Source organism: Lagenorhynchus albirostris, chromosome 16 (genome assembly GCF_949774975.1).
Source record: "Lagenorhynchus albirostris chromosome 16, mLagAlb1.1, whole genome shotgun sequence".
NCBI lineage: Eukaryota > Metazoa > Chordata > Mammalia > Artiodactyla > Delphinidae > Lagenorhynchus > Lagenorhynchus albirostris.
In genome coordinates, this window is record NC_083110.1 from 28131944 (window position 1) to 28204032 (window position 72089).

The following is a 72089-nucleotide window of genomic DNA, read 5'->3' on the forward strand; positions in this document are numbered from 1 at the left end:
TTAGTTTCTGCTTTAGAACAAAGTGAATCAGGCAATACATATACATATGTCCCCATATCTCTTCCCTCTTGCATCTCCCTCCCTCCCACCCTCCCTATCCCACCCCTCTAGGTGGTCACAAAGCACCGAGCTGATCTCCCTGTGCTATGCGGCTGCTTCCCACTAGCTATCGGTTTTACAGTTTTTTCATATTTTTATTCTTAAATATGAATGGAAAATCAAGAATCATTAAATACTTGAAGAACAAAATATGATATGAGATTGAGTCTAAGATAAACAAATGAAAAAAGTTTCAAAGGAAATAGAGATATTCAAGAATGGGGGGAAAACACACAAGAACCCCTTTATTAATATCCTCAGAGACATGTGAGCTGATGCTGCATCCACAGTACAACAGGATGCTATAAAAAAAGGAAGATTCATAGAACAGGAATGAGATCTTGATGATTAAAATATTATTAACACAACAAACATTGAGCAGAAGAAATGAGTTGAAGGATTGAAATAAAAAATTCCAGGGAGCTTCCCTGGTGGCGCAGTGGTTGAGAGTCCACCTGCCAGTGCAGGAGACACGGGTTCGTGTCCCGGTCCGGGAGGATCCCACATGCCACGGAGCGGCTGGGCCTGTGAGCTATGGCCGCTGGGCCTGCGCGTCCGGAGCCTGTGCTCTGTGACGGGAGAGGCCACAACAGTGAGAGGCCCGTGTACCGCAAAAAGGGAAAAAAAAAAAAATTCCAGGATACCTTCCTTCATAAGTAGAATAAAAAGAATGTAGAGATGAAAATACGACAGAAAATATAAATGACAGAGGACCAATCCAAGAGGTCTAATAGTCAATTAATAGAAGTTATAGAAAGAAAAAATACAGGAAATTAATGAAATAAAATATTCAAGTAAATAATGGAATACAATTTTGAAGAGCTAAGGGATATAATAATTGAAAATAAATGGAACAATCATTCTCTTGAATGTTGAAATTTCAGAACATTAAGGATAGAGAACTAAAAGCTTACAGAGAATGAAAATCTATCAATCAGTCAGACAAATATGACACCTCTGTAGGACTAACCTCTTGTCATAATAGTGAATGCTAGATGTTGGTAGAAAAATACTTTTAAAGTTCTGATGAAAATGATTTTCCAGTGGAATTCTATACTCTGCCAAAATACAAAACAAATGTGAGTCAAGTAAAGATATTTTCAGACATGAAAGATGCAGAAGTCTGTTCCTCACAATGATCCATTCTTTTTATTTTTTCCAGCTCAGCAATAGAAAACATTTTTTATTTAGACATATTCCAGCTACACTAAAAAATATTTCCTTCTTCTGCCTCCCTTGCAGCTATGGATGGCTATATGACCAAGTTCTGGCCAATGTTGTGGGTGGCCTTCATGGAGATATTGTTAAAAGAGAGGGCTTGTTCCTCCTTCTAATTTGTAGGCATGACCACTGGAGCTCTAACATTCATTTTGACTTGGTTGGCTTCCTTGAGAATGAAAGCCACAGTTGGAGGATAATGGAAAAGAAAGATGGGAAACTATGTCCCTGATGACAGTATGAGCCCACCATACCAGTTCTGTACTGCCTACCTCCAAATTTCTGTTTGTAATAGAGAAATAAAATTTCATTTTGCTAAAGTTACATTAATTTTAAAATATTCTCTTACATGCAGCTGTACCTAATCCAAACTGACAGAGGAAGCTATTTGAGGTTATATGTCAATTAATGATGAATTGATTTTTATTTTTGCATTGATCTGTCCATGTGACCATGTTCTGGGTCACATGATCTATAATGGAAGTACTGTGAGGGGGCTACAAAGAACCAGTACTTTTAACTCAAGGGAATTATCCAAGGAAAAACCAGGAGCATATCTGTGTAAAAGGCATAAAAAAAGTGGGGGGGGGGAATCTTTAAGAAATAAAGGCAACTAGAAACTCCAGGGAAAACGTAAAGCATTTTAAAAATGGCATTACTTTGTTCTATAGTGAACTATAGTTATACAATCAAAATCATTTAAACAACAATAAATGTCCTTACAAGGGGAAGCTTTCTTCCAGAAATGATCACTATTTGCTTCTGCTAGGAAACTTTATTCAAACTAAGATAATTACTGAAAAAATTACAGTTCTTCAGGGTACAATTAAATGTTGATCTTCTTTCATGAATTTACCTTCTATATGGTGAATCCTTTATAACTCCACTCTTATTCAGCTTGAGAACATATTTTATTATACATCAATTATTTATATTCCACTGATTCTGATAACGTCTTAATGATTGTCAATTATAGCATCTTGCAAATACCTCAGTAATAGTACTTTTAACTTTTATTTTACTTGTATGTCTAACTGCTTTCTTTCCCACTAGACTGTAACTCATTTGTCACATAAACAGTATTTTTCAGTTCCATATTTCCGTAACTTAGCCCACCATCAGGCACACCGTAAGTGCCCATGCTTATTAAATGGATTAATCTGAGGAAACTTGACCTGATTATTATGAGAACATGTTACCTCTTGGCTGTTTCCTCAAGAAGGGAGAAAAAAAAGAGTGAGAGAAGATGTGATTGAAGAGGAAAGGAGAATACTGAATACATTTAATAGATGTCCCGTCTCCAAAGCACTTAAGCATCAGCAAGCATACCCTTGGAGCATGTCTGATGATATTTCAGAGGCTCTCTTCACAGATCACCTTGCAATCCCAGGTCACAAGGTGGGAGCTGCCAGCAGTCCTGGTATTAAACCACTGCACCGGCTCCCAGTCCTCCTGTGCGTGAGGTGGCTTGCGATGGACGAGCCTAGAGTGACTATGCCAACTTACAGCTGCCCTGTCCCTGTCTCCCTGCCAAGCAGACTCAGATTTCAAATGAGTAGTTTCATTTGAAGGAATGGATATTTATAAAGACAAGTTATGTCATGGTCATATTCACCTAGCATCACCATCAGCTCAGCATCCAGGCAAACCAGAGCCATATCCTGTGAACAGTTGGCTTTATGGAATGCAGGAAGCTGGGAAGAGAGACACATAGGGAAAATAAGGGGCAGGTGGGTCTGACCAACGTAACCACATGGAAGCATACAACCTTTCTTCTTTTCATATAGGGCCTTTGTCAGAGGCATTTGATCTACAGTGGAAAGAGCATGCATCTTAGAATTAACGGACCTTGTTTTTGGTTCAGGGACTGCTACTTAGTGGCTCTGTGTCCTTGAGCAAGTCCCTTCCTATCTCGGGGCCTGGTTTCCTTATTTGGAAAATGTCAGCCTCATAAAGTTATTTTGAGGATTATAAAGAAATAATGGATGCGAGCATCCTTTGTATAATTTACATCCAATGTAAATTATATTGTCCTTTTTCACACTGGGGTATGCCTCAAGGCTGTTCAGCATATTGTGTTCAACTCATGTAAATAATGTTAAAGAGAAGTATTACCAAACCAGGACGTATTGCTTGTGTTAATAAACAGTATGAGGGGGAAAACTTTGCTAATACTTAATGTTCTTATTTATTAACCCACTAGTCAAATATTATTGAATATATCATCACCATCAGAAAGATTTGGGTGTCTGTTATTCAGGCAACATTTATCAAGTGCTCAAGTGAAAGGCACTAGGTTAGCTCCCATGAGTGAACTAGTAAGGAAAAAGGAGAAGAGAATCCACATTCAGAATTAGATAGTTATAACATTTCAAGGCTGTGTGGACTAGTAATTTCTAGAATTGCAACACATCAGACATGAATGCCTATATAATATCTCACCCCATTCAACTCTTACCTAAGCCATGAATTCTGTCTATACTGTACTTTGATAATTAAAAAACTCACTCCATGGGGGATATTCTATTTCAAGTAGACCTAATTGTTAGAAAACTCTTCCTTATATTCACCATTTGGTCCTATCTTACAGCCACGCAACTAGCTTCCTTCTGTACATGATGGTCACCACTTGGATATTTAAAGATGGCCATCGTGCCTCTTCCCATGCCTCCTTTCTCCATGAGATATACATAGCCCATGATCCCTTCCTCTCACCATCCTGCTCTGTCTCTTAGGGGTCTGCTCAGTTTTTTCCTGTGTCCTATTCAAAGTATCACATTCAATCTGGCCTCAAAATTCCACGAGTGGTTCCACCAGGGCAGAATGGGGTAGGACTGTAGTCTCCATGGTGGAAGTCCTTGCTGTCATTTATAGTCCTAGAGATACTGGCAAACCCTAAATTTGTTTACTGTAGTGTATCTCCTTTCACATGTAGTTATACTCCCTCATTCTATATTTGTGAAGTTTGTTTTTTAGAACTACAGTCACAACTTCACAGTTATATATACTAAATTTTATTTTCAGATGTTGGCCTAAGCTACCTCTGACACACACCATTTCCACTATAGTACTGTCCCCACTAGGATCACAGGGAGAATGATTCAAGCGTCAGTGCATAGTTTGTAACTCATGCTTTGCCTCTGAGAATTCACCGGGGATTCACTTTTAATTGCTTCCCACAGTTCTACTTATGATGTCAGTGTTCTTCAACGTCCTACAGAAGTTGCCAGGGAAAGGGCCCATGTGATTTATACCAGTAAGAATCTCCCATTAAAATTTTGAATAACTCTTTTCTCCAGGAGTCAAAAAACAATTAAAAATTGAAATAGGAGTCAGATAGGGACAAAAATATCAGCTTTATTGTTGATATAATTAAATGCAGGTATGTGGAATGGCACCAGCAAAGACTGTACAGCCCTTTTGCCAGTTGGCCACTAGAGGCGCTCTCTGTGCTCCTGTAAGCTTCCCTACCTCCTGGCAACCAGAACAAAATAGGAAATCAATACCCTGCAGGCAGGCAGATGGACAGCATAGAAAGAGAGCCCAGAGGGGCAGAGCTGCATAGGCTATGGCTGGAGCCCAATTTCCCACAGCAGATTCACTCCTCCCTTGGGGTGGGCTGAGGCACTACTTTTGAAGAGCAACCTTCTCCCTTTTCTGAGCCAAAGAATACTGAGCAAGGGAGAGAAGGGTTCCCTCACATCTCCTTGCACTCCATAGAGGCACTGAGTCCCTTTAGCCTTGTCAACTGCAGGATGGTGAAGCTGGCTTCTGTGGGTGCAGGGACCTACTCTGAGGTGACCTCCCTGTCCACACACAAAGCCTACAACCATGCCCCTTTGTCCATGGCCTGTGAGTTTTTGTATAAGGGGCTGACAGCCCCCATGTCAGCCTGGGAACTGCTCACATCTGGCCCAGCACATCATTTCCTCTCCATGGAATTTTGTACTCAGTAACAGCCAGTGTTACTTGATGCTGGACACCTGGATGTAGAGGGAAATATCTGCCCCATGGCTTTGCTTTTCTCTCTCTGAAGTCCCTGTCCTCCACTGTGTGGCCCTGTGTGTGAGCCTAGAGGGGAAACTGCTGGCTGAGATGAGGAACATTGCTGTTGACAGGCCCCTTCATGTGCTCCTCGGGGACCCTTGAGAGTTGCCTGTTTATATTCCTCTCCCTTCCAGATTTCCCTTTTACCCTGGAGACAAAGCCCCGAGAGGCTCCCCCACTTTCACTATCACCCATTATGATCGTATTCTTCTCTTTTTATTCCTGGGATCTACTAGTTCTCCTATCTTGTGAAAGTTACCTGGAGGCTTTTGCAATCTCCCGTTCTACCCTAAAGCAATTCAAATATATAGTATGTCTTTTCAGTTTCCCTACTCAAGCTGTGTGTTTCTACTTCTCCTTCACCTTCCAGAAGGTAGTCATCACTCTGTCATATAAATGTGCCTTCTAGATCTATTTGCTTGTCAGATGTGATGGCTGAAGAAAAGCCTGGTCGTAGAACCCCATTTGCAATATTTAGACGATATGTGTTCGTACTAATTATCCAAACTTTCTGCACCCAACCACCCTCCCCCACCCCCCCTTTTTTTTTTTTTACTGGTGATGACTTTATTCTTTTCAAAATAATTTCATAACTATTATCTCATTTGGGCCTCAAAAGGATCTCATGAGTGAGGCAAATCATGATTCTATCTTCCCATTCTATATCCAGGGACAGAGGCACAAAAAGGTGAAGTCATGAACCCAAGGCTTAGAAAAGAGTTGGGGCAAAACACTACATCTGACCCTGAAGCCAGCACACCTTCTGCTGCATCTGTGTGTACGGACCTCACAGGACAGTTAGCAGTCACTAGGGCTCCATGATTGACAAGATCCCCATAAGAAGCCAGCCCCATCAGCCCCCAGTTGAATGTCCTGCTTTGAGAAGGCACATCCCCTGAGTAAATGGAAAGAATATTTACTGTGGGGGACGAAATAAAACAAAACAAAATGAAGCACAGAGGTTTGGGTTACATTTAGGGGGAAAGAGCCAGGGTTTAAGCGAACTGGACTGAGGGGGATGAAGCAGTAGAATGACACAGCTTAACTCTCTGAAACCTGTTTAGAGTGTTGTAATAGCTCAGATGGACTAAAGGAAAAACAAAACACTCATTTTGTCCGGAAAGAACCCTAGTACTATCTGTTAAATCCACTGGGAAAAATTTGGATGGACCAGAAGCAGCACTTCCTCATTTACATATTTGTCCAAATTATGTTAATGAAAAGAGTGAATTATAGACACACAGAGCTTGCAACATTGTGAAGGTTTTACTTTAATTAAGACCTGTATTTTTGCCCCTCCATCCTTTATTAAAATGAAAGCATCATTAAAAAGAAGAAAGACCATAGACAGCTAAAACCTCCCACCAAGAAAACCTCTGCTGTCTTGGATAGCTCATATGCCAAATTATTCCACTTTAATGGAAAGAGAAAACTAATGCAAAGGAATCCATGTGTACAGATGACTTCAGTGCATCCACCCATCTCCCAAAACAGCACATTTCCAAAGGGCACAGATAGCCTCCTGCGATGCCTCTTTTGTTTGCTTAATTTCCTCACACTGCATCATTCTCTAAAGAGATGTGCTCAAGTTCTCTGTCTCCCACATTGTTTTCAAACCTTGTTACCACTGCATGCATTTCTAAATGACAAGGCGACTGGGTCTAAACTTTGATATGTTGCGAGAAAACCCAAACTGACAGTTGGAGGGGGCAGAAAGAGGAAGACACTGCCCATTCCTCCCTCATCCCAAATGTCATCCCTTCCTCGTGCAGGCTGCCCAGGCAGCCCTGATGAAGAAACAAGCAGACACTTGAAAGTTTCTGACAGGTGTCATGGGCTCAGGCACTGAGAAACCAGGAGTGATGGAGCTTGACGTGACAGTGGCAGAGCCACTGAGGCTGGCTCCAGGACATGCAGGGCTTGGTGTATGTCAGTTCCAATCCTTGTCATACTCCCACTCCATAATGGTAACTGCAAACGGACAGAGCCAGCGGGAAGTGTTCAGAAAACTTAAAAACATCCTTTCCTGACCAAGTGATGTTGCCAAGCCGCAGTAACGTAGGATCAGCCACCCACAGTGGGTGCACTCCAGCTGGGTGGGGTCAGGAGCAAGAGGCGGGGCTGGTCGCACTGGTCTGCTTTGAGTTTGCTTGTTGTCTTTCTTTGTACCCTGCCTTGCCCTCCAAGCCAAGGGTTTCAATGTCCCAAATCCTTTCCACATCTCTGCATGTGATTTTTGTTCTGCCAGCATCTTCCTCCACCAGTAACTTCTGATGACTCTTAATTCCTTGCATATAATGATCTGTGCAGCAGATCCTGCTTGATCTAAATATTTGGCACTCCTGCCCTTCTGACCCGGCTGGAGAGTGATTTATGATGGGAGAGGAGAGCTAGCTTCTCGGTAACATTGTGCAAATAGTTTCATAAATATTGCTCCATTGCATTATTTTGAAATATGACTTCTTTTAACACTCTGCCAAAGTCAAATAATTCTGCTAAATAAAAATCTATGGCTAGGCCTCTCACCCAGCCAAAGTAACAGGTGGTAACCAAGCTCACCTGGTGGGAGAACCTGACTTGATTAACTCCAGCCCAGAAGTGATGGTTAACTCACATCAAGGCATGATGGATGACAGCAGGTGTGTGTATAATCTTTTACCCAGCCTTCCAGCCTACTAACAGAGGGTGTATTTATTTAATAGTTCTTAACTCAGTACATTGGCTTGTAGTTAAGCATTTTCAAATAACATAAGGACTTTATAAGTGCATTTATTTTTGAAAAATTCAACCAATAATTATTTGATAAAAAGTCAGTGGCACATATAAGCTCTGAGTCTGGTTTCCAATGAAAATTCCTTAGAGCCTCAGGCAGAGTGATAAATCAACTATGGTGTGACTGTCTCCCTTTCCAAATGCCAAGAGTCAATGCTGAAGTGGAAAGAGAATTCTGGTGTCACAGTGACCCAAGTTGAGCCTGAAATTTGAGAATGGCAGGGGCCCAGAGTGGATATTTTTATTGCAGACTGCACTGTGGAGTGTCAAGATAGGTTTAGGCCACATGTGCTGCTGTATCATAGCTTCAGCCAATTTCTGCTCCAGTTTTGTGCTTGGTGACTGGACGGGACCCATTTAACAGAATATCTCCTTCCCAGGGAGCCTGCCTAAAAGCAATGATGTTTTCAGCTCGTATCAGGACCCGCAAGTTCTCCCTATGTACACACCGCTCCTGGAATCTCATCCTTTTTCAGTAACTCCAGCTCAAACGTCTACAGTGTTGACTCCTAAGTATGGTTTTCTAACCAGTTTTATCTTCCAACCTCTGACTTTGCACTTCTATACTGACAATAACCCCTGAAACACATATATCCTAGGCTGAAGGAACCTGCTTGCTCCCACCAGCCATGTTCTCTGCCGGGTTTCCTACTCTGTGGTTCTTCCCCTCTCCCTGTGGCCCCGGCTCCAAATCTCAGCAGGACTTTGAAATCTCTTCCTCTGCTCCTATCGTCAAGCAGTCATCCAAGCCTGTTGGTTTCAGGTCGGTGCTTTGTGTCCACCTAGAGGAGTGGGATAGGGAGGGTGAGAGGGAGACGCAAGAGAGAGGAGATACAGGGATGTATGTATATGTATAGCAGAGTCACTTTGTTATACAGCAGAAACTAACCCACCATTGTAAAGCAATTATACTCCAGTAAAGATGCTAAAAAAAAAACAGACACAGACGTAGAGAATGGACTTGAGGATATGGGGAGGGGGAAGGGTAAGCTGGGACAAAGAGAGAGAGTGGCATGGACATATATACACTACCAAATGTAAAATAGATAGCTAGTGGGAAGCAGCCGCATAGCACAGGGAGATCAGCTCAGTGATTTGTGACCACCTAGAGGGGTGGGATAGGGAGGGTGAGAGGGAGACACAAGAGAGAGGAGATACGGGGATGTATGTATATGTATAGCAGATTCATTTTGTTATAAAGCAGAAACTGACACACCATTGTAAAGCAGTTATACTCCAATAAACATTTTTTAAAAATTAAAAACAAATTATAAGAAAAAAGTTTAAAAAAACCTTCTACATCTGCCCCCTACTTTAATTTTTGAAATAATGTTTTTATAATTTGTTTTGTTTGCATGATCATCACGAACTTTTCAAACAATATGGCAAAGCATAAAGAAGAAAGAAAAGTACAATCAAAACAAAAAAAAATTTAAATAATATCCAAAATCATATTGCTTATATATAGCTCATAAAATTAGATAACATTCTTCTAGATTGCTCTTACGCACATGGATGGATGGATGGAAAGAAATCTTAATAAAACAAGATTATGCTCCCCATGTTATTTTAATAAAAATATTAGATGTAATCTTATTTGATTTTGACAGGAAAAAAGTAAAACAATGTAAATGAAGGGAACTGTTTAACTTCACCTGTTTCTTTACACAAGAGATAATAAATGTCTAAATTATCTAAGGATAAAAAAAAAATGAACTTCCAACTTTAAAAGGTTGTGGAAGTAATATTCTTCTTAAAATTCCACTTCAATTGTAATCAGTAGTGACCAAATTCACACTAAGGTAAGTAAGAGGGTAGCCCTTTTATAGTTCCTGTCAAGACTTCTACTCCCACTTCCCAAATTTACTTACCAAGAGGCATAACATTTATATTCTATAATCAAAATGTCCAGAGTTTAATTGTCTCAGTTCTTCATTTGAATTAGTTTATTGCCCACGCTCAACACCAGTCATTTCTCTGAATTTTCTCCATTGTGGCGTGTTGTATTTTTATTCTCTCTGCTTGGTTAGATTTGATTGTGGAGTAGTTTTCTCTAGAAAGAACTTCAGTGCTGCATTCATTGAGTTCTTCACCTACTAAAGTCAGACTATCATTCTCTTAGCAAGATGTAGACATTGTACTATTCGTTTTTGAATTTGAGTACTGCATGCTCATAATGCTACATCATCACCATTCTTTTTTTTTAATGTATTAACTTAATCTCTTTATTTAATTGCAGATTTAATTGCTCAGTCACTATGTCTCTCAGCTTAAAATGCAGAGACCAGACCTTGTTGGATGTTTCTTAATTATTATTAGAGCTCAATTAAACTTTTTTTTTAAACATCTTTATCGGAGTATAATTGCTTTACAATGGTGTGTTAGTTTCTGCTTTATAACAAAGTGAATCAGTTATACATATACATATGTCCCCATATTTCTTCCCTCTTGTGTCTCCCTCCCTCCCACCCTCCCTATCCCATCCCTCTAAGTGGTCACAAAGCACCGAGCTGATCTCCCTGTGCTATGCGGCTGCTTCCCACTAGCTATCTATTTTACGTTTGGTAGTGTATATATGTCCATGCCACTCTCTCACTTTGTCCCAGCTTACCCTTCCCCCTCCCCGTATCCTCCAGTCCATTCTCTAGTAGGTCTGTGTCTTTCTTCCCATCTTGTCCCTAGGTTCTTCATGATCTTTTTTTTTAATTTATTTTTTAGATTCTATATATATGTGTTAGCATACAGTATTTGTTTTTCACTTTCTAACTTCACTCTGTATGACAGACTCTAGGTCCATCCACCTCACTACAGATAACTCAATTTCGTTTCTCTTTATGGCTGAGTAATATTCCATTGTATATATGTGCCACATCTTCTTTATCCATTCATCTCTCGATGGACACTTAGGTTGCTTCCATGTCCTGGCTATTGTAAATAGAGCTGCAATGAACATTGTGATACACAACCATTTTTGAATTATGGTTTTCTCAGGGTATATGCCCAGTAGTGGGATTGCTGGGTCATATGGTAGTTCTATTTTTAGTTTTTTAAGGAACCTCCATACTGTTCTCCATAGTGGCTTTATCAATTTACATTCCCACCAACAGTGCAACAGTGTTTCCTTTTCTCCACACCCTCTCCAGCATTTATTGTTTCTAGATGTTTTGATCATGGCCATTCTGACTGCTGTAAGATGATATCTCATTGTAGTTTTGATTTGCATTTCTCTACTGATTAATGATGTTGAGCATCCTTTCATGTGTTTGTTGGCAATTTGTATATCTTCTTTGGAGAAATGTCTGTTTAGGTCTTCTGCCCATTTTTGGATTGGGTTGTTTGTTTTTTTGATATTGAGCTGCATGAGCTGCTTGTAAATTTTGGAGATTAATCCTCTGTCAGTTGCATCACTTGAAAATATTTTGTCCCATTCTGAGGGTTGTCTTTTCGTCTTGTTTATGGTTTCCTTTGCTGTGCAAAAGCTTTTATGTTTCATTAGGTCCCATTTGTTTATTTTTGTTTTTATTTCCATTTCTCTAGGTGGTGAGTCAAAAAGGATCTTGCTGTGCTTTATGTCATAGAGTGTTCTGCTTTCCTCTAAGAGTTTTATAGTGTCTGGCCTTACATTTAGGTCTTTAATCCATTTTGAGTTTGTTTTTGTGTATAGTGTTAGGGAGTGTTCTAATTTCATTCTTTTACATGTAGCTGTCCAGTTTTCCCAGCAACACTTATTGAAGAGGCTGTCTTTTCTCCACTGTATATTCTTGTCTCCTTAATCAAAAATAAGGTGACCACCTCACACCAGAGGGCACACATCACAAAGGGGGTGGGAACCAGGTAGGAGTGACCTCACACCAGAGGGCCCACATCACAAAGGGGATGGGAACCAGGCAGGAATGACCTCACATCAAAGGGCCCACATCATAAAAAGTTGAGGAACCCAGCAGGAGTGACCTCACACCAGAGGGAAAAAAAAATAATAATAATAAGGTGACCATATGTGCGTGGGTTTATCTCTGGGCTTTCTATCCTGTTCCATTGATCTATATTTCAGTTTTTGTGCCAGTACCATACTGGCTTGATAACTGTAGCTTTGTAGTATAGTCTGAACTCAGGGAGCCTGATTCCTCCAGCTCCATTTTTCTTTCTCAATATTGCTTTGGCTATTCAGGGTCTTTTGTGTTTCCATACAAATTGTGAAATTTTTTGTTCTAGTTCTGTGAAAAATGCCAGTGGTAGTTTGATAGGGATTGCACTGAATCTGTAGATAGCTTTGGGTAGTATAGTCACTTTTCACAATGTTGATTCTTCCAATCCAAGAACATGGTATATCTCTCCATCTATTTGTATCATCTTTAATTTCTTTCAACAGTGTCTTAATAATTTTCTGCATACAGGTATTTTGTCTCCTTAGGTAGGTTTATTCCTAGGTATTTTATTGTTTTTGTTGCAATGGTAAATGGGAGTGTTTTCTTGATTTCACTTTCAGATTTTTCATCATTACTGTATAGGAATGCTAGAGATTTCTGTGCATTAATTTTGTATCCTGCAAGTTTACCAAATTCATTGATTAGTTCTAGCAGTTTTCTGGTAGCATCTTTAGGATTCTCTATGTATAGTATCATGTCATCTGCAAACAGTGACAGCTTTACTTCTTCTTTTCCAATTTGGGTTCCTTTTATTTCTTTTTCTTCTCTGATTGCTGTGGCTAAAACTTTCAAAACTATGTTGAATTAAAGTGGTGAGAGTGGGGAACTTTCTCTTGTTCCTGATCTTAGTGGAAATGGTTTCAGTTTTTCACCATTGAGGACAATGTTGGCTGTGGGTTTGTCATATATGGACTTTATTATGTTGAGAAAAGTTCCCTCTGTGCCTACTTTCTGGAAGGTTTTTATCATAAATTGTTGCTGAATTTTGTCAAAAGCTTTTTGTGCATCTATTTAGATGATCATATGGTTTTTCTCCTTCAGTTTGTTAATATGGTGTATCACATTGATTGATTTGCATCTATTGAAGAATCCTTGCATTTCTGGGATAAGCCCCACTTGGTCATTGTTTAGGATCCTTTTAATGTGCTGTTGGATTCTGTTTGCTAGTATTTTGTTGAGGATTTTTGCATCTATGTTCATTAGTGTTATTGGCCTGTAGTTTTTTTTCTTTGTGACATCTTTGTCTGGTTTTGGTATCCAGGTGATGGTGGCCTCGTAGAATGAGTTTGGGAGTGTTCCTCCCTCTGCTATATTTTGGAAGAGTTTGAGAAAGATAGGTGTTAGCTCTTCTCTAAATGTTTGATGGAATTTGCCTATGAAGCCATCTGGTCCTGGGCTTTGTTTCTTGGAAGATTTTTAATCACAGTTTCAATTTCAGTGCTTGTGATTGGTCTGTTCATATTTTCTATTTCATCCTGGTTCAGTCTCGGAAGGTTGTACATTTCTAAGAATTTGTCCATTTCTTCCAGGTTGTCCATTTTATTGGCATATAGTTGCTTGTAGCAATCTCTCATGATCCTTTGTAGTTCTGCAGTGTCAGTTGTTACTTCTCCATTTTCATTTCTAATTCTATTGATTTGAGTCTTCTCCCTTTTTTTCTTGATGAGTCTGGCTAATGGTTTATCAATTTTGTTTATCTTCTCAAAGAACCAGCTTTTAGTTTTAATGATCTTTACTCTCATTTCCTTTATTTCTTTTTCATTTTTTTCTTATCTGATCTTTATGATTTCTTTCCATCTGCTAACTTTGTGGGGTTTTAAGTTCTTCTTTCTCTAATTGCTTTAGGTGCAGGGTTAGCTTGTTTGTTTGAGATGTTGCTTGTTTCTTATGGTTGGATTGTATTGCTATAAACTTCCCTCTTAGAACTGCTTTTGCTGCATCCCATAGGTTTTGGGTCATCGTGTTTTCCTTGTCATTGGTTTCTAGGTATTTTTTTATTTCCTCTTTAATTTCTTCAGTGATCTCTTGGTTATTAAGTAGTGTCTTGTTGGCCTCCATGTGTTTGTATTTTTTACAGATTTTTTCCTGTAATTGGTCTCATAGTGTTATGGTCGGAAAAGATACTTGATACAATTTCAGTTTTTTTAAGTTTACCAAGGCTTGATTTGTGACCCAAGATATGATCTATCCTGGAGAATGTTCCATGAGCATTTGAGAAGAATGTGTATTCTGTTGTTTTTGGATGGAATATCCTATAAATATCAGTTAAGTCCATCTTGTTTAATGTATCATTTAAAGCTTGTGTTTCCTTCTTTATTTTCATTTTGGATGATCTGTCCATTGGTGCAAGAGGGGTGTTAAAGTCCCCTAGTATGATTGTGTTGCTGTTGATTTCCCCTTTTATGGCTGTTAGCATTTGCCTTATGTATTGACGTGCCTCTATGTTGGGTGCATAAATATTTACAATTGCTGTATCTTCTTCTTGGATCGATCCCTTGATCATTATGTAGTGTCCTTCTTTGTCTCTTTAATAGTCTTTACTTTAAAGTCTATTCTGTCTGATGTGAGAATTGCTACTCCAGCTTTCTCTTGATTTCCATTTGCATGGAATATCTTTTTCCATCCCCTCACTTTCAGTCTGCATGGGTCCCTAGGTCTGAAGTGGGTCATGTAGACAGCATATATATGGTCTTGTTTTTGTATCCATTCAGCCAGTCTGTGTCTTTTGGTAGGAGCATTTAATTCATTTACATTTAAGGAAATTATCGATATGTATGTTCCTCTTACCATTTTCTTAATTGTTTTGGGTTTGTTACTGTAGGTCTTTTCCTTCTCTTGTGTTTCCTGCCTAGAGAAGTTCCCGTAGCATTTGTTGTAGAGCTGGTTTGGTGGTGTGAATTCTCTTAGCTTTTGCTTGTCTGTTAAGGTTTTAATTTCTCCGTCAAATCTGAATGAGATCCTTGCTGGATAGAGTAATCTTGGTTGTAGGTTTTTCCCTTTCATCACTTTAAATATGTCTTGCCATTCCCTTCTGGCTTGCAGCGTTTCTGCTGAAACATCAGTTGTTAACCTTATGGGGATTCCCTTGTGTGTTATTTTTCCCTTGCTGCTTTTAATATTTTTTCTTCGTATTTAATTTTTAATAGTTTGATTGATATGTGTCTTGGCATGTTTCTCCTTGGATTTATCCTGGATGGGAATCTGTGTGCTTCCTGGACTTGATTAGCTATTTCCTTTCCCATATTAGGGAAGTTTTCAACTATAATTTCTTCAAATATTTTCTCAGTCCCTTTCGTTTTCTCTTCTTATTCTGGGACCCCTATAATTCGAATATTGGTGCATTTAGTGTTGTCCCAGCCGTCTCTGAGACTGTCCTCAATTCTTTTCATTCTTTTTTCTTTATTCTGCTCTGCAGTAGTGATTTCCACTGTTTTATCTTCCAGGTCACTTATCCGTTCTTCTGCCTCAGTCATTCTGCTATTGATCCCTTGTAGAGAATTTTTAATTTCATTTATTGTGCTGTTCATCACTGTTTGTTTGCTCTTTAGTTCTTCTAGGTCCTCGTTCAACATTTCTTGTATTTTCTCCAATCTATTTCCAAGATTTTGGATCATCTTTACTATCATTATTCTGAATACTTTTTCAGGTAGACTGCCTATTTCCTCTTCATTCGTTAGGTCTGGTGAGTTTTAATCTTTCTCCTTCATCTGCTGTGTGTTTCTCTGTCTTCTCATTTTGCCTAACTTACTGTGTTTGGGGTCTCCTTTTCTCAGGCAGCAGGTTCATAGTTCCCGTTGTTTTTGGTGTCTGTCCCTAGTGGCTATGGGTTGTGTAGGCTTCCTGGTGGAGGGGACTTGCCTGTGTTCTGGTGGATGAGGCTGGATCTTGTCTTTCTTGTGGGCAGGTCCATGTCTGGTGGTGTGTTTTGGGGTGTCTGTGGCCTTATGATTTTAGGCAGCCTGTGTGCTAATGGATGAGGTTGTGTTCCTGTCTTGCTAGTTGTTTGGCATAGGGTGTCCAGCAGTGTAGCTTGCTGGTCGTTGAGTGAAGCTGGGTCTTGGTGTTGAGATGGAGATCTCTGGGAGATTTTTGCCATTTGATATTATGTGGAGCTGGAGGTCTCTTGTGGACCAGTGTCCTGAACTTGGCTCTCCCACCTCAGAGGCACAGCCCTGATGCCTGGCTGCAGCACCAAGAGGCTGTTATCCACACGGCTCAGAATAAAAGGGGGAAAAAAAAGAATGAAAGAAAGAAAGAAGATAAAATAAAATGAATTAAAATAAAATTGTTGTTAAAATAAAAAATAATTATTAAAAAAAATTTTTTTAAGTAATAAAGTAAGAAAGAAGAGAGCAACCAAACCAAAACACAAATCCACCAATGATAGCAAGTGGTAACTATAGTAATAAAAAAAAAGCGGACAGACAAGAACCCTAGGACAAATGGTAAAAGCAAAGCTATACACACAAAATCACACACAGAAGCATACACATACTCACACACAAAAAAAAAAAACACGGGGAAAAAAAATATATCATTGCTCCCAAAGTCCTCCTCCTTAGTTTGGGATGATTCGTTGTCTATTCATGTATTCCACAGATGCAGGGTACATCAAGTTGATTGTGGAGATTTAATTCGCTGCTCCTGATGCTGCTGGGAGAGATTTCCCTTTCTCTTCTTTTTTCGCACAGCTCCTGGGGTTCAGCTATGGCTTTGGTCCCGCCTTGCGTTTAGGTCACCAGAGGGCATCTGTTGTTCTCTCAGACAGGATGGGATTAGAGGAGCATCTGATTTGGGGGCTCTGGCTCACTCAGGCTGGTGGGAGGGAGGGGTACGGATGCGGGACAAGCCTGTGGCATCAGAGGCCAGCGTTGCAGCAGCCTGAGGCCCGCTGTGTTTTCTCCCGGGGAAGTTGTCCCTGGATCCCGGGACCCTGGCAGTGGCGGGCTGTACAGGCTCCTGGTAGGGGAGGTGTGGATAGTGACCTGTGCTCGCATACAGGCTCCTTGGTGACAGCAGCAGCAGCCTTAGCATCTCATGCCTGTCTCTGGGGTCCGTGCTGTTAGCCGCAGCTCGCGCCCGTCTCTGTAGCTCCTTTAAGCGGCGCTCTGAATCCCCTCTCCTCACGCACCAGGAAAGAAAGAGGGAAGAAAAAGTCTCTTGCCTCTTAGGCAGGTCCAGACTTTTTCCCAGACTCCCTCCTGGCTAGCTATGACACACTAACCCCTTCAGGCTGTGTTCACGCCACCAACCCCAGTCCTTTCCCTGGGATCTGACCTCCGAAGCCCGAGCCTCAGCTCCCAGCCCCTGCCCGCCCCGGTGGATAAGCAGACAAGCCTCTAGGGCTGTTGAGTGCTGGTCAGCACCCATCCTCTATGTGGAAATTTCTCCGCTTTGCCCCCTGCACCCCTGTTGCTGTGCTCTCCTCTGCGGCTCCGAAGCTTCCCCCCTCTGCCACCCACAACCTCTGCCCGCGAAGGGGCTTCCTAGTGTGTGGAAACCTTTCCTCCTTCACGGCTCCCTCCCACTGGTGCAGGTCCCATCCCTATTCATTGGTCTTTGTTGTTTCTTTCTTTTTTTTTTTTTTTTTTTTTTTTTTGCCCTACCCAGGTATGTGGGGGAGTTTCTTGCCTTTTAGTAGGTCTGAGGTCTTCTGGCAGCATTCAGTAGGTGTTCTGTAGGAGTTGTTCCACATGTAGATGTATTTCTGATGTATTTGTGGGGAGGAAGGTGATCTCCACGTCTTACTCTTCCGCCATCTTGAAGCTCCTACCATTCTCTTTCATTAGCCTGGATGTCATCACTGAATGGTTTTATTCCCAACCCCACCACCCCACCTCCAAAAAAGGAAAAGGACTACAGGTTGCGGTATGCTCAAGTTCTATCACATATGAAAATGTCTTTACTTTGCTCCTCTACTTGAATAACATCTCGACTTCTGGTTACATTCTTTTTTTTTTTAACATCTTTATTGGAGTATAATTGCTTTACAATGGTGTGTTAATTTCTCCTTACAACAAAGTGAATCAGCTATACATATATCCCCATATCTCCTCCCTCTTGCGTGTCCCTCCCACCTTGTTACATTCTTAAAGCTTGTTTGCCCAACCCCGTAATGTTTTTGACATAGTTCCATTGTGTATTGTAGAAATCAGAGGTCCCTTTTTCTTTTTATCCACTCTCAATCATTATTTATTTGTTTGTATGTTTTATCCTAAATGAAATTCAAGACTAGTGAAAGAAAAACAAACAAGTTTGATGTAATAATCAGCCCTCATTTTCAGCAAATTTTAGCATTTTGATTTATTTACTTTGAATATCTTTACCCTATAAAATAAAACATACAAACTCATGTACATTATCTTGTGCCCCTCCCTCATTTTATTTCCTAATTCTCTTCCACAGAGAAATCTCCTGTCCTTAATTTGGTGTTTACAATTCCTATACATGTTTCTATAGTATTCTTACATATGTATGTATCCAAGAATTATAGATACATAGTATAATATTTTACAGACTGTTTCAGATTCCTTAAATGCTATCATACAGAATTTATAGTTCACAGCTTGCTTTTTTCCTCCAGTATTACCTTTGCAAGATCTGTCAGTGTCAACAAACATAGTTCAATAATTTTCAGATTTCTCCTATTGATGGATATTTAGTTTGTTTCCAGTTTCACTATGAAAAATAATGCTATAGCAAATAAAACTTGTTCATTTGTAGTCTTTGACATGTGTGAGAATTTATAATAAGCATTCAGAGGTGGATTTGGGGCCATGTGTGGACTGTTTGTGTCTTTCACTTTGACATTTCTAAATATCTAGGAACATTTTATATCATAATCAGGGCTGTATTATACTTCCCAATAATTTACATCCTCATAAGCCCTTTAAATTGTCATACTTTTTTTCCCATATTTTCCCATTTAATAAACATTAAATGGTACCTTCATATTGGTCCCTTTTACATTTTTATGAGTATTGAATACCAGTGAGATTGGGCATATTTTCAAATGTTTAGTGGTCTTCTGTACTTCTTCTTTTATGATGTATCTGCTCATATCCTTTGCCAGTTTTTCTACTGGGTTGATTTTTTCCTTATTGATTCTTAAGGGTACTTTATATATGCTGATTTCCTATTCATTAGTAGTATTACATGCTACAAATGTCTTTCATAATTCCATATCTAATTGTTTAACATTTTGTGTGGTATCTTTTGGAATAAGAAACATTTTAATATAGTTGAATTTATCTATTTTCATTCTTTGTGATCTGCGCTTTTTGTATCTTTCTTAAAAAATCCTTTTGAACCATGAGACTGTAAAGATAATCTTGTACATTCTTCTAAAGTGAAAACTATGTTTTTTGTTGACAATCACAGCCAACATTTTTAGTTTATTTTATATATAAATCTGGAATCATATTCTAAATAATTTTGTGTCCTGATCTTGTGAGCATTTTCCCTTGATACTAAATGCTCTTAATTTTTTCATTCTTTTTTTATTGAACTGTAGTTGATTTACAATATTATGTTCGTTTCAGGTGTGCAGCAAGGTGATTCAGTTATATATATATATATATATATTTATTTATTTATATTTATATATATTTATATATATATTTATATTGTTTTTAAGATTCTTTTCCATTATAGGTTATTACAAGCTGTTGAATATAGTTCCCTGTGCTATACAGTAAATCCTTGTTGTTTATCTGTTTTATACAGTAAATAGCGGTGTGTATCTCTTAATCCCATACTCCTCACTCATCCCCACCTCTTGCTTTGTTTTCTATGTCTGTGAGTCTGTTTCTGCTTTGTAAACAAGTTCATTTGTATTATTTTTAGATTCCACATATAAGTGATATCATATAATATTTGTCTTTCTCTGTCTGACTTATTTCACTTAGTATTATAATCTCTACGTCCATCCATGTTGATGCAACTGAAATGTTTCATTCTTTTTTTAAAAAATTTTTATTGGAGTATAGTTGATTTACAGTGTTGTGTTAGTTTCAGGTGTATAGCAAAGTGAATCAGTTATAAATATATCCACTCTTTTTTAAGATTCTTTTCCCATATAGGCCATTACAGAGTATTGAATAGCATTCCGTGTGCTATACAGTAAGTCCTTATTCATTTTCTATTTATATATAGTAGTGTGTATATGTCAATCCCAGTCTCCCAATTTATACCTCCCCCTCTTGGCCGCAAGTAACCATAAGTTTGTTTTCTACATCTGTAACTCTATTTCTGTTTTGTAGGTAAGTTCATTTGTACCCTTTGTTACATTCCACATATAAGTGATATCATGTGATATTTGTATTTCTCTGACTACTTCACTCATTATGACATTCTCTAGGTCCATCTGTGTTGCTGCAGATGGCATTAGTTTGTTTTTGTTATGGCTGAGTAATATTCTATTTCATATATATATATATGTGTGTGTATGTATATATATATATATATATATATTTAGGTTGTTTCCATGTCTTGGCTATTGTAAATAGTGCTACTATGAACATTGGGGTGCATATATCTTTTCAAATTAGAGTCTTCATCTTTTTCAGGCATATGCCCAGGAGTGGAATTGCAGGATCATGTGGTAACTTTTTAGCTTTTTGAGGAACCTCCATACTGTTTTCCATAGTGACTGCACTAATTTACATTCTCACCAACAGTGTAGGAGGGTTCCCTTTTCTGCACACCCTCTCCAGCATTTATTATTTGTAGGCTTTTTGATTATGGCCATTCTGACCAGTGTCAGGTGATACCTCATTGTAGTTTTGGTTTGCATTTCACTAATAGTTAGCAATGTTGAGCATCTTTTCATGTGCCTGTTGATCATCTGTATGTCTTCTTTGGAGAAATGTCTATTTAGGTTTTCTGCCGATTTTTTGATTGGGTTGTTTGCTTTTTTAATATTAAGATGTATAAGCTGTTTGTGTATTTTGGAAATTGATCACTTTCGGTCGCATCATTTGCAAATAATTTCTCCCAGTCTGTAGGTTGTCTTTTTGTTTTGTTTATGGTTTCCTTTGCTGTGCAAAAGCTGTAAGTTTGATTAGGTCCCATTTGTTTATTTTTGCGTTTATTTCTTTTGCCTTGGGAGACTTAGTCACTCTTAGTTTTTATTGTGGTAATGATAACCTAAAGGGATAGCAGTCTCTTAATTAACTTCTCTCTTAATCATTATTGCAAGACAGTGACGAGGATGACAGAATTTTGAAGGCAACTATTGTAAAAGTATCTTCTCAGCAGACATTTGCCACATTTTACTCTGATTCGGAATTAAGAGTTAAGTGCTGCATATCATCTAACATGACTCTCCTAGTTAACAAAACATACCTGGTTTTTCATCTTCAACTGGGTTTTTCTCTGAGATGTTATTTTTCTCTCTGAATGTCATTTGAAGTTTGGGCTGAAGTATGATAGGCCACTTCTGCCATTAATTGTCTAGTATTAAAACAGCAAATAATTTTAGGCAGTAGTATTTCCAGATTAAGTGTGTGTACATGCATGTGTGTGTGCATGTGTTGCTTTTCTTTCTTTTGCCTTGGGAGCTTGATCTAAGAAAATATTGCTGTGATTTATGTCAAAGAATGTTTTGCTGATGTTCTCTTCTAGGAGTCTTACGGTGTCATGTCTTACATTTAAGTCTTTAAACCATTTTGAGGTTTCTTTTTTTGTATGGTGTGAGCTCTAACCTCATTGATTTACATGAATGAAAGCTTTCCCAACACCACTTGCTGAAGAGACTGTCTTTTCTCCATTGTATATTCTTGCCTCCTTGGTCACAGATTAAATGACTGTAGGTGAGTGGGTTTATTTCTGGGCTGTCTATTCTGTTTCATTGATCCATATGTCAGTTTTTATGCCAATACCACACTGTTTTGATTACTGTAGCTTTGTAGTATTGTCTGAAGTCTGGGATGGTTATGTCTCCAGCTTTGTTTTTTCCTCAGGATAGCTTTGGCAATTCTGAATCTTTTGTGGTTCCATGTAAATTTTAGGATTATTTGTTCTAGTTCTGTGAAAAATGTTATGGGTAATTTGATAGGGATTACATTACATCTGTATATTTCTTTGGGTAATGTGGCCATTTTAACAATATTAATTCTTCCAATCCAAGAGTATGGGATATATTTCCATTTCTTTGAATCATCTAAAGTTTGAAGATTATGCTTTTTAAGCTTATGTCTTTATTCCACTGAAGGAGTGAGATTATGGCAGATTGGCATGAGATAAGAATTGAATTTTTTTAATAAAGGAAAACAGTGGGAAGTATTTTTCTTCTCCCACTAATTCTAGGCTCTTTATTCTATTCTATTTGTTTAATTGTCTATCCCTGGGCCAGTAGTTTTAATTACTATAGATTTATTGTTTTCATATAAAACAATGTAAAACTCTAACTTGTTTTTCAATAACCTACTAAGTATTATTTACTTTGGCTTTTGTTGGCTTTATATGGTACATATGTCTTCTCCCACACTGGGATTTGCCTTTTTATTCTCTTAAGTGTGTCTTTGAATGAGTGAAAATACTTAATTTTATGTACCCTAGTTTTTTAAGCCTGTTTTATGGTTAGTATTGTTCTTTCCCATTACAACATCTTTGTTGCATCAGCCTCAGAAATATAGTCTCCTATGTTCATGTTACCTTCTAGAAGCTTTAATGATGTGCCATTTATATTTAGATCTTTATTCCACCTTGAGGATCCATCCACTATTTGTATGGTGGACGGTAGTGATCAAACTTGCTTTAACACATGAATATCCAGTGACCAACACCATTGATTAAAAACAACTTTCTGTGATGTCAGCTTTGCCACAAATAAAGTATCTCCATATGTGTGGGCCTGCTTCTGGACTCATTTTTGTGTTCCATCAATCTATTTGTCTTTCCTTGAGCAAGACCACCTTGTCTCAACTAATATAGTTATATGAAAGCTCCATATCCATTAGAGAAGTTTTGTAATTTGGTTTTTTTTTTCTTTAACATTATCTTCACTATTTCTGGTCCTTTAAGATTCCATATAAACTTTAAAATCAACTTTTAATTTCTGCAGAAAACCTGCTGGAATTTTGATTAGGATTATATTGAATCTATATATCTCTTTAGGAAGAAATTGTGTCTTTGCCATATTAAGTGTTCAGATCTCTGATGATCATATATCACTCAATTTTCTCTTTTTTTAAAATATTCCTAAAATATACTGTATTTTTTTTTGCAAAAGTCTTCAACTTCTTTTGATAGATTTATTTCTTTGTATTTGATATTTTTATTAAATTATGAATTTAAGTTCTACATTTAACAGTCCATTCCTATTTTACTGAAAGTTTTAAAATTCAGGAATAGATGTTTAATGATGAAATGCTTTTTTCAGCATCTGTGGAATTAACCCTAAAATTTATTTCTGTAAGTCCATTAATATATTAAGTTATATTACTATATTTAAAATATTGAACCATCTTTGCATTTCTGGGATAAATTCCACTTGTTCGTATTCTGTTATTCTTGTAATATACTTATAAATTGTGTCCAAAATTATTTAATTTTGGAATTTTCAATTGATATACATAGTGAGTTTTTATATAGTTTTTTCTTATTGTGCTGTCTTCATTGGATTATGATACCAATATTATGTTCACTTCATAAAATAAATTTGGACTTTCCTTTTTAGTAATTTTAAATGTTTTATAGAGATTTTGAACATAGAGTTGTGTTTTGCTTTTATTTTTCCCTATCAGTGCTTGTGTACAAACATGTCATTATGAAAATTTTATAGTGATCAGCAAAATTGAAAGACTTTCACAGTGAATGCGCATGAGTTTTGCTTTTTAATCCAACCCAAAATTGTGTCTTAAGAGATAGATTTAGTTCATGTGAAAATATTGATATGTATGTTATTTTAATTTATATTATTCTATAGTTTGCTTTTTTGTTATATCACTTAAAATAGTTCAGTATGTGCTCTTTTCTCTGCTTTTTTGATTTTATAATTCTCTAAATATTTAGGAAGTCTTGTACTTTTGCTAGAGATTACTTTCGTATCTATAACTACATACTATACCCTTAATCGTCTCTTTTTGGAAATTAGTATTTTCTGTGATTATCAGCTTTATGTGTCAACTTGACTAGGTTATAGTACCCAGTTATTCAATCAAACACTAGTCTAGGTGCTGCAATAAAGGTATTTAGTAGATGTGATTAATATCTGTCATCAGTTAACTTTAAGTAAAGGATTATCCTTAATAATCTGGGTGGGCCTAACTTAGTCAGTTGAAAGGTCTTGAGAGCAGGAAACCTGAGGTTTTCCTGAGGAAGAAGAAAACCTGTCCTAAAATGGGCAATAAATAAATTGTTAGCTTACTTTAAATTTCTCCTCCTCCTCTGCTACCTGATTTTATTCAATTATATATCCTTTGTAATGTTTTCTTCTTAATATTTTAATTTTATTGGTGTATAGTTGATTTACAATGTTCAGGTGTATGCAAAAGTGATTCAATTATGCATATACAGATATTCATTATTTTTTAGATTCTCTTCTTATATAGGTTATCACAGAATATTAAGTAGTTCCCTATGCTATATGGTAGGACCTTTTTGGTTATCTATTTTATATATAGTAGCGTGTGTGTGTTCATCCCAAGCTCCTGATTTATCCTTCCCCTCCACGTTTCCCCTTTGATAACCATAAGTTTGTTTTCGATATCTTAAGTCTGTTTCTGTTTTGTAAATAAGTTCATTTGTATCTTTTTTTAAAAATTAGATTCCACATATAAGTGATATCATATAATATTTGTCTCTCTGTCTGACTTACTTCACTTAATATGACAAGCTCTAGGACCATCCATTGCTGCTGCAAATGGTATTATTATTTTCTTTTTTATGGCTGAGTAGTATTCTGTTGCATATATGTACCACAACTTCTTTATCCATTCTTCTGTTGATGGACATTTAGGTTGCTTCTATGTCTTGTCTATTGTAAATAGTGCTGCAGTGAACATTGGGGTGCATGTATCTTTTCAAATTAGAGCTTTCTCCAGATATATGCCCAGGAGTAGGATTGCTGGATCATGTGGTAGTTCTATTTTTAGTTTTTTAAGGAACCTGCATACTGTTCTCCATAGTGACTGCACCAATTTACATTCCCACCAGCACTGTAGTAGGGCTCCCTTTTCTCCACACCCTCTCCAGCATTTATTGTTTGTAGACTTTTTGATGATGGCTCTTCTGACTGGTGTGAGGTGGTACCTCATTATGGTTTTGATTTGCATTTCTCTGATAATTAGTGATGCTGAGCATCTTTCCATGTGCTTTTTGGCCATCTGTTCTTAGTGTTACTAAGGTTTAGTGTTTTTGTGCATACTTAAAAAAACTCATTGCTATAAAACTGTCTCCTAAGTATAACAAGCTTTGGGAAAAACAGAGTTAGGCTCAGACTATTCAAAATCTATGTGACTTTGTTATCAGAGCAAAAACAATTATAAACCCAACAAAAACACTTGACCAGTAATCAAGCAATCAGTCAATGATGTTAAACTTCTAATAAATGGAGGAATGGAAAATAAATACAGTATTTTTAAAAATAAAAGTGCAAGTAGTTTGAAGGGAGGAGGTATAAGCAGGTGTTGCATCTGCTGATTTCTGGAAACAAGGACAAAATTCACAATGACTGGGGAGTAATGTGCAATAAGCCGTCAGAGATAGTGCATATAGAAATAGTGAGCCAAGAAGAGAGATAGTAGCTGGGCTTTATGTGTAGTCTTGTACTCCTCCGGGGCTTGCTGCGTTCAGCTGCTGTTCCCGTGTGGTTTGAAATTTAACACTCTGATAAATATCGTTCATGGATCAATGTGACTTCCTCAGTATGCCAGCATCATCACTACCAGTTTCAAATCAGGTACATATGATCGAATTAGTGTAACAGAAATAGCATTGGGAAGAACAGACCATACTTGATTTGTGAGCTTTAAATGATATACTTTTAGTTCTAGCTGTTAAAAATCAGCAGACTTGTCTACCTCCCTTCTTCTTTGCCTTTCGTTGCTCAATTTTCATTTCTATAATTCCTGTATTATTGGAGCATGTATTATTTGCATTCTGTAATGTTGTCCTAATTGCCAAGCTTATTTATTTACTTTCAGTCCTAATTTTACAGTTTAATCTTTGTTATAGACTCAGTATTTAGCTATTAGATGAAAGAGTGCACGTCTTTTGTCCCTCTTAAAGGGCCCTGGTCTGTGCCTGTCATGGACTGAATGTCTGTGCCCCCTTAAAATTCATATGTTGAGGCCCTAGCCCCCATTGTGATGGTGTTTGGAGATGGGGCCTTTGAGAGAGAGGTTTATATGAGGTAATAAGGGTAGGGCTGCCATGGTGGGATTAGTGCCCTTATAAGAAGAGGGAGAGAGACCAGAGCTCTTGTTCTCTCTGTGATGTGAAGACATGGTAAAAAGGCAGCCATCTGCAAACCGGGAAGAAGTTCTCACCAGAGACTGAATCTGCCAGCACCTTGATCTTGGACTTCCTAGCCTCCAGAACTATAAGAAATAAGTGTCTCAAATCTAAATCTAAATGCTGCTCAATCTGTGGTATCTTGTAGCAGCTCAAGTTGATTAAGGCAATGTCCCTCCCCGTGGAATAAAGAATCTACAATAGCCAAGAGGAGGCACCTACCCCAAGCCCACATACACCCATCTACACCACGTTCTGATCAAAACTCTAGAGTTGTCTGCGCAAACCACTCTGAACTCACTTCTAGGACTTGAAAACAGCCAAAATAAAGATGCATTACCTTTAAAAGAAATAATAATAGAACAGACAGCTGAGGTCCCAAGAGAAACTATAGCAGCCTGAGGATAACAGAATGATATACTTAAGGTGCTTCAAGAAAACAGCTGCCACCTTATAATTCCACCCCTAAGAGAAATATCCTTTATAAGTGAAGAGAAAAATAGAGACACTTCCCAGACATACAGAGACTGAGAGGATTTGCCACCTGCAGGTCCGGGCTACATAAATACTAAAGAGAGCTCTGGTAGAAGGAAAATAATCTGACCATGTGTAGTTGAACCACACTGACTCCATTTGATCAGCTCCATCTTAGTCCCGCTGTCCTACCCCCTCACCTTTCCCTGTGACGGAACTTTAGCCTAACTCACGAGGAATGTGCCTACACTAGATGAGTTCCCTGTCTAATTCTACCCTTGCCTTCATCTAATATGAAATCCGGAAGAATGCCTTTTGGTGAGGCTTATGGTTAAATGGTCATGAGACCCTCAGGGAGAAGAAAAATCCCTGGTTCCCATCTTGCGTAGCCAGATTCTATTTTTACCTTTGGCCCCTTGTACCCCCTTCAGCTTCTCAGAGTGCAGCTGCAAACACCTCTGGATCATTGTCCCCCCACCCCCAGTCTTGCCTGTATGTAAGTTCCCCACAATAAACTTCGTAATTACACTTTATGGAGTTGCCTCCTTCGTTTTTCGGTCTCAAAGATTTTTCTCAGTTTTGGAGGATATTATTCAATATCTCTGCCTCCCAACAGACGGAATCAAGGATATGCAAGAAAGAATGAAGAGCACAATGGGAAAGGTAAACATCTGGATAAACACAAGGGCATATTGACTGTACAAACAGTGTCTTATGTGGTTTAAAATATATATACAAAGTGAAAATGTATGATAACAACACAAAAAACACCAAAGCTACTAAGAAATAAATGGAGATTAAGTGTTCTAAAGTCAGAGTTATCCGGGAAGAGGTAAAAGTACTAACTTAGGTTAGATTCTAAATAATGCATTTTTGTAATATCTAAGATAATCACTAAAAGAATAGAAGAAAAATCCATTGTAATAGCAAGAAAATGAAGAGGAAAAAAAGATAAAAATATTTGATTAATCAAAAATGTTTGAAGCAAGGAGAGAAAAAGGAACCAAAAGCAGGTGATAAATGAAAAATATCATTAAAAGATGGTAGCTATAAACCTAAATACATTAGTAACAATATTAAATGTAAATTGCATGAATATTTCAATAAAAGGGCAAATATTATTAGACTGGATATGGTATTATACTTAAAAGAAGCAAGATAATTTATAGAGAGACTGAGAATCAAAAGGATGGAAGAAAGATATGGAAACAATAACCATAAGAAACCTGATGTAATATCAGATAAGGCATGAAGCATTACTAGAGATAATTTCCTAATGACAAAAGGTCGATTAGCCAGGAAGACAGAAAAAATGTATATATTTATGAACCTAAAAATTACTTTAAAATATATAAAGCAATAATTGAAAAAAAACTAGAAAAGAGAAAGAAAGAAATCCGTAAGCAAAATGGGAGAATTTAGCATACCTCTCTTAGTAACTGGTAGAACAAGCAGACAAAAAATTATTGTGAATACAGAATCCACTGAGAATGTAATTAACAAACATGAATCTAATAGAGGAACGAATTGGACAGTGACAGAGTCACATTCTTTTCTAGTAGGTGTGAAACGTTTACCAAAATTTGTGACAAGCTAGACTTTAAGGTTAGTATCAACAGATTTCAAGGTTTCTCATCCTGGATACTCTTGACATTTTGGGCTGGATAATTTCTTTGTTGTGAGAAGCTATCCTAGGCATGCATTATAGGATGCTTAGCACTGTCCCTGGCCTCTGTCCACTAGAGGCCAGTATCAGGGCCCCTCCAGCAATTCTGACAAGAACAAATGTCTCCAGATATTGCCAAATGTTCCCTGGGGCGGGGGCAAAATCAAGACTGATTTAGAGTATATTCTTTTTTAAATAGTTTAATGAAGCCAGTAATCAATAATAAAAGATTACTAAAAACTCCCCACAATGTGCAATTATGCAATACAGTTGTAAATGACCCATGAGGCAAAGATATAATCAAAATGGAAATTAGAAAGTACTTTAAATTGAATTATTATGAAATAAAGCATATCAAAAAGTATTTAATACAGCTTAAGCTGTTCTTAGAAGGAAATATGTAGAATTAAATGCATATATTAAAAAAAAGAAAGCATAAGTCAAGGATATGAAGGTCAAGACTTCTGGCTATGGCCAAATGAGATCAGCAAATCCTTTCCACAAAACGTTGGACAAAATTGACAAAACTTATCAAGTCATCAAAGTCATATAACAATCTGTGATAAACTGCTGAACTTAGGGCCAGAACAACGGGAGTCTATGGCATTCAGACTTGCTGCTGGGACCGCTCTCATTAACCCCTCCTCCAACAGGTGATGCGGATGTTGTGCCAGTTGGGGCAGACCATGAGGACTAACAGCTTCTCCGACACAGTTGAAGGGGACTCCTTCCATTGGGGCAGTGCATAATGCTCGTGTTCAGTGGAAACGATGTCTCTGAGACAAACAAGTGGAAAGGCCAGTGGCTTCATTCTAGTAGCTTGAGGTTGTAGTCCTGATGGGGGCTGAGTCTCTGTATATGCTCAGTTGGAGACACAGCATCTCCAAGCTATTCTCACACTCCCGGCTTACTCTGAGGCCGCACACACAAAATATGAGACTCAAAAGGGACTACAGGACAATAAAAACCAGGGCAGACTGAAAACAGCCTGGATTTTTAATGCCTCCTATTTAGCATATTCAAATCATTCCTTTACCTAATAATAATACAGAAATCCAATTAAAATATAGGTAAAGTATTTGAATAGTCATTTTATCAAAGAATATGTAGAAACGGCTAATAAGCACAAAAAAAATTCTTAACATCATTAAATATTAGAGGAATGCAAATTAAAATCACAATGAGATATCACTACATACCCACTAGAATGGTTATAGGCAAAAAGAAAGATAATATCAAGTATTGTTAAGAATGTAGAGAAAACGGAACCTTAATGTATTGCTGATGAGAATGTAAAATAATACAGGAACTTTGGAAAATAGTTTGGCTCTTTCTTTAAAATGTAAATGTAAATTTACTATGTGATTCGGTATTTCTCCTCTTAGTAATCTAGTCAGAGAATTATCTAAAAGAACTATGAGTTAATATTCAGAGATGCATTAGTCATTAATTCATGATAGTTGCAATTTATGCCTTTTCTCTTGATAAGCCCCTAGGAAGATCGATCAAGGAAAAAGAGAAAAGGTACAAATTATAAATATCAGAAATCAATAAAGGGATGAAAATACAGATCCTATAGACATTATAATGAGGAAATCACAAACACCTTATGCCAATAAATTTGAAAAGCTAGATGAAACATTCAGATTTTGTTTTAAAAAAGCGACTCACTAAAACTGGCACAAGAAGAATTAGAAAATGTGATTTATATATCTGATAAAGAAATTAAAGTTGTAATTAAAATCTCTCCCAAGAGAAATCTTCAAGCTCAGATGGCTTCAATAGTGAATTATTTCTATTCTATGTGGAAAATGGAATCAATAATAATCTTACATAAACATTTCAAGAGAAAAGAAAAACTGGGTATCATTCTCAACTGATTTTATACAGCAAGCATACTCAACACAAAATATGACAAAGACATTACAAGGAAGGGAAGTTATACATTAATCTCTCATAAGAAAGATGCAAACTCTAAACAAAACACCAGCAAAATGAAATCTAAACATATAAAGAAACAAAATATATCACAATCAAGTTGGGTTTATGCAAAAAATGCAAGTTTGCTTCAACATTCAGAAATAAACCCAATAATGTGAGGAAAATTCCTTAACAAGGGTATCTAATAAAAATTTACAGCTAACATAATTTTCATTTATAGGCAAATGTTGAAAGCTTCTCCCCAGAGATCAGAAACAGACAGATGCCACCTATCACTACTCCTATTTGGCACTGTAGGTAAAGTTCTAGACATTTCAGTAAGGGAGGTAAATAAGATAAGATGTATGAGAAGCTTGGAAATTAAGAAATAAAGCTGTGTTATTTGCAGATGATGTCATTTTTGTGGAAAATTAAAAAAAGAACCACAGAAGGAAAAACATTAGTGTTAATAAGTGAATTTTGCAAGAATGCAAGAAATGAAGTTGATATTAAATAATAAACTATATTACTCTATACCAGCAACAAGCATTTAGAAACTGAAATTTTAAAAATACCATTTAAAACAGCATCACAAAACATCACATTCTGAAGAATAAGTCGAACGAGTGGTGTACAAGCTCTCTACACTGAAAAGTGCAAAGAAATATTGAGAGAAATTTAAATAGGAGTAAATAAAGATAGGGTTGGATATACCCTATTCATGTATTGGAAGATGTAGTGTTGTAATAATGTCAGTTCTCTTCAGATTAATCTATCAATTTAACAATGCCAAATAAAATCCCATAGAATTTTTTTATCATTGAAATTAAAAACCTTCTTCCAAAATTTATGCGGAATGGTAAAAGGCAAGAAGAGCCAAGACACTCTTGAACAAGAAAAACAAAACTTTATGGTAAACTTTCTTATAAAGCTTCAGTGATTAAAGCATATTGTACTTGTGCAGGGCTAAAATATAGGTTGACTTATGGGAATAATAATATGAAGAGGCAGGATGATTACTCTCACAGATAACAGTCATAAAAACTAAACTGAATGATTAGATTAACAAGAATTATTTGAAGGCACAGGAAATTGACCAATGGCCATTTCAATGAGAGGAGTTGACTCTTGCTAGACTGCAACTGCGTCAGGTGAGCACGGTGGTTTTCTTGTCTTGGGGTGCCCCCTAACCACCATCCTCTACCCAGGTCTGGTGGTGGAAATCCACAGCCTTACTGGCTTGAGATGGCAGGTGGCAGAGTTCACAGCAGCAGAGCAGGTAGACATTGAAGGAATAAGTTGGGAAATGAGAGAGCCACATAAGGGCTGAGATTCAAAATCTTGCACAGATTCCCAGCTAAATAATACAAGAACCCAGGGAGTCTTTTTAAAAAGCAGGCAGAAACTAGAGAAGAAGGCCTAACCTTGAAAGATAAAGTTCATCCTGTTGAGTGAGATTTGTCGTCTTGCTGCATCATTATTTGGGTATGTTCTCCAACTTGCACACAACTCAGGCAGAAATAAAGAGGAAAACTTACCTACCAGAGACATCACAGGGGAGAACTCAGGGCTGGCAGAGTAACTGGCATTTTGAGGGTGGAGAAAAGCTCAGAAGGAAGGTCGCCACATGAAGCATGAGCCCTATCATCCAAGTATAAACTCTTCCGAGATTTCCCACTGTAGACGGGTACTAGGCAGGCAGAGGGGAGAGTCACTCCCCTTCCCCTTCAGCAGCCAGGCTAAAAGCAACAACTTGAGGCTAAAAAATTCTATGATGACATCTGCTGCTATACACTAGGGGGTAGGGCAAAGGAGTTTTTGCAGATTGTGTCCAGGCAAGCAAACTGTGTTTTAGTACAAAACAAAATGACAACAAAACAAAAATCATTGACCCTCAGAAGAATAAAATAAATTTTAGACTTTCATCTCAGTATTTTATCTACAGTATCCTATTGGCAAGCAAAATTATTAGACATTTTAAAATGTCTAACAAAGAAAGAGGAAAGTATGACCCCAATATGGGGAAAAAATAGACAAGAGAAACTGACTCCAAGTGGGCCCATATGTTGGACTTAGTGGACAGGGGCATCAAAGCTGCTTTTATAAATATGGTCAAAGAAAATATGTTCCAAGTATTAAAGAAAAATATGTATTAATAAATGGACAGATTGGGGTTATCAACGAAATACTCTTTTAAAAAAAGAAAAAGAGAAACAGTAGAAAGTCTATATATACAAGTACCATTTCTAAGTTAGATGGAATAAACACATTGCATCCTGTCTCTCTCACTGAAAGCAGCTCTAAACTTTAGGAGCTTTTTGAGGAGAGTGAAAAGGTAATAGATAGAATGTGGAAGATCAGAATTCAAAATACCACTGAACTAGCAGTGGGTTTACCACTTTTTTCCCTTCTGGTATCCTTGGTCTGGACTCAGTACAGTCTGCAACACAGAAGGAGATATTTACATGAACAGTGAAAAGCTTCAGAAGAAGTCCTGTAGTTCTAATGAGGAAGATGTTTCTTAATGCTCAGTAATAATGTGGAAATCTCTGGACAGTATTTGCTCTGTTTCTCTTCTCTGTCTCTCATCTATCTGTATCTGTCTGTCTGTCGCCTCTCTCTCTAACTCTCTATCATCTATATTGTCTGTCTCTATCTCTTCTATCTCTATCTCTTCTCTCTCTCTCTTTCTTTCCTCTGTTCAATTGCAAGCTAGCCTTCAAACATTTCTGGATGGGGTGGTGACAGTAGTGGGGGCAATGGAGACTGGGAGAAGCCTACAATTGTGAAGGAGGGAAACTTCCTCTCTGACTGGAGGAGTTTTACTCCCAAGAGAGTAGAGCAAATCTCCTTTGCTTTTCTCTCTCTGTCCTCCTGCCACTTGGCTAACACATTTTGTGGGAAGTGCACAGCAGAGGAATCATTCAACTCCCAACTTTCTTGTCAGAGGACTAGAAAAGGAGAGCCCCAGGAGGCTGAGAAGTATCAGGAAGTTTACAGAGAGGGAGAACTCAGGAAGATGACCACTGAAAGTTGTTCATAAACTCCTAGTTCACCCGCTTTGCAGTCCCAAATTTGGCAATACACATAAACCTAGAGATGCAAAAATCTCAGTGAACCCCAAACAGGAGAGACACACACACACACAATCCATGAACAAACACATCACAAACTGAAGAAAACTAAAAACAAAGAAAATAATCTTGAAAGCAGGAAGAGCAAAATGAATCATTAATTAGGGCAGTAATTATTAGAGTGACTTGATTTCTCAACAGAAACTGTGTATGCCAGAAGGGAGTAACATTTTTTTAAAGTACTGAAAGAAAAAAAAAAAAAAACTGGGCAACCCATGACTCTATACCCAGCAAAAGTATCCTTTAGGAATGGAGGTAAAATAAAAATGTCTTAGGTGAAGAAAAACTAAGAGATTTTATTGCCAGCAACAAACGTGATCTAAAAGAATTGCTAAAGGAAGTTCTTCAGACAGAGGGATATGACAACAGAAGAAACTACAGAAATGAAGGAAGAACAACAGAAATAGTAAATATCTAGGTAAATAGAATGAACTATCCTTGTCCTATTCAGTTCTTTAAAAATGTAATCCTTTGAAATAAAAAATTAAAACATTGTCTCAAGGGGTTTTCAATGTATATAGTTGTAATATATGAAAAGTATAACATAAAGAGGGGAGGGTAAAGGGACCAATATTATGGTACGCTTCCTACATTACCATGAAATGGTAAAATATTGATTCTAAGTAGAATGTTAGAAGTTAATATTGTATTTTGTAAATCCCTAGAGCAACAACTAAAATAATTATATAAAGAAATATATTTAAATATACAATTTAAAATTGAATACTAAAATAGTCTAAATAACCCAAAAGAAAGCAGGAAAGAGGACCTAGAGGAAAAAAAACAGAGAAAACAATAAAATGATATACTTACACCTAAACATGTTAATTTCACTACATATTAATCGTGTAAACACAATAATTAAAAGACAGAATTGATAAATATATGATATAACTATAAGAAAATACAGAAGTCTGGAAGTATGATATATAAGTAGGTTAAAAAATTTTTAAAAGATACACTTTGCAAATACTAACAAAAGAAAGTCTATTTTAATATTAGACAAAGTAGGATTTAGAGAAAAAATTACCAAGGATAAAGATGGACAATATGTAATGATAAAAAAATGTTTACCAAAAAGACATAACAGTCCTAATTAGGTATGCAACCAACTACAGAGCTTTAAAAATGACTGTTGTAAGTTGAATCATATCCCTCCAAAAGACCTGAGTGAGCCCTAATCCAATATAAATGGTGTCCTTATAAGAAGAGGTAAAGAGACACAATATGATAGATCTTTTAATAGTTGTTACCTTTGGAGGAGCAGTGACCGGAATGGTTCATGGGGGATCTTTGGTGGTACCAGTAAAGTTGTATTTCTTGATCTGGGTGGTGGCTATATGGCATGGCAGTGCCCACATTGTGGAAAACCTATTGAGCTCTACTCCATTATGTTTTGTGTAGCGTTCTGCACATACATCATATTCCTATAAAATTTTTACTCAAGGTATCTAAAAATAAAGAACTAATATGCCTGTTATTACCATGCCTACCTCATACAGTCCAAGAACTAATTTTGACTTCTAATAATGTACTCCAAACAAATAAACAGATTGGTACATGATAGATGATAGTTACACACATACGTACGTACATACATACATGATAGATGATAGATAAGTGATAGATGATAGATAGATAGATGGATAGATAGATAGATAGATCAATAGATAAATAGACAGACAGACAGATACCCAGGGCTCCTTGGAGAGTACTCATTACATGTTTGGGCCAGGAGAGAATACCTTGATATTGGCATAAAACAAAAATATCAGAGCAGTTCCTGGGAATAGTGTTAAAAAGTAATAGAGGGCTTCCCTGGTGGCGCAGTGGTTGAGAGTCTGCCTGCCGATGCAGGGGACACGGGTTCGTGCCCCTGTCCGGGAAGATCCCACATGCCGCAGAGCGGCTGGGCCCGTGAGCCATGGCCGCTGGGCCTGCGCGTCCGGAGCCTGTGCTCCACAACGGGAGAGGCCACAACAGTGAGAGACCCGCGTACCACCAAAAAAAAAAAAAAAAAAAAGTAATAGAGCAGTCAGCCTGAAGAGTAGGATGCCTAGTTGTCCTGTAATAACAATTGGAGAATTTATAAAATAAAAAAGCAATTCTTACAATTATGAAAATTCGTTAACCCATGAAACATTGTAAGTCTATTTCTAATCTTCAAAATGGTTAGATATACTCACCAAAATGTGCAGATTGTTCCAGTGACAATGTAACTGACTCATTTGCTTGATACTGTAGTTTCTCCTCATTGTGTAGTTTAAGTGATAACTGTATACTACCCTTAATAAAAAAAAGATATTTTAGAAAGACAAGACAAAACAGCATAAAAACAAAACAAAAGCCGCAAACCAAACAAATTTTTAAAAATCTACTGAAATGATACTACGAGAGTATTGACCGTCAGATCAGATGATACACTTCAGGAATGGCTGTTATGCATGCTTGAAGCAAGAGCCTGCTGGAGTTCACCAGATCTGGACAATAAACCATTCATTTATGTGGCCCTGAAGCAGAGAGGAATGTGCTAGAATGTAGAGCAGTCATTACTTGCATCCGATAAGCGAGCAGGTCCACAGTTAGAGACTTCATATCAGGCAGGTAGGTTAGGGAAGGGGAAGACAGGAAGGTATTTTTAAGAACAGGAGGGTGGCAAAAGCAGTCTTCTTGCAACTGGTTGAATCCTCCTTCCATGGGGCGTTGTCCACCATAGCTGTTTGTTCTGTGAGGGGCTTGCGAACCAGGAAGCCCCTCCCTGTGTTTGGTATCTGGGGTCAAGCTCTCATCTCATGCATTGTCAGAACATTTCCCATCCTTGACCACTAGAAAAAGTCCTACTCTCTAACCATGTTTGTTGATGTCTTTCACTCAGTATTATCATCCTACTGGCCAACCATGCGTGTAGACACAGGTACTCAGGGAACCAGGCTCTGAGATTTGCATGCAGGTCTACTGGAAGTATCCTCAGGAACTAGTCCTATGAGGAAGTGAGAGGAGCGGGGCTGGGGGAGAAAGTAGTTAAGTTGAATGGAGCTGCACCCTATCCCATAAGGGCCTCTATAGCTGGGACCTTCTTCAGAGTTGTCCTGCCCTGAGGCAAGGGAATCAGACCTTTGTATCCCCATGTGGACCAGTCATTGGATGCAAGTGCTCCAGGAAGGGTGGGTGGGGAAACTCTCTTCAGCTTAGAGCAATTCCCAAGGATGGAGGAGGAGAGGATTAGCTTCTTGGCCCTGAAGTAAGGATTCTACAGGCTGATTCCCACCAACTCTTCTCAGGTAGGTCCCATGTTACTCTTTTTTTAATAGCATGCTATTATTTCCCCTCCTAGCTTTATTATGATTCATAATTACATATTCATGTGTATGTACTTGACTACTGTCTGTCTCCTCCAGTAAGCTCTAACAATCACGAATGTAAGGACGAAGTCAATCATAATCATCACTTTATCCCTAGCATCTAGCAGGGTGCCTGCACACAGTAGACACTGGGGCAGTATTTGTTAAATGAATGAACGAGTGAACATTAAAATAAAGAAGTAAAGCAAGAAAGCAGACATGGCTGACACTGGTGGTTGGCTCAGAGCAGCAACTCGGAGTGTAGCCTAGACCAGGGAAGGAGGGGCTGGTATTACGGGTCACCTGAAGCCCCTGGGAATCACAGAGGTAGAGACCACAGTGAATGAGGTAGCATAAGAGAGTGTGAGTGTAAGACATACCTGACCAGCCTCTGTTTTGTGGAAGACCAGCCACCTCTGACTTTGCTGGCAATACCAAAGGGCTCACACTAACAGGGTGTAAAGCATGAACGCTGGACCGGAAGAACAATCATGAGATGCTCTGCAGAGGCTGGTGCATCATCAACAGATCTCTAGGAGAATTCAGAGTACTTGCTGTCAAAAGATGGTTCGTCTCTCATATCATGGGGCTGACAAGTGGTAAAATTAACTGTCAGCAAATAACTTCCTGTGTGGGTGAGTGGTTTCCCAATCTATAATGCATGTTGGCATGGTAATACATTAAGGGTGAGGTTTGACATCAAGGCTAAGACACCAGGTAATTAATCAAAACCCTAATTCATTCCCACGGACCTCTGTGCAGTGCATCGAGCTGAACGTTGTGGTTGATACAGGACTTTCTGTTTAAATGGGACAGACTATACAGCTCAAGACAGTATGAGGTGGGAGTGTGGAAATAATGTCATTTAGGGGGGAGTACCTTAAAGACTGAGGGCACAGGCCTCACGCCCCATTTCACACAATCTTGTGCTGCAGATCACAGATTCGACCTCCCACCCAAGGACATGTTTAAGCAAAATATTTTAATAAGAAATTTAACCAGGCTTATAGACAATGTAAACTCATAGCTACTATCAGTTTGGATATAAAACAAGGAATGGAAGAGGGGCATTTTGTTAAGCCCACAGCTTAAGCACTGGTGAGCAACTCTGGGTACCTAACTGAGGGCTTTTGATTGGAGACAGTGTCAGCAGAAGTTCATCATTTATAGCCAGCACATACACCGCGGGTTGTTCCCCCACTTGCAGAGGATTTGTGCTCATAAATCTTCAGGGCAATGTCTGTGATTCATGGAATCACCGTCTTGGTATCAGAAGAATAGATCCTGGTAGCCTTGCTAAAATGGTAGTATTCCTAAAAACTTACTTTTCTGTACATGTTGACTTTCCAAGTGTAGCTTCCCAAAGAGAGCAGCACAGGCTGTGAACATCACAAGGTCTGGGAAAGAAACCGAGTGTTGAGGAAAAAGCAAAAATGTCTCAGTGTAAACTGAAGACACGCCACTGCAGAGTTCTGTATGGAGTTCACGTAGCACAGTGGCAGAAGCACAGGTGTTACAGTCAGACCTACTCAAATCCAAATGCCGTGTGACCTTGGGGGTATTACTTGACCTCTCAGAGTCAGTTTCTTCATTAATATCATAGGGCGTTAACTCCAGTCTCAGAGGGACACACATGATGCCACACACTTATTTTCGTAAGAATGGTAGATATTATTGTTGTTATTACCATCTTGCCTAAAATACAGTAAGTCTCCTACATACGAACGAGTTCCATTCCAAGAGCATGTTCGTAAGTCCAATTTGTTCATAAGTCCAGCAGATTTAGCCTAGGTACCCAACTATCACAATCAGCTATATAGGACTGTACCGTAATAGGTTTTTAATACTTTTCACACAAATAATACATAAAAAACAAACACAAAAAATAAAACATTGTTAATCTTACAGTACAGTACCTTGAAGAGTACAGTAGCACAGCACAACAGCTGGCATACAGGCGCTGGCATCGAGTGAACAGGCGAGAAGAGCCACTGACTGGAGGGGGGAGAGGAGGTGGGAGATGGTGGAGCTGAGGGATCCTCAGCAACAGGAGACGGAGGGCGAGCTGCACTTTCACTCAGGCCGGACGCTGATGGCACAGGTTCCGGTTCCTAGCTCAACCAGATGCACGTTCACATCTTTGAAAGTTCACAACTTGAAGATTTGCATGTAGGGGGCTTACTGTATAGGAGCTATAGAAGTGGGGCTCTCTCCTCAGCAGGTACCCCAGAAAGTGGAGCTGATCCAGTGCCCCTTAACCCTTTTGCTGTCAGTCTCATGTGTGGTGTCCTACCCTTACAGCTGAGTGCTGCCTGCAGCTGCATTTCCACAGCAAAATAGCCACCCTCGACAGAATGCAGCTTTGGACTGAGTTTGCGCTTGGCCCTGGAGACATGGACAGTAGCGAGAATCACGGGGCTCACAGTCACTGAGGGAAGAGACAGGGAACAGGTCGCTCCCTGTGACATGTGGTGGCGTGGAGGGGGGAAGCCTGCAGAGGTCAGAGAATGCTTTCCGGAAAAGGATGAGTCAGAAGGGTGTGACTGCCTAAAGGTTGGCACCAGCTCCGTCGTACCTCGGTGCTCTAGCAGGTGCCTGTAGTCAGCCCCTTCCTCACTTGAGTAAGAAGGTCTTCAGATCCAATGTCACCTAGAACTTGTCATGCCTTCAAGAATCTTGCCCACAGAATACTTGGAAATTAGATGAAAACTTGGATAATTGAGATATAGAGCATCCTAGTAAAGAGCAGTAGTGATGCAGGACTTTAGTGACTTGACAGAACTAGGTAGGAATCATGGGAGAATCACTTGTCTTATAGGCTTTCTTGGTCTGCCACACTGTGTCTCGGGTACCTCGCCAGTTGCTGGAATGCACCGTCATGAACTCGGTGCCCTAGCTCTGGGTCAGGAGGAGGCGACAAGTTGCCTTAAAGAGAAAGTCCCCCACTGCCATGGAGCTCTTAATTTGGTGGGTTTTGCCTGGAAGAATATTTCCAGTGACTAGAACAGGTGCCTCCTATGTGAATCCTATAGCAAATCCCCCAGAAATTCATTCCCCTCTCAGCTAGACCTTAGATATCTCCACATGGTGTTTCCAGAGAGGAACTTCACTTCCCTCCTTCCCTCCTCCCTCTTCCCCTTCTCCCACCCCTCAGTGGGAGCTCAGGGCCTCAGCATAGCCAGGGGCCCTCCCAATGCACCCACATTGCTTATGGTTGTGGCCCCATCTCCTTGTGGCCCCATCTCCTCATCCAGGATCCATGCTCCTCCTGGGTTCCTCATGTCCTGGGATTCTGACATCCCTCATGGTGAGTGAGTGGTCTGATGCCAGCCAGAGTCTGGGAAATGAATCATCCACCCCAGTTTTGGGTATGGGAAGGAGTGGGTAGGGTTGGGGATGCAGCAGCAATCCCATTACTGGTTCCAGGGGCAGCAATCGCCCCTCTCTACATTCTCAACGTAGTCACGTTGGTTGCATATTATAAAATGATGGAGTACAACACGCTTAAATACATCACTGATTTGCCAATAATAGGTATCGGTGTAGAAGTCTAACTGGCAAAACAGCCACCTGAGGGATTGATTTTACTGTCTAATGGTTGAGAGAGATGTTATCTTGATTAATTAGAAGTCAAAAACAAATGCGTCTTCTATTAGGTCTCTTGTGGCTTTCACCGGAAAAAAATTCTACATGTGTCTCAAAAATGTTGGAAACCTAAAAGGACAGCGTGAGGAGGGAACAAAACCCCCCTTCCACTGCCTGTTCTGGGTAAAGATAACATGGGTGAGTACTGGGCAAGGTGATGTGAGCTTATTGACCCAAAGGAAAGGGGCTGCCCATCTTTCTTTTCTGTCTAACTGCAGCCTTAAATACAGAAATTAAAAAGAGAAAGCACCACTGAACACAGAGCTTCCCCTGGAGTCGATACTGTAGCCTTTCTGATCTTGGCTGGATGTAACCGTTCCACTTACCCTGCCGTCCCCAAAACTGGTAAACAGTCAGGTACAGGATTACAAAGGCATTTCAGAAGCGCCTATGGGATAATTTCCAGAAGTCGTGGATAGAGTGCTGAATAATATTATTCTTAAAGATGAAAGACATATGCATATCGTCTGCATGATGGCTAAATTATGGTCCGAGGATACTTATACAGAAAACACAAAGGGGTTTAAGAAAGAGAAATATTACTTGAGCATTTTCAGTGAACTTTAAAAAAATTATTCATTAGCTCTAAATTACCAATATATCCAAGATGATAAGGCATCATATAAAACAGAACTATCATGAGGGCTGATTTTCTTGTGGATTTGTGAGCTCATTTCTAAAATGCAATCTACGTTAGGTTGTTGTCGTTATTCTGTATTTTTCTTTATGATCTAAAACTTTCTCTGCTCTTCAACTTGAACCCTACCTGTGTCAGTGAAACTGAAGGTGAATCTCCCTGCCATGTAGGCATGGCAAGAGGCCGGGGTATGAGCACACCTGGGAAACATTTTGAGCTACCTATGCCAAAATGTAACGCTCTGCCATTTGTGAGCTGTTTGCCATTGGAAGAGTGATGTGGCCTTTCTAAGCCGTAGCATTCTATCTGCTCTCACTGGTTTATTCAACAAATATCTATTAACGAGTATTTATCAAACTGAGGAGAATACGGTGATACTCAAAAGATGCCTGGTCCCTGCCCATATTGGAGCTTAGTGTTAGTTGTGCCATTTTAAATGGGATAATGTATATAAGATGACTCGGGAGTCTATGATCTGTTTACTAACTATAAGGTACTATTGTTATTGTAATTGCTAGATGATTTCTGTCTTCACTGGGGCTAAATTTAAGCCATGTCATGTTTATTCAAAAGTCTAAGCTACAGATTTGAAACACTGTTTACCAAGTTCACTTCCCAAGTTCACTTTATTTTTTTGAAGGACATTTTTCCAACCAGGAGAGAAGTGTTTACCTGCGGAGCTCAGGTTAGAGAACAGTCACCTGGGTCAAGGTCACCTTGCTGAAGGCAGCCCTCCCCTTCAGCTTCACTGAGAGTCTGTTTTTCTTGCTAAGTGTCAGGATGCTACTCTTTCCCGAAATGCTTCCCCAATCTCCTTGCCATCCTTTAGTTTCCACATTAGCCAGATCAGATCAAACCAGACCTTGGCCTGAAGTTAATTTGTCTCTTCAACTGACAGTGCCTGAGTGCCCACTTTGGACTGGGCTATGTGCCATGGGGCAGGGACATGGTAGACTCTTCTGCCCTCGTGGGGCTCACCGGTCTAGCAGAAGGCCCTCAGAGAAGTCCCCATTTCCTCCTTTTCTGGCAACTTGGAGGGAGAAGCACAGAAATGAACCCTCGGCTGCCTGGGGATGAGGTGGGAACTTGCATAATAATCCTCCCCCGGTCCACCTATTTCAGCAGCTCTGCACACTCGGTGTAAAGAATGGCCTGAGAAAGCTGCCCTCAGCAGCACACAATTTATAGGCAGAGAGTGGTTTAAAGGAGTCAATTTTTAAAGCTTCATGTTAAATTTATGTGGGTTTTCCCAAAGAGTTTACCAGGAGAAAAAATAATATATATTGTGTAAAATGTCCACAGTTTAGCTATTCAATTATCCCCTTCTTCCTCATGGGGAAGGGACTTCACAAAGGGAAACTCCTTTTCTCTGACCCACTGAAATCATTCACTGAAAATAAGAAGCCCAAATTCCTCCCCAAAATGCCAACACATTTATCAGACCTGCCCCCCCGGGGAAGGTCTAATTGACACTCCATCATCTATCAAGTCTTCATATCTTGGCCCATACAATGAATGGGCAGTGCCTATAGCAGCCATGGGAACTCACACTTCTCCTCTGATTCTTGTGGGATATGTGTGTGGCCATGGTTAATGGCAAGTGGCTTTTGATTCTCACGTGTTCATCTTCTTGAGCAGAGTCCAGCCTCTCAACGTAATTCCTCCATAGGGATCATTCATTTGAATCTCTCTATTTCATAGAAGAAGAAATTGAGGCCTGGTGATGAAAAGAATTTTCCCAAGATCAGCAAAGAAGTAGAAGTGCCCGTGATAAGCCTTATTTCTGTGTCCACTGCAACCTCACCCATTCTTCAAGAGCCAATTCAAATCCCACCTCTTCCAAGATACATTCCCTAAGCCCTGTTCTTCCCCTGGGTGAGCTGCTCTTTCCCTACTTTGTGTCTGGCTGGCTCCTTCTCATCCTTCAGGACTCGTTCTCAGTGACCCACCCCTGAGATGGGTCATCTCCGTGGTGACCCTCAGTGATGACCCATCAAAGAGGAGAGGACCATCCTCTTCGATTACCCAATAAGAATTAGATCTCCTCCCAAATTTTCTCTGAGGGAACTCATTACTTTCTTTCATAATACTCATTCTTTTGCTTGTGTTTTGTTGAATGTCTGACTGTCCCATAGATTGGAAGCTCCATGAAGGCAGGAATGGATGTCTACCTGGTTCACCAAATTAAAGATGGCATTCAGCCGTGTGCTGCCTCAGAGTAGGTACTCCACTGAATGAATGAATGCAGGGACCTCCTGCTCCCATATAATATCCCCCCACAGACTCTGGTAGCATGTGTTTTCATCATCACTTAATGCTTGTGATTACATCACATATGGATTTGTTTCTTATATTTTTATATATTCGTGTGTTACTTTTTCTGATAATATTACTTGCTAATTATTAGTAACAATATATTTAGTGTTATTATTTGTCAAGAACTGTAGTAAGTGTCTTACACCTATTAAAACAATTTGTACTTGGATAAACTATTTTGGAAGTGAAGAAACAGACTCAGAATGACTGAGAGCACAATAATGCTGGGTTGGCTAACTCTTAGGGCAAGAAACCAGTCTTATACTTAGGGTCACTGACCATCCCAGTCGCTCAGGACTGTCTCGGTGTCAGCACAGAAGGTCCAGGGACCCATGAAATCCCTCAGCCCTGAGCACAGTGGGACAGTTAGTCACCCTATTTATACGCCTTTGTAGGTCAAGTTCCATTCACTATGCTATTTATTGGATCAATAGGTTACATTTATAGACTATCAACCCTTCACATGAAAACAAATTTCATTTTCTAGCTACACAAGTGTTTGCTGTTTTGGAGTCAAAATATTAGGTGTTGTCTAGGTATTGAAAGTTATAAGGCTCACAGTGTTTCTTCTCTCGTTTGCCTTATACAACCATGAAAATCAAATCTCATGAGGCACATTGATGTCCATGTCTGTGTAGACACAGGAGCCAGTGTCCTCTCCCACGTGCTTTACTGTCCTTTACTGGAATATTTGTCCACTAAGGGTCGTGGCTCTTGCACCAGCTGGAAAATGAGTCATCCTGAGGACATATAATAATAATAATACTGATATATAATATATATTAATGATATTGATACTAGCATATATATCATGCAAGTGCTGGGGCCTGAAGTCCATGGCAGACAGCCAAGAAATAAAGACAGATATGGCATGGGGAGATCAAGGACAGGCTGGAACCTACAAGGCTGAGCTGGAACTCAGCAGGACGGTCTGGAATCCATGTTGGTCTTTTACCTCCTATAGACCTCCAGCTTTGAGCTGGGGGTGGGGGGGGCTATAGGAGAAGCTGGTCCTATTTGCCAAGCTGGCACCTGTTTTAGGCATGAGGAAAGCTGAAGCAGAAGACCCAGCAGGAGCTTGAGGTGCTGTGGGCCTGACTTCTGTCCGAGGCCACTTAGATGAGCAGACAGAGAAGTGACAATACATGAGCTGCCTCCACTGACTCCCAGGAGTAAAGGGATACAGCCACACCTCCACTTCCCCCTTCCAAATCTCGTACAAAATGTCTTGTGTGGCCCACGTTAGCTTGGATCTATGCAGGGGAGAGAATTCTGGGAAATGTTGCAGTTTAACTGAACTCATACAATAGAAATCCTCCACAGTCCGCCCCTTGTTGAGTTGGCTTCCATCAACAGCCCCCTTGGCTGTAAATAAAGACAATAGCAAATTACGTGAAGGATCCCAGTGTGCCTAAAACTGCCTTAGAAGTCCCACGGTCTCAAAGGCCTTCTAAGATCCTTCCTGAAGCGAGTCATGTCCAGTGATTTTCCTGCTCCAAAGCTCATATTTCACCCTTGTTCTTATCACTCTACTTTGCAGGTGTATGACAGAGCTCTTTATTCAGTGTTTTTATAATTTTTCTCAATTTATTTCTACCAAACTTTGTCTGGGAGGCAGGTTGGGTTTATTTAACGTATGCAGCAGATTTGAATTTTGAGAGCTTGTGTCTTGCCCAAGGCCCACATGGAGGGCCTTGAATTCTAGCCTCCTGACTCTCCTCCCGACTGGGTAGCAAAGCACAGGTGAGCCTTTCTTTTCTGAAGTGCCTTAATCTTTTACAAAGAGAATTCATGTTGCCCACTTATTTTGGACGGCACAAAATAGAGCAGAAGTACCCACGGCAGAGAATACACTAGGTGGTATTTCCAAAGGAGAGTTGCGTTTTGTAACGCTTTCCATCTTTCTTGTAAATGTATAACTTTCGTGGGTTTACCTAATGCTTTGAGAAAAGACTCTGCATCCCTGTTTGTGTGCATGTCTTGTCTTCCAAATTAGCATGCATGCTCCTAGAGCAAGAGAATCACATCATTTCTTGTGCCTCCTCCAAGTGTGTCACACACGCGGGTGCCCGCTTTTCACAGCAATGCCTGACGGAGTAAGGTGTCATGCCTCCAAAACGGTTTACTAAAACTGCACGCAGAATAAACTTGAAACACAAGGATAGTTTACACAGTTAACTCACGAAAGGGCTTTCGGATAAGAGGTGGCCAGGGAAACTATCCACCTTGCCTTCCAGTAAGCCCCAAATGACCCCCACAGCAGCTACACAAAGCACAAAAGGCATTTCCCCAGCTTCTATATCATCACCTGAATTGAATGCAGTTGATGGTTAAGAAGAGCTTGGCTAATTCAGTCGGCTTGGCTCTCTCTGCCCTGCTCTGACTGACAGGATGGGCCCCTGCTCATCCCTGAAAACTAGCATCAGGGAATGACATACAGTTTGATAACATAAGATGCTTAGGTTTTTTGGCTCAAGTGAGATGTTCAGAGCTAATAGCCCTGCGAGCTGAGTTTTAGCTGTGATCTGCACCTTGAGATATCTGTTATGTCTGGCTCAGGAAAAAGGGAAAAGAATGAGAGCTTATTTCTAGAAAGGTTTCCGATGAGCAGCATTTGTCATTGAAGGGGAAGATGGGTATAATTAGCTTGTCAGTCTAGTTTGGGCTGAGCAGGCTGTCTCTGCTAAGAAAGATGGACTGACTGCCAGAGCCACTGACAGGCAGTCGATAGCGCAGCAATTAATGTCATAAATAATTCCAGAACCAATTACATCAAAATGGACTCAGAGCTTTAAAAAGGTACAGAATTCTCTTATTCTTCCTGCTAACAGCAAGAAACAGCTTTCATTTTTCTCTGTAATTACTTTTCATTGTATATAGCAATACAGCTGAGCTTTTCTGTCCATATTTAAGCCTTGTCTTTCTCCCAGACTCTTCCCCCACCGCCAGCCTCCCTCCTTCACCCCGCAGGACAAGGCTGTTAAAGTCGATCTTCCCTGCCAGAGCAGGGGTGAATGTATAATCTTTTAACTTGGCCGTTGCTGGAGAACTCCAGCTACACCTAAATGATTAAGAGCCAAGTTTTCGAAAATGTCATGGACAGTGACAGCCGAGTGCCCCAAACAATGGCATTTGGAAATGAAGACATTTGTGAAATAAATGGATTTGTCTTATTATTTTAAAGGTTGCTGTGACTTTGCTTACACTGAATTTATTGATTTTTTTCCCCTTCTCCTCCTTCTTCTTCTTCTTGCCCTCCTCCTTCTGTGTAGTTGCAAGCATAGACGCCCCGCCAAACTATTCCCTCTACACTGCAAACGCAATTCAATACCGCCCATGTGCGCTAATGGGCATTTTTTTTTTAGAAAGATGCTCAGTCTCTTTAGCATAGCGTTTTGCTTAAAAGCTATTCTCTTGAGCTGTCTCAACCCTTCGTCTCATTCTCTGTGCGTTACAGTACACATGTAGATAACACAAAGGCTATTATAGCCATAATCGCAACGACGTACCAGTTACCACTGGTGCTAATAGTCTTTTTTTTTTTTTCTTTTTTGCTCTAGCCCCATCAGTTGCTTCCCTGGCTGGTTTAGAGAAAGGAGGGGATTGTGGGAAAGCAAATTACTGTAGTATTCATTCACAGCTTTGTTCCAGGCCTGACAAACCTTTCCAACTTTTCAACCATGGTGGCATTTACTCCAGAGGGACCAGAGAAAATGGCTTATGAAGCTCCCACAGCTTCGAAACCAGAAACAGCTGCTGGTGTCGCAGTTTGCTGAGTGGGCTCTGGCTTTGAGCTCCTGCAGCTGACGGCTCTCCCTTTAGCAGGAGGTGTCACTGTGGTGAGTGGTAATTACAGTGGAAGATTTTAGAGGACATGGGATAATTAGGCCAGCCCGCACAGGCATAAACACTGACATTTACCATATTAAAAACTGGAGATGTGGGCATTTCCCTCCCTCCCCCTCCTAAGACCACAACAATAGCAACCTCACCAACACAGACACATTTTCAAGAGAACAAAGGGTCTTTGCATTTGCCAGAGTTTGGGCGCCTGGTGTTTGGCAGTTGGTCCCGAATGGGTTCTGCTGACCGCTTGGGAGAGGGTCTGGCTGAGGTTATGTGGCTTATGTCCTATACTCACACTCCTTCCCCTTGGATATGCAGAATGCCATATCCTAGGTTTGGATGTTGGAGGGGAAGGTAGACATGGTAAATGCTACCATCCAGAGAGCACCTCTCCCCTTCTGCTTCAGGTGGGACATTGGTAGACTCTCTCCTCCACCTGGTACCGAGGTGATTCTATGGCGATAACATTAGGTGTATTTCCTGGCTCCTTGGCAAATGACAGTCAGGCAGGAGGAAGGTAAGAGACTTCAAACGCTAGTCCTATAAACCCAAACCACCCCTCCAAGGGCTGAAGCTGTGGGGTTGCCCCTCACTCTCCATCCCAAGTAGAAACAGAACAAATGCCTGAAAAAAAGTTCAGTACTACCTAGGGTGCAGCTGAAACCTCAGTAGGGGATACCAGCCCTCATCTACTTCTGAAGACACACTTTAAGTGTGATGCTGTAGAACCAGAAGGACCTGTGTTTGAATCCCGGACTGGCTACTTTCCTATTAAAGGGCCCTGGGTAACTCAGATCTGTAGTTTATCCCCTCTATAAAATAAGAAAATACAGCTCTCTAGCTCATAGGGTTGTTCTAAGGATTAAGAAGTATAATTGTATATTTATAAAGCATTGTACACACAGGAAGAGTTTAATAAGCTGATAAATAAAATGGTAGGAAGAATTTGATAAAATGGTAAAATGGTTTATGGTTGCAGAAGTTCATTTGCCCTACATAGGGAACTGTGTTTGAGCTTGATTTTCCCGAGAAGAAAGAAGGCTCAAGTCCAGGTTTTCTATTCTTGGTAGAGATGGCAGCGGTTAAGTGAGGAACCCTGGGTGTTCTCTGAATACAAGACCGGGAGAGGTGTTTGTGCTGGATAACGAAGTGGTGTAAATCTCTTCTTAGATTTCTCCCTCACTCACCCTACAGATGTAGGGGAGGCCTTTCTTCAGGCTGAGGCCAGACTCTAGCTTCTTGGATGGAAACTTCTCAATATGGTCTGGATTTTCAAACATACTCCTAACCACGGAGGCCTTCACGGTCTATCCAAACGTTTAACTTCTCTACAGTGAGGGCTCAGGGCCTGCATCCCCTGAAGTGAGTTGTTGGGAATGGGGTCATGGAGTCTTGTGGTCTGGAGGGAAAAGCAGTGTGGACCCGTGGAAAGACCTGGCAGCCTTGATTTAGGTGACTGTGTGCTAACTTTATTGCTCTGGGCAAATTACTGTAACTCTCTGAACTTGAATTTCCTCACTTATAAATGAGAGAAAATAACTCGCCTCCACCCACCAGTGCTGTGGGAAGGGTAAGTGAGCCATCCCAGGTGAAACAGCTGCCCACTGGATACTAAATCCCTGGCCCTTCCTTTGTGTAGACCCCTTCTCATCTGTAAGGCACCTGGCCTACCGCACAAGGAGTTTGTGAGGATCTGGTATCAAATGGCCTATAAATATGGGGTACTTTCTCGTTATTATTCATGGTACCCTGAGGAGCTTGCTCGATGTGGCTATTCCCCTGTTCAGGATGTGTGGCTCTGCGTTCCTTGTTCCTACACCGGCAGCAGTGCAGCCTTTCTGAGAGGTCAGCAGCAGCAGATGCTAGCAAGCTGAACTGGAGATGGGTCCTGGCTCGGTCAGCTGTACTTTCCAAATTAAAAATAAGCCCAATAAACTTATTTCAACTATTTTTAGATATAAAAGTTAGCCTAAGAGTGTTTTGGACACCTAAAAATCAGAATTCCTGGAATAGTTCAGTGACTTGTAAAAGAGTCACTGTAGAAGGACCACATATTTTATTTTTTTATGGTACGTGGACCTCTCACTATTGTGGCCTCTCCCGTTACGGAGCACAGGCTGCGGACGCACAGGCTCAGCGGCCATGGCTCACGGGCCCAGCCGCTCCACGGCATGTGGGATCTTCCCGGACCATGGCACGAACCTGTGTCCCCTGCATTGGCAGGCGGACTCTCAACCACTGTGCCACCAGGGAAACCTGGACCACATATTTTAAATGGTTTCTTTCTTGGACAATTTAGCCCCACTGCAGATAGGCATCCCCACGGATAGGAACTGAGAGGATGGTCCAACAGTGATCTGTAACAAACAAAAGTTTGCCTGCACAGAGAGGGTCAAGGCAAGATTTGTGGTGACGCCAACAAGAGTATGTGACCAATGAGCGGCATTCAGCCCTGGGGTGGTCTTTTTGGATGTTGTCTAAGATGGTCTGAAAGCCATGCTCCCTGTGGCCCTCTTTGTTCTACTAACAGTATTTTCTGCTGTTTAGGATCTTGGGCATCCATTCTTCTTCCCCTCTTTGGCTTGGCCCTAAGGAAACTGAATTCTTGTCCACCCTATAGGTATTATGGCTTATTGGACAAGCACATAGGTTTTGGAGTCAAGCAAACTTGGATTGAAATTCTAAACCCACTATCGTTGTAGACAATGTTGGACAAACTAATAATTCTTAGTCTTGCTTTTTCTTTCCTAGGGTAGAGTAATACCTGCTTCATAAGGTTTTATGGTGAATTGCATAGCATCCAACGAAGTAATCATGAGAGTAGTACTAAAAGTAATTGTTGTAAAGTAGCAGTAATAATCATACTAGTAGAAGATACTATGATTTACACTCTTACTCAAGCCACAGATAAAAATGACTGTAGCTAAAATCCCAACCCATTTTCTGACTTGAAGGCCCCTTTTGAAAGCACTGTAGAACATGCACAAAGCACTGGGCACACAATAATCTGTGATGATTGGTTTCCTTATTGCTTGAACTGGATGACAGTCCTCGGTCCTCTGGTTGAATTTTGGATTCATTTGAGACATGTGGATCCTCTGTTGGACTTTTCTTCCTCCCAAGTGGGTTTGGTGGAGATCCTGGCTGTGATGTACCTGAAGATGCATAGAAGTGGGTGGAAAACTTTAGCCCAGGGTCAGCGATACTGTAGAGTATTGGACATTTACTAAACAACTCATTTTGTTTTATTTTCTTTATAATTCAGAAAGTACCCAGAGCCTACTTCCACTCCCTCCCCAGCTAGTTTCTCTCTCATTTTTCTCATCATCCAAGTCTGTCCCTTCTTAATTCTCGTGCTAATAAAGGTGGGTCCCTCTTGATATGTTCCAGAGTTACTTCTTTCTACTTGATTGTAAGCCTGAGAAGGGTAGGAAATTTTACCATTTGTTTTTATCAATATATCTCTACAGTGGAACATGGAAACCATTCGGTAAATATTTGTTGAATGAAGGAATGAAGGAAGGAATGAATGGCTTTAACTAGAGCCCTTTAAAATTTCAGATGCTCAAAGAGCTTCTTTTCTCAAAATGCGGAAAACCATGTTTTCCAAGAGCAAACAAAACCTAACCTCTGAAACTTCTGGTTAAATTTAATTCTCTCAAGTGACCAAGCTCTGTTCTTATCAGAAGTGATTCCACTGCCTCTACCTGGTAGGCTTTCTACAAGCTCAGGCTGCTGGTGGCTGACTTAAAACTACATTGTAAGTCATATATATTCTGAATTTGAGGACTAATGGAGAAAGCATTGTAGGTATCTCTTTGAGTATAGATTCCTTCATCAAAGCTCTGTGTCATCTGTAGATTTGATAAGTATACTTCATTGTCATCACTGAAGTCTTTGTACAGGAAAAATAATATGAACAAAAACATTTTGAAAAGTTATCTTTTTTATCATCTAAAATATAATACTTATACATATAATTACATTAAATATAAATATTTATTACTAAATATGACTACTAACTACACACATTTTCTGTGGCTCCTGACTAGGCAAAAATCCAATTCTGTGGGGTTGTTATGTTTTCTTAGATGGTAACTTACCCTTTCTCACCATCACCCTCCATAAATAATCTCATAACAGTCCAGCATAAATAAATTTCTTTCTCTTCTAACAGAACCAGCTCTCTGAATGGACACCCTAGAATGACACTTGAGTTTATTAACCAGTGAAAATATTGTCAGGAGCAGCACGCAAGAACAGGAGCTAGGATATCATTGAGTGATGCATCTCAAGAATGCGTGCGTTGTCAAGAAGGGAGAAGACACCCCCCTCTTGAGCCTATGATCAATAAATAGAATGCAGAATTGCATTCTGGGCTTTCAAACCATCTATCTGCCAACTTACTTGACCTGACTGTGCTGCTGCTCTTGGCTTTCAACCTGATTTGAACACATATATTCAAGACTTAAGAGGACATCTCAAAAACCAAATTTAGAAATTTTGTATTTCTTATACTGAACAAACTGTGTCCAAGTTTGAAGAGTAAAGAAGATGCATTTACTTGGAAACCCTATAAAAAGGAGCACAGGCGTGGAGTAGTACAGAATGATCATTCCTCTGGTTTCATAGAGAGCAAACATTTTAGATTTCTCATGACATCATATGAGCCCTTTTTAACCCAGAAGTGTCTGAAGCCAGTCATGTGAGCCTGTAGATTGACTTGAACTGGGTTTCTGTCTCTTGTAGCTGAAAAAGGCCTAACACAGTATCAGATGGTTCCCTTTTCCATTTAACTTACATTATCTTTCTTTCTTCTTTTCTCTTTCCTTGTTCAACTCATAGGAACATCTTACCGTTTTACACCTTCAGGAAATTTGCAATCTCATTTATCGCCATTGCATACTTTATAATATTGATTTTTTTTATGTAGATGCTTGTCTTTTATCAATAAATTGCAAAGTAATTTAAGATTACATACTTCTTTGAATTACACCTAGTATAATTTCTTTGCACACAGAAGGTGTTCAGTTAGCATTTGGAAGTGAGAATTAATGGCAGGTTCATGGAAAATTTCACATGCTAAAGGGTTAATGAAGTCTTCACTCATTAGTTCATTCATCAGATATTTATTAGATATTTACCATGTATGTGGTACTATGGTAATGAAAGTTGAAGATACAGGTGTTCTTCAGAAACGTCACAGATTCCTGGCGTATTTTCACGGATCATGCAGGAGAAGGAGATTTTAGAAGAACCAGGTCTTAGTATCATCTCACATTCAAATACAACATACAGCTCAGGCTACTGGAGAGAATACAGGTGAAAATTCCCTGTGTTTAATATCTGTCATTAAAATGACAGCAATAAAGCCTAAAACCCAAAAAGGGAAAATCAGCTGGGTCCTTATGGATTGTTGCAGCCAAGAGCAATAAAAACTAAATCAGTCACAGATCATGGCAATAGATAATTTAGCTAGTACTGGAAATTAAACGAAAGGACCCTTCCAGCACTCAGACCCCACTGTGGGAGGATGAACATGCTCTCAGAATTCAGATGGGCTCACTGAACATTCTAGGGCGAAGATCGGGAAAGAAGGGAAAATTATTTAAATGAGATTTAAATTGCTTTGTTTCCTCATTCCTCCAAGGTTGCCTTTGTTATTACATTGCGATATTTAGCCATCAACATTTCTGACATACCATGGGTTTCTTGGCATTTCCACTCTCGTTCGAGGGGAAGAAAGTACCTCTGCTGGGAGTGGGCCTGTAGTCTGGGCAGCTAGAGCCCAGTCATCAGCTTATTGCTAGGGCCAGTTTTGGAGAAGGGATTTTTGGCACAGAGGCAAACGTGGAGAGGGCTGAAGATTATTCCTAGGAGCCAGGAGATGTCTGTTCCAGACCTGTTTTTGCCACTGTCAATCACAGATCAACAAATCTGGGCTTCCAAATTCTCATTGGCAAAGGGAAAAGGTCAGACTCAATGACCTCTCAGAGTTGTCTGGTGGTTAGACTTTGTGATTCCATTATTAATGATCAGTATGTGTCCCAGTATCATGGCCTTGACCTTGAGGAGTTTGGCTCTCTTTTTTTTTTTTGTGGTACGCGGGCCTCTCACTGCTGTGGCCTCTCCCGTTGGGGAGCACAGGCTCCGGACCTCCGGAGCGCAGGCTCAGCGGCCACGGCTCACGGGCCCAGCCACTCCGCGACATGTGGGATCTTCCCGGACCGGGGCACGAACCCGTGTCCCCTGCATCGGCAGGCGGACTCTCAACCACTGTGCCACCAGGGAAGCCTGCTTGGCTTTCTTGAATTTAGGAACTCCTCCACCCCACCACCCCAGAAGACATTATATCTAGAATTAATGGATGAATGAATGACCAATGGGCAGTCTTCCATTATTGGTGGATTGGCTCTAGTTCACTGCAGTGTTCCCAGTGAAGGACCATTTTCTTATTCCAAATACAGTATCACTTTTTCCTTTGGGCTGATGTAAGGGGAATCTCTGCATCCATTTCTAATTTTTGCTTTCTCTGAAAGGGGACTTCCATTGGATATTAAGCCACCTTCTCTGACCCATCCAACATGGGCTATTTGCTTAGTGTTACAACATGAGGGCAAGAGAATTCATGCCACTTTCAGGAGAAGTGGATGGGGCTCAGGGGTATTACAGCTACCTGTGCAGACAATGAAGGAACAAAACACCTGCCCCCTCCCATTGGCACGAAGAGTTAATGTAGGCCAGTCACTTAAATCCAGATGAATGAACTTAGACATAACACGCATTACCAGTAAGGTGGGGAGTCCAAGTGGTAGTGGGTAGTGCCAAGAACAAGGACTGGAAAGGACAGAGTAGAGGAGTGATTGGGGAGACTCCTTGGAGCGTGTCGGCTGATCACTGAATTTTACAACTATGTCCACGGCCACTCTGAAGGCCTCAAAAAATTTCTTTGGATATGAAAGTAAGTAATATTTAGTGAACTATTAGTAAAGGGACGTGGATAGCCTCTGTGAAGAACTTTAGGAAAGGGGCCCAGTTTGGGAATAGAAAACAACTTAGGCTCTTAAACATCCTGACTTTCATTTCTAGCTTCAGCGTTGTGACATGTTTCTGGAACCCAGCAGGCTTTCTGTTCTTCTGAGACCCTGTTTTCTCCACCAACCTACATTATTCTTTTGCCTCTTTAACTCCCATCTCAGGTCCTCTCTCAAACATGAAGATCTGCCAGATGTTCTCAGCAATCTCTTCACCATCTATTCACAGAACTTACAATAATGGCAAATATTTGGTGCGTGTAGCAGCCTTTGAGCTAGGCACATTACGTGCATTACCTTAATTGACCCTATCAAGAGGAAAGTACACTTATTATCCTCATTGAAAAATGAGAAAGCTGAGGCTTAAAGAGGTGAAGCCAGTTTCGCCCAGTGGAGCTGGGACTCAAATTCAGGCATCCTAAATCTGGGCCCATATGTTGAACCCACTACACTACTGCATTACCTCTACAGTAATGGTTAGAGCTGGCCCTTTAGAAATAATTATCCACCATTTGCTTTGGACATGGATTTTATTTCTGCATCCCTGTAATGCTATTTAGATCTCTTCTGCCAACCTAGCCCTAAGCTCTAAAGACCCAGGCTCACGCCCTTTCCCTCTTTGCCACTCCCTCCTCTGTCCTCTCCATCCTGCAACCACGGCACAATGACACCAGCATGGCGGGTCTCTCCAAACCCACTCTCTCCTTGGGGCCCTAACTAATTGCTCATTCAAGACCAATTTCCTTCAGAACTGTCCTTTTGTCCCCCTCCTTCTCTCTGCTAAGCTGCAAGAAGCCCAGGAGGCAACGTGAAACGATTAGTCCCCATGTGTACATAAAGCCGCAGCGCACCTGGGCTGCACAGCCAGTTTATTATCTTAAGAAGAGGATCTGGTTTAGCCTGAGTTTATATCTCATCTGCCTCCCATTCACTAGATGGGCTCGGGGCTCAGCTTTCATTGCATAAACTCAGCTGGTATGTATACAATGCCAGCAATATGGAGGAGGCTAACATGTGTTGAATACATCTACTGCATCTTAGGTCTCTGAAGGTCACTCACTAAAGTAATATATGGTGCTAGTGTTGGTGGCTGAAGGTCAAGCCATCTTGCTTTTCATAATGCATAAACCTGAAACTCACTCAGACACCAATCATATGACCTAAACCTTGGAACAAATATTTTACTAAGTAAATCAGTGAGCATGCTGGCATTTCTATTAACCTTCAATGCACTGCTGACAGAAAATGAATAATGATAAATAATAACTCAAGCCTGTAAATCATGCTTAGCATCAGAAGCAAGAAAAAAAGTACGCGTGTGTGCTACCATCTGTTAGGAGGAGAGCAGGGGGACAGAAGGAGAGGGGTGGGAAAAGAGGAGCAGGCTGCCTGTGGCTGGGGTAAGCACCTTTCGGATTCAATAAACTGACCCAGGAAGGGTAAGCCACTCAGAGTAGGATTGATGGAGTAAGAAAAAAACGCTTTTCCTCCTATCTCCTGTTTGATGGACATCAGTTCCTGACTTTGATCTGCCACCCTTGGGTCTTTCCTTTTTTCCCCATCTTCTGCCTCATTAAATCTGTTTCCACTTTACCCGCTAGGTTTCATGGCCATTTGTAAAGGAGTCTTCTAACTAAGCAAAACCCTCTTGGGGGCATTCCTCCCTTCCCCTCCCCTCCCCTCACTTGCAGCAATTGGTTCTTCTTGCCCCATGGGCAGGGGTAAGAGCTGACCTGTTGCCCCCAACTTGCCACCCTTCCTCATAAACATCTCTGCACAGGGTGATCCCAGGCAGAATGGCCTCCAGCCTCCCAGCACAGAATAATTCACTGTGATTCCAAACAATTTCACAAAACCAAAACCTGACCCCTAGGTCTCCAAGGCGTATGAGATGGTAAAGGCTCCAGTGAAACATCCCCCTGTGGGGAAACCCTCAGTTCACTCGGGTGGGGAAGTTCTAGAAGTTGATGCTTGGCATCCAGGAGCACCTCTTCCTGGGGTTGTGGACATGCATTTGCTCTTCTCTCCTCTCTTTCAGTGGGGTCAACAGTCGCCAAGTTGGCATCGCCTTCAGATGCGTTCTAGCCAAGAAACAAACAAAGGCATGCTCTATGTTCAAATGTCTTGGAATAAAAATCCCCCCTACCACTTTTTGCGAACTCTGTGGGCACCCCTAGTGCCAAGGCAGCTCTGGCCCCGGATTCATTGAGAAGTCTGACTCGAGGTCACACTGACCCTTTCTCTTTTCCTGGTGATCCCAGCCTGCCCAGACAACAGGCTGCTGGAGAGGAAGCCGGGACTTTCAACAGGCTTTCCATCTCAGCCCTCATGTCTTTTTCTCCACGAGAAATGCGGAGCAACCATCCCTGCAAGGGCACCAGCTCATTGGGTTGAAAAGGATATTGCTGAGTATAATGTGTGGCCCTGGGGTTCTGTCCACGCTGGCTACTTTGTGAGTTACATATGTTCTTCTCCTTGGGAATTATATAATCAAAGAGAGAATGTATTCCTTTTATTGTTTGAAACATGAATCTTCTTTGAATGCCGGTAATTTAAAGTCATTCTGTACCCCTCAAGATCAGAGTTGTGCTAAGTGATGATAACCCAGATAGTGTAAACGGAAGAAAAGTAGTGCTAGCTGCTCACAGAAGTTTTGGCTTTGGCCTTTCCTTTATTAGCTATTGGATCTGGGACCTCATCAACAAATTGGCAGGGAGATGCAGCCAACGAGCACTGAGTGTACAGTGGGAAACCTAGTGTGAGGTCCCCTCTTCACTGAGTAACTGTGGGCATCACCCCCTGGGCCTCAGTTTCCCCTTCCATAAAATTGTGCATTTGTGTCATAGGTTTTCTTCTCATTGTCTTTTTCCCCCTCCCTTTCTTTTTATTTCTTTACCTTTCCCACTTTTTAATTAGAAGGGAAAATGGATGAAAGGAAAAGCAGAAAATTAGCATTTTCTTGGCTGTACATTTCAGTTACTAATATTGCAATTTGAAGTAATCACAAGATGTAGGAGGTTTAAGGTTTTCCTGGTGGGGTAAACTCTGTCTCATGGTATATGGCTTGAATTTCAAGGTGAGGTTCATTATGCAGAATGCACAATGTGGGCAAGCTAGCAATGCCTTAAAACCTTCACTTTTGCATTTCTTGACTTTAATGTTGCATTACTGTAGGTTTTGGGTCTTAATGTGCTATATAAATACGGAATACCTATTTGTAGTACAGGCGCCGTGCAAGGGAGGATTTTTCTGTTTTAAATCTCAGGCTTTGAAAGCCCAACCGTGTTTGCTCTCTGCTTGACTTTGTTAGAAAGCAGGTGGGAGAAAGTAGGGCAGGGTGAGTTACCTAGGAACAATGCTCATTTATGTCCAAATCCATTATGAAAGGCAGAGGCTTGCTTTTTGCCCTCACTGCAGTTTGCGGAGGATTTAGTGATGGAGACCGAAGGCTCCTGGGAGGGGAAGCATCAGGATAAAGGAAAGATTCTGCTTGGCTCATCCCTGGCACCTGCCCAGGCCAGCCCTTCCTCTGGCTCTACTGATCATCAGTGCCAGCTCCCTCCCTTGTTGTCTCTCCGATTAATGATGTTGCTCCCACTGAGCAGTGGGTGGAAGTCTCTGGGCAACAGAAAAGATGAGAGTAGCTGCACAGTTTGCCTCTAGCAGAGGACTTGGTAAATTCCCTGTACCTTACATGGCGGGTCAGTGAATACGGGATGGATGCTCTACGGGGGATAATGTTGGGTCCTCCTAGGCCCCCAGCCAGTCTGACTAGGTGCTCTCCATTGGCAGAAGCAGCAAAGGGACCACTCTTTTCTCCCTTAGGGACGTCATTGTCAGTCTCAGCACTCATGGTTGTCTGATAGGAGGCCCTTTGACCAATGGCTGGGCTCCTAAAGCTATTCCTATCGGGCATGGACTGAGATGGGGAAGAGTTTGATACTGTAAGAGAGACTCATATTGCTGGAGATACTTTGGGGGGAAGAAAGGCAAAAACCAACCTGTAGAACTCAAAGAGGAAATGCTTTACACCCCCAGGACTTCATTTGTGAGCCCTTATGCGTGACTCACCAATCTGCCCCTAGCACCGTTCTGATCCACGCCATGCCTCCAAGGTGACAGCATCTCTGCGTCTCAGCATCACACATGCTCGGAGCCAAGGGAGGCCCTCAAGGTAACACAGCTCTTCTCAGTTCTTTCCTCCACTAAAGTGCCGTAACCTTTAAGACACGCACCTCTTCTAAGATGCTTGGCACACTCTACTTTGCCTTGACTGTTGGTTTACTCTCCTATCTCCTCTACTTTCCTTTGAGGTAAGATTTTCTCATGTCCTAGTCAATCGACTTAGCATTTCATGGCACCTACCATATGCCAAGCCCTTGATATCCATGATATCCATCTAATAATACATAAGACAATGGTCCCTGCCCTCAAGGAAGGATATTACATGAGGAAGCGGTGCCCGTTCATTGCGATGGTGCTGTGATAAGTAAGCACACACACAGGGAGGAGAAATTCTCTCTGCCTCAGGCAGTGGAAGCTGGGAGAATGAACGTGCATTCCGGAAATGCCAAATAGTTTACTCTAACTGTTACTTAGGACAAAAGGGTGGTCCCAGTGAAGTTGAGACTGGAAAGTAGGCTGAGGCCAGGAGGTCAAGGGTGTGTCTATGTCCTTGCCTAGAATTGCACCCTAATACCTGGTGATCTCAGAACTGGATCTTGAGGCCTGAGAGGACCCACATCTGAAGAAGGTCTTCATGAGACCAAATTTGGGCCTTCTAGCAACTGCAGCCAACCTAGGGCGTCCCCACTGCAGTTAGTAGAGTTATTGGGGTGCTCTGCAGTCTACATGCTGCATTTTGAAGAGCATACGTAGTCTCCCCTTTCCTGAAATACTTTTCTATAACCTTATCTCAGAACTCAACATTTCCGTTGTTGGTGTTATTCGCGTGGGCTCAGGTGCGGTGTTCTAAAGGCATAGGTTAAGCTCCAAATATTTCACCTGGTGAAGATAACATGTTTCGATGTTATTTGTCATGAAAACCTGAGACCTTTTCAGAACAGCTGTAGCCACCAGGAACCCAGCATGCATTGCAGGCCGTCTGGAACTAGGAGATACTAAGCCCATGATAGAAGCCCCCTGGAAGGGAGTGGAGATGTGGTTCTAGAAGCAAAGACTACTATCTGTCCTGACCTAGAACAGCTCTCAGAGCTCTGCCTCCCCAAGTCAGAACTGGGGACCACCCCGGGGCATGTGTCGGTGTGTATTTGCGCTAATCGGGAGGACATTACCCTCTCAGTGCTAGAATACAGAGGCGCCAGCTGATACATCAGCATCCTGATCTGACATGGCTGTCAGAAAAACTAGCCATGACCCAGAAGGGCCGCCCAAAAGTGGTTTATCCTCTTACTTGGCTTCGGCTGAGCTCTCCCCAGAGAAGGCCGCGCCAATTAAGCAAAAACGAAGGCACATTGTGTGTGTTGTGGTGCCTGGTGTCGACTGCCTCCCAGAGAGACTTACAAATTAATTTCCTCCTCGTATCCTTGTTCTGAAACCAGTTTCAAAATGGAAACCTCAGCAGTTTATCTTCTTAATCTCTTATTCCCTTCTTCAACCACTTTTTTTCCAAAACAAAATTAAATCGTTTAACCATTTTAATAAGCACTAAAAAGTGTAATGAACCAGATAATGAAGAAGAACTCACATTATTTTCTTTATCTACTTTGTACTTAATTTGTCTTGTAGTCTCCTTTGCACGCCTATTCCCTGAGAGTGTTTCCAACAACGTAAGGATTGTAGGTAAATGTTTCATTTAGTTGCCTTGAAACCTGGTAAAAAAAAATCCAGATTTGAAAGCTGGATGGACTCCTGTCCAGACTACCAGGACAGAATTTCAAAGCTCACGCCCAGGACATAGCTCCCCGTCTGGGGACTTGGAGTCACTCAGGCTCTAGTGAATTCCCCCTCAAGATTCAAGCCAAATAGGTCCCTCCTAGGGCTAAGGAAGCCACGCTCGTTTCCACTTTTAATGTGAGGTACAGTCGGAATAGGAAGTGTGGCCCAAGCTGGTCTGGACTTCTAGTCTGTGATCATGATCCTTGGGTGAGAGGGTCCAGACTAGGATGTAACTGAAGCAACAGGATCCAAAGTCCAGGCACTCCCATCTCCTAGGAGTCCTACCACGTGGCTGGGCATCATTTTCCCATTCTCTGTAAGATGCTTATTACTGTTATATAACCTGTGAAGCGTGTATATTGGGTAAGGGGAATTAGGCGGGTATTCCTTCCTAAAATCCTTCAGCGGCTCCCTGTAAGAATGGTCCAGGTGATAGGACAAGCAGAGTGAACAGACAACTGAAAGTGTACTGCTGTAACGGACACTGTGTCCACATTACTTCCAGTCCCTGGAGTGAGGGACTTCCAGTCCCCGATCAGCCTGGGGAATTTAGATGGGATGGATAATAGAGAAGATGCACCAAAGCCATCTTTTTCCCCCAAGTATATAGTATTTCTGTTTAAGTAAAAAGAAAATATGAGTACCTTTGTTAAAGCCAACCCCTAGGTTTAAAAGAACATGAAGGAAGGGAGGAAGGAAGAAAAGAAGGGAGGGAGGGAGAAGAAAGGGAAAGAGGGAGAATGAAGGGAGGAAGAAAAGTAATTCACTGATTTAGTTCACTTATTTAGTTATCTATCAGGACATGTTTTTAAGGAAAAATATGTCTATTAAATGGCAACAAGCATGACCCTGTTTGGAATATCCTTGAGGATGGGATCGAGGACGAGGTTCCCCGAGGCTGTTCAGTGTACAGGATCACTAGCGTCTCTGGAAAAATTACAAAGGAAAAGAGGTCAATAGTGGAAGATATTTGCCTCCCAGAGGGGCAATCTGGGGCTATGTCTGAAAGGAGAAACAGAATCTGTGTAGGAGGAGGACCCCTGAGCTTCTGGACTCTTGGGAGAAGTATGGACTGAATTATAGAGGAATATTACCCAGCTCTCTCGGGGTCCTTCATGGAAGCCCGGCGTGGAGCAGAGTGACTCATACAACCTGGCTGTGAACCCTGGCTTTGCCTTTACTGGCATGCTGGTTTCTCAGGGCCTCAGTTTCCTCATCTGCACAGTAGGCATGAAGAAGACTGGCCCTATCCCATGGGAAGCTCATGAGTATTACATGGGATTAAACTCGGTGACCCAAGACCATGAACGCTGGCGGGACTTAAAGCCACTGTGGCTTGTTAGGATGCTTCCTGTTGCTCTAAGCCTGTTCCTCTCACCCAAACAAAGGCTCTCCTTCTCCCCTGCAAACTCCCGATGCCCTCGGCTTTGTGCTAACAGGGTGTTTTCTGGAGCGGGGATTGATTAAAATGTAGTGGCATACCCTCATTTTGCGTCACCGCCTGTGTGACTAATAACCATGGAATTCATGCCGCAGATAAATAATTGGCCCTTCAGCCATCTTCCATGTCTTTAGAGACGTGCAACCATGATCTATCACAGCCGCAGACATCTCAATGAGCATCATCTCTAGATCATAATAGATCATGTTACATTTGTATATGCTCGGGACCATAATTTACTATTATACGGGGCCAAGATCAGCTCCAAAAACATTATCCTTCCGTGGAGGTGGACTCTTTGACTGCATTATGTGCGCGCTGTGCTTTTTAAAATATTAATTATATTGTAAACTAAAGGTTTACTTTATGTATCGTAAATCTGAGCATCTCTTCTTTCTGTGCGCCCAATAAATATACTTCTCATCAACTTTTAATTACGCTGTTTGCATTATTTTGTCCTGAGGATGAGAGGGCATGCTAAATCATGGCCTTCTAATGTGGACTACAGCATAAGTTTAGTTAATTAAACCATATATTTTATTAGTTCTTACACCTCCATCTTGTAAAACTATGCATTATTATGTTGAAGTTGGGGGGGGGGGCATAAAATAACACAGCAAGGGTGTTTTTATTGTTATTGTTATTATTATATCTGGAGAGTCAGATAATTTAGGAAAAGTTGAATTGTGTTATCTCTGTGTGGTCCTGCTGTCCTCTGGACTCTGGCCATGCTGTCTTTCTGAAAGCAGGAGAAGGGTGGACATATTATCAAAAGGCCAGGATGCAGTTTTGAGACCAGTACCAGAGACAAGGATGGAAACTCAAGCATGTGGTATGGCGTAAGCCCTCTGCCAAGCAAAGAGCAGCTCCCCAGATAGACCCATCCAACCTAACTCTTTGCTTCCTTTATTTTGTGCCTTTGGGCAAATGGCCTTTGGCCTTTAGGACCATTTCTCTCTTCAGTTCACGCACAGAATAACAGGGGCTTTGAGATATCATAATTCTTGTTCCAGGTTTTAGAGAGGTTGGCCATGGGTTCTAGCATGGAAGTCTGAGCCATCTCTGCAGGCAAGAAGCTTGAGAAGGGGATGAAGCGATAGAGAGACCCAAAGCCCGATTCGGTGACATTGCTGGTCTGCCTCTGCATCGTAGGTCACGTGGCGCTGGTAAGTATCGATAGAAGCTTAGGAGCCAAAGGAAATTGAGTTGAAATCTTGCTCTGCCATTTACTAGCCATGTGACCAAGAAAATAGATACATGGTGCTAGGCTCAGTTTCCTCATCTGCAAATGGGGTGCATAAAACTACCCCTTCAAGCTATTGCGATGAGTAACTAAGATATGATGTAAGTCAAGTGCTTAATACAGTGCTGATACACGTGTAATAATTGGGGTACCTGTTGCTGCTACTGCTGCTGCTACTCTTACTGTTGACATATGCAGAATCTAACAGGTCTAATGAGTAGCTACACAGCACTGACCTGAGCTGCAGGTCCAGAGGACCAAATCTGCAGGGTCACTCAATGGCTGTACCACAGCACAAGCTTGACCCAAGCAACTCCTGAGTGAAGGCGACCGACACTAATAACTAAAACTATTGTTTCTGGAAAATTGTCTATGTTCTCTTTTGTGCCCATGTTGACCACTGATTTGCATTGTCCTGTAAGGTCCCAGTTGCTCCGTCAGCCCATCCCTTGGCATTGTCTGTAGCCATTTTTCTGGCTTTCCCATGGGGACATGCATCCCCATCCTCTTCTCTGCAGGAGTAGGGGGAGGCCTGTCACAGACATGCAGGTGCCATCCCATTCAACAGTGAGAAGGTCCCTTTTGACGCCTGCTCCTTTCTAAGGGACTCCCAAGGAATGTGCTGCCTTTGTCAGTTGCCATATTCCCCTCCCCCTCCCTCACCACCAAAAAAGTAAATAAAGAGCAGAGGCAAGATCTGTTCTGTTTCAACTTTTAAAAGGCTTTGAAGGCATAGCTATTTGAGAACATTAAAAAAAAAAAAAAGCATTTTGTTACTTAGCTGCAGCTCAGGTGGTGAAACCCCCCTCATCCTTCCCACAGGGAGGGGAAGAAAGGGAGGGTGTGTTTTATGGTTGGCTCAGGCTTTTCTCCTGTCCCCTCCCCACTCAGAGGGCCCTCCATGTGTGCTGCCCTCCAGCACAGAGTCCTCAGCAGAATTTGCAATAAGTAAAGGCAGTGAGTCACAGCAACATGGCCAGGGTTGACTGGAAGAGCCTTTGCTTGCAGCCCGCTCCCCTGCGGGAATGTGGGTGTAGACCAGGGGAAGGAGCTCCCAGAGGAAGACTTCGTGTGTATGATGGATCCCATATGCCGAGGGCTGAGTTCTGATGTTCTCCAGTCCCGAAGCACCTAGGCTTTGATTTTTATTTTATTTCTGGATGGGTGGAGGGATAGAAGCAGTGTGCTTGAGCCTCAGATCTCAGGTTGACAGTTCAGCATTAAATAAAGCATTAAACATAGATGTTAATTTTTTTCCAGTGTGCTTGCGTGTGGTCTTACCTCCTCCTGCCGCCCTGGGAAGCTCTCAACTCCCTCTCCTTAAGACTTTCTTTATCTACCAGTTTAAAAAATCACAAAGAGGTTCATGCTCTTTAACTATGAGAATGTCACTCACTTCCCCCTCATCTAAGGATCCTAAAGGGAGGCTGACACTTTCCATAATTTATCTCCCTGTGGATGGGATAAAGCTGGGAAAAGTAGGGGAGTGGCAGGGAAGGGGCTTCAAAGGAGGTCCCATACCCAAGTGTCAACGATTCTAGTCCAATCGAGTAGTTGAGAGCATAAAAATCTAATTTGGGAATTTTTTGTGCCTTGAACTAAACGTTACATAGACTCCTCCCCTTTTTGTTGCTATTTTGTAGAAAGGAAAGCAAAGAAAGTGATAGCAAATTCTAGCCTGTTGACAAATAGAAGTCTTCAACTATGTTTTAAAAGTTTATAATGCATAAGGCCAAGCAAAGGCTCCCCAGCTCTATTTATTTATTTATTTATTTTTTGCGGTACGCGGGCCTCTCACTGTTGTGGCCTCTCCCGTTGCGGAGCACAGGCTCCAGACCTCCGGAGCGCAGGCTCAGTGGCCATGGCTCACGGGCCCAGCCGCTCCGCAGCATATGGGATCTTCCCGTACCGGGGCATGAACCCCTGTCCCCCGCATCGGCAGGCGGACTCTCAACCACTGCGCCACCAGGGAAGCCCCCCAGCTCTATTTTTTAATCTAATGTCAAGTTCACACCCATTTGTGAGTGTAAGGAATTTCAGTAATCAATGGCTACAGGTGGACAACTTCTGAAAGGACATAAGCTTGAACCGTCATAGACTGAAATGCCCCCCCAATCCATTGACAAATCCAAGAGGACCCGGATGGAGCACAGACCTGGAGCAGTTTGTTTTTGATCTGATGGATTCCTCCTCATCTCCGTCAGGACAAGGGGGCTTTGCAGGAAAGCAGAAGCCAAACTAAATTCCAGATGGAAAGGAAATCCAAGTGTCACCCTGGGATGCCGATGATCTGGTTTAGTCATTAAGAAGCCACAGCTAACAGAAAGCTTCAATATGAGCCGTTAAGAATTTACTAGTTTTTGTCTCTCAACCCCTACTGCGGGAGACCCCTGAACCTTTATTTTCCTTCGAGGCTGTCCTGGGTTTTCTTCTTTAACATTGTCCCTGATTTATGGTATGTCCACATTTCCCTGGATAGTACCATCTTTTGAGTTATACATCATCAGAGTGACTCATTCTGATGATGTATGGCCCCAATACATCATCAAAGCTCCTTGCTCTGCCGTTGCACTAATGATATGTTAGTGTAATACATCACCGGGCTGAGCTGCAGCTGTGATGGATGGCGCCAAGGGTGATGGGAGCCCATGGAGAGGGGAGCTAAGGAACAGGAGGAAAATCAGTCAATCCCGAGTCTACCTTCTTTCCTGGTACCAATGCCCATATTGAATTAGTACTGTGGCATCCTGCAACCTTAAAGAAACACAGAAAGAAACATGCATTATCCCCAAAAGGAGTGTTGGCTCAGGGTTCATGCACCTTACAGGTACCTTAGAGGAGATTAGATAGATAGATATATAGATAGATAGATGTCTATATTTATATAATCATAATTAAAAGGTAGGAGACAGCTGTTGAATTGAACTAGGCAAAGATGAGCAGAAAAGAAGGTATGCTCTGGAATAAGGACTTCTTCAGCAGAAGGGAAGTGAGGGCTTACAGAGGAATGCAGGTATCAGAAAGCTGCTACCCTTACTGGTAACTCCCCAGCAGAGTTTGGATGGGAGTGCTCTGTGGTTTCTCAGCTGCTTTTCTCTCTGCCTTGTTGTCAGTGCTTACTCCTGCCCAGAGCTCCTGACTAGCTATAAACGTTGCCTTAAGGGGACTTTGAAGCATGAGTGTTTGTTGGTGGACGGACCTAAGTGCTGGACTGAACCCACGTCGTCCATTAAAGAGCTGGGACTCAGTTTCCTTATCTGTAAATGGGATTAATAATATAACCTCCCCCGCAGAGCTGTTGTGAAGGTTCTGGGAGTGAAGAGCTATAAAGGGCTGGACAGAGTTTAGGGCCCACACTCGCTAATGTTAGCCATTGCTATAGCAACTGCAATACCACTGTCAAAATCAGACTTCCTAAAAAGTCTTCAAAAATCAGACCACCCTAAAATCCTGTGTGTTCTATCTCTTACTTGGAAGATGTCAGTGTACACTAGTTTATTAAAACAGCTGAGGTATTCTGCCGTTAAAAAAATGAAATGCTACTTCTAATTCCAATAGACTTGGTACTTTGACAAATCCCCCTACTAAAATATACCTAGAACTGGGAAAATTACTGCAAATAAATATTTTTTGAGCTGAAATTCACATAACATAAAATTAACTATTTTATAATACAATTTAATGGCATTTAGTGTATTTCCAGTGTTTTGCACCACAACCACTGTCTAGTTGCAGATTTTCATCATCCCAAAGGAGAACTCTGGACTCGTTAAGCAGTCACTCTCCATTCTCCTCTTTCCCATTCCATGGCAACCACCAATCTTCTTTCTGTCCCTGTGGATTTAACTCTTCTGGATCTTTGCTATAAATGGAATCATATAATTTGTAACATTTTGTGTCTGGCTTCTTTCGTTTAGCATAATGTTTTTGAGGTTTATCCACACGGTAGCATGTAACAATACTTTTTTTAAAAAAAATTGAAGTATAGTTGATTTACAATGTTGTGTTAGTTTCAGGTGTACAGCAAAGTGATTCAGTTATATATATATATATATATATATATATATATATATATATATGTATACACACACAGATATATATCCTTTTTAAGATTCTTTTCCATAGGTTATTACAAGATATTGAATATAGTTCCCTGTGCTATATGGTAGGACCTTGTTTTTTATCTATTTTATATATAGTGGTGTGTATTTGTTACTCCCAAACTCCTAATTTATTCCTTTCCCCCCTTCCTTTTTGGTAACCGTAAGATTGTTTTCTATGTCTGTGAGTCTGTTTCTGTTTTGTAAATAAGTTCATTGGTATCATTGTTTTTAGATTCCACATATAAGTGGTATCATGTGATATTTGTCTTTCTCTGTCTGACTTATTTTACTTAGTATGATAATCTCTAGGTCCATCCATGTTGCTGAAAATGGCATTATTTTATTCTTTTTTATGGCTGAGTAATAGTCCATTGTGTGTGTGTGTGTGTGTGTGTGTGTGTGTGTGTGTGTGTATGTATTACATCTTCTTTATCCATTCATCTGTCAGTGGACATCTAGGTTGCTTCCATGTCTTGGCAATTGTAAATAGTACTGCTTTGAACATTGGTGTACCTGCTTCAAATTAGAGTTTTTGTCTTTTCTGGATGTACGCCCAGGAGTGGGATTGCTGGATCATATGGTAACTCTATTTTTAGTTTTTTAAGGACTCTCCATAATGTTCTCCATGGTGGCTGCACCAACTTACATTCCCACTAACAGCGTAAGAGGGTTTCCTTTTTCCCACACCCTCTCCAGCATTTATTATTTGTAGAATTTTCATCATGGCCATTCTGACTGGTGTGAGGTGATACCTCATTGTAGTTTTGATTTGCATTTCTCTTATAATTAGAGATGTTCAACATTTTTTCATGTGCCTGTTGGCCATCACAGTACTTTTTTCTTTTTATGGCTGAATAATATTTTATACACACACACACACACACACACACACACACATATACACATATATATATACACACACACCACATTTTGTTTATCCATTAGTTCATTGATAGACTTTTGGGCTGTTTCCACCTTTTGGCTATTGTTAATAGTGCTGCTATGAACATTCCAGTACAAGAATTTGCTTGTGTACCTGTTTTAAGTTCTTTAGGGTATATACCTAGGAATAGAATCGCTGGATTATGTGGCAATTCTGTGTTTAACTTTTTGAGAGCTGCCAATTCATTGAGTGAATGTTAGTCCATGAAATTGTCTGGAAATCTCTCTCTCTTTCATTTTCATTCTGGAGAGTTGGTTTTTCTGTTTCCACACTCAGCATTTTACATGTATTATCCATCATCTTTTGGCTTCAATTATCGGTACTGCTTTTACCTCATATCATTTTTTAGTGTCTGATTTTTCCCTTTTGCTCTTTTTAAGATCTTTTGTCTTTAGTGTGATACGGCTTTTATTATTATGTGTCTTAGAGTAAAGTTCCTGCAATTTAATAGCATATATTACGTCCTATATCTGTGAGTTATATTAAAGAAGATTAAATATATAATTATTCAAGAGAATTACTTGATTGTATCAATAGTTACAGAAAAGTCATTTGATAAAATTAAGCAACTATTAACAAAAAGGAAACAAAACAAAATGAACAAACAAGGCTTAGGAACAGAAGCGTTCTTCCTTAACTTTACAAAGGGTATTTTTAAAAAAAACTACAGAAAATAGCATTATTAATAGTGAAGTTAGAGTTATTCCCTAAAAAGTCAGGGGGAATAAGGGAGTCCCAATATCATCACTTCTATTAAATATTGCAATGGAGATCCTAGCTGGTGTGGTAGGAAAAGGGTATAAGGATGGAAATGAGGAAATAACATTGGCACAGATTGTCTAATCATTTACACTGGAAACTCAGAAGAATCTAAAGATAAATTATAAAAATTAGTGAGAACTTTCCAAGGTGGCTGGATATAAGATCCATATAAAAGTACACCATTTGTAATAACAATAAGATATACCTAGGAATAAATTTAACAAAATATCTGCAATTTCTCGGTGTAGAAACATTAAAATAAATATTGTAAGACATTAAAGAAACTTAAACACATGGAAAGTATTCTTTGCTTATGAACTGAAAGACTCAAAATTGTAGAGATGTCAGTTCTCCAAAATTGGCAATGTAGAGTCAATGCAATTCCAATAAAAACTCCAACTGAGGTTTGTTAAGATACTTGACAAGCTGTTTCTAAAATGTATACAAAAGAGCAAATGCACTCAAATAGCCAAGGCACTCGTAAAGAAGATGATTAGGATGAGGGGACATTATCTACCTAGATATCAGGATTCATTTTAAACCAAATAATTAAGGTACTGTCACTAGTTTGTAGAGAAAGTTAATTTGGAAGAAAATAGAGTCCAGACAGAATTCCATGCATAAATGAACACTTGATAAATGCCAGAGGAAACATCACATCACTGAGGGACCAGTGAATAATTGGTTCAGGGATAGATGGCTTTACTTAGGAAAAAATGAACTAAAATTATATACTTACCTCATACCACACAATCAATTCCAGATGAATTAAATACTTAAATATAGATATTAAACAATTAAAATTTGGAAGGATATATAAGCAAATATCTTCATAAACTTGAGCTAGGAAATGATTTCTTAAACACAACTCAAAAAGTGCTAACCAAGAGTTAAATCCAGCGACATTGAACTAAGTATTTTTGTTCCTCCAAGGATGTCATAAAGAGACAAGGAAAAAGTGTTTGTGTTGCATGTTACCAAGATTTGTATCTGCGAAAAAAAAGATGACCTTCTCCAAATTAAAAAAAAGAAAGATACATTTTTTTAAAGAAAAGAGTTGAAAGAAACCCTAATGATCCCCCACCACAAAAAGATTGTTAGAACTAAGAAATGAATTCAACAAAGTTTCAGGATACAAAATCAACATGCAAAAATTGGTTGCATTTATATACACCAATAATATATAATCTGAAAAGGAAATGAAGAAAATTCCACTTATAATAGCATCAAAAAGAATAAAATACTTAAGAATAAATTTAACAAAGGAGACAAAAGACTTGTACAGTGAAAACGAAAAAATGTTGCTGAAAGAAATTAAGACAAGACAAATAACTGGGAAAACATCTGTGTTCATGGATTGGAAGATTTCATGTTATGTCAGTACTACCCACAGTGATCTACAGATCTAAGGCAATTCCTGCAAAATCCCACTGGCATTTTTTTTCAGAAATAGAAAAATCCATTCTAAAATTTAAATGGAATCTCAAGGGCCCTGAGTAGTCAACGCAATTTTGAAAAAGAAAAATAAAGTTGTGTCTCACACTTCCTAATTTCAAAACTGATTGAAAAGGTACAGTAATCAACAAAGTGTGGCACCAGCATAAAGACAGACCTACAGATCAGTGGAATAGAACAGAGAGCCCAGAAATAAATCTTGCATGTATGTATGTGTGTATATATATATATATATATAGAGAGAGAGAGAGAGGGTGAGAGCGAGAGAGAGAGAGAGAGAGAGAGAGGGCGAGAGCGAGAGAGAGAGAGAGAGAGAGAGAGAGAGAGTAAAATGGTTTTCAACAAGGGTGTGAAGACCATTCAATGGAGGGAGAACAGCCTTTTCAACACTATGTATTTTATGACGATTGCTTTTTGCAACACTTGAGAAAACTGAATATACAAATGCAATAGAATGAAGTTGGATCCTTCCCTTACACCATATACAAAACTTAACTCAAAATGGATCCAAGAAAGATGTAAAAGTATAAAAGTCCTAGAAGAAAACATAAAGGAAAAGCTTCATGATATTGATTTGGCAGTGAGTTCTTGGCTATGACACCAAAAGTGTAGGCAACAAAATTAAAAATAGATAAACTTGGCTACATCAAAATTCAAACCTTCTGTGCATCAAAGGACACAATCAACAGAGTGAAAAAGCAACCTACAGAATGGGGGAAAATATTTGCACATCATATATATAGTGAGGGGTTAATATCCAGAATACACGAAGAACTCCTGCAGCTCAATAACAATAAAATAACCAGATTAAAAAATGGACAAAGGACTTGAATAGACATTTCTCCAAAGAAGATATACAAATGGCCAACAAGCATATAAAAATATGCTCAATATCACTAATCTTTAGGCTAATGCAAAACAAACCACAATGAGGTATCAACTCACATCTATTAGGATGGAATTTACTTTCTAAAAATTTGGCAAGAACTTGAGAAATTGAAACCCTTGTGCACTGTTGGAGGGAATGTAAAATGCTGCAGTCACAATGGAAAATAGCATCACGGTTCCTCAAAAAATTAAAAATAGATTACCATATGATCCAGCAATTTCACTTCTGGGTATACATCAAAAGAATCAAAAGCAAGATCTTGAAGAGATATTTGCACACCCATGTTTATAGCAGCATTATTCACAATAGTTAAAATGTGGACACCCAAGTGTCCATTGATAGATGAATGGATAAAAAAACATGGCATATAGACAATGGAATATTATTCAGACTAAAAAAGGAAGTTCTGACACATGCTATAACACATATGAACCTTAAGGACATTATCTTAACTGAAATTAGTCACAAAAAGACAAATACTGTATGATTCCATTTACAAGAGATACCTAGAGTAGTTGAATTCTGTTAACAAAAATAGACTTGTAGCTGCCAGGGGCTAGGGGAAGGGGAATATGGGGAGTTGTTGTTTAATGGGTATAGAGTGTCAGTTCTGCAAGATGAAAAAGTTTTGGAGGTGGGTTGTACAATCAAGTATATGAATATACTTGACATAACTCTTTACTTAAAAATGTTTAAGACGGTAAATATTATGTATATTTTACCACAATTTTAATGAATGGTTAAAGGACCTGAAAAAACATTTCACAGAAAAATTATTACAATGAAAAATAAAAATAGGAAAAAATGATCAAATTAATTAGTA